The 72,089-nt window shown below is 35.5% G+C and overlaps 1 protein-coding gene and 2 long non-coding RNA genes across 3 annotated transcripts in view; 1 reads left to right on the top strand and 2 right to left on the bottom strand.

The window, feature by feature from the left end:
* The first annotated feature begins 10,217 nt into the window (after window positions 1–10,217).
* On the top strand, window positions 10,218–24,719 carry LOC145691561 (uncharacterized). Its single transcript, XR_014132411.1, has 3 exons — window positions 10,218–10,244; window positions 18,286–18,369; window positions 21,417–24,719. It is a non-coding gene; the product is annotated as an uncharacterized LOC145691561 (long non-coding RNA).
* A 10,803-nt stretch (window positions 24,720–35,522) lies between these two features.
* LOC145692702 (waprin-like protein) lies at window positions 35,523–50,327 on the bottom strand. Its single transcript, XM_081768110.1, has 3 exons — window positions 49,970–50,327; window positions 37,745–37,816; window positions 35,523–35,845 (listed from the first exon to the last, which is right to left on the bottom strand). Exons 1-3 carry the CDS (start codon window positions 49,971–49,973, stop codon window positions 35,700–35,702), a joined length of 222 nt encoding a protein of 73 aa, XP_081624236.1. The 5' UTR covers window positions 49,974–50,327; the 3' UTR covers window positions 35,523–35,699.
* A 5,339-nt stretch (window positions 50,328–55,666) lies between these two features.
* LOC145691562 (uncharacterized) overlaps window positions 55,667–72,089 on the bottom strand; it is a 24,178-nt gene continuing 7,755 nt past the window's right edge. Inside the window, exons 2-4 of the long non-coding RNA XR_014132412.1 lie at window positions 70,189–70,263; window positions 63,691–63,845; window positions 55,667–55,914 (exon numbers count right to left, since the gene is read on the bottom strand). This is a non-coding gene — a long non-coding RNA (uncharacterized LOC145691562). The remainder of the gene's footprint in view (window positions 55,915–63,690; window positions 63,846–70,188; window positions 70,264–72,089) is intronic.

Here is a 72,089-nt window from a genome sequence, read left to right on the forward strand (position 1 = left end):
TCGAATCTCGACTCGACTCGCCTCGAATTCGAGTCGAGATTCGAGTCGAGACACACCTTGTAAAATTCGAGACGAGTCGAGACAAACATATTACTCGACTCGAAAATTCGAGTCGAGTCGAGACGGCTCGTAAAAATCTCGACTCGACTTGAATGTCTCGAAAATCTTTCTATAATTTTTAATATTATTTTGGAGGAAGTATTTACTCAGAAACAGCCTTGAAACCAATTCAAGTGAGCATCCATGCATAGACGTAACTGACGGGGGACAACTGCCCCCCCCCCCACATTTCAGAAGTTTATTAGGATAGTCATTCAGTGTTATCTATGAACTGAGCTGAAGCGAGTATAACACCGTTTTGCTTAAGTTTATGATTTTGTTTCACAGTAATAAGGTCTTTATGCGCTAACCAGCCCAAGAGAAAGGAGGGGCAAGGAAGTGAAAAGACAGCGAACCTGGCCTAACAAAAGATACAAGGTAAAACTTCAGTCAGGTTGGCCGGTCGGAACATGGTTCGATGCTTCACCTTTAAAATACTGCTCGTCAGGCATACACACTGTCCAGGGCTTAAAGTGGCTTCAGTAAATAGCCACCTCGCCAGAATGCTTATCTACTCTGATTTGCGAGAACACAGTCAGCAATTAAAGTAAATAATCCCTGATCCATGTTCCTGATGTGGTTTGATAAATCATTAATAGTCGTTTCATAGACGGAACCAAAATATTAATTAAAAATTAATGCACTGTGTTTGTAAAGTGACAAATGTTGCACATGAACTAAATTCTGACAGCTGGCTGATTTGTCGGAACGCAAGGCCGGCGCGCTCCGGCTCACTTTAAGCCGTGACACTACCTCTCTACTACTACCTGGGTAATAGTCACTCACTTTCGATGCATGTGATCTGAATTGGTTCACACCTCACTTTATTGTGTGTGTGTTTTTTTTTTTTTTTTTTTTTTCGTTTTTAGCCTGACGCTTAACAATGGTAATAATAATTTATAAACTGTATCGTCAAATTCAGGATTTCTTTATTTTTCTGTTACATCAGAAATGCTTATAATTTGAATAAAGATAGACTTATTCTGAATAATTTTGGGGGGACGGGGAGGATCACAGAGGCAGTGTAATTAAAAAAAAAAATGTTAATGTTCAGAGATGTTCATATACCTTCTCCTTTAATGATTCTGGCTGTTTCTTAGGCAATGGACAGTTATTAAAAATTGTTTTTATCTACGCTCATATTATTATAAAATGTTCGAATAAAGTTCTAGAATAACCGGGAATGGAACTCTGATTTTAACCATATTTGGTAAGTCTTGCAATAAATGTTTTGCTACATCCATCTTAATAAAGGTCAGTGAACTTGGAGTGTGCTGGAAAAAGGGTTTGCGGTGTACGTTGATGATCAAAGGAAGTACAGGTCGGTCTGTTGTCTGGGTTACTGGGTGTGTTTTTATAAGGATAAGCAGAGACATACAGAACTCGTCTCTTTGTCGGAAATCTTGTGGTCCTAAATACAAAAGATATTTTATTGCTTTCCCTGTAAGTCACAAAAATAGCAACATCTGGTATTGTTGTAAAGTGGAAAGGGACAATTGTAAGGTTAAAACAACGAGTTATTTTTACTAATAGCCACTCTGGCACCCAAACCAAAAATAATAAAATACACTTGATTTATTCTGAAGTTTGTGTTTGCAGTGAGCAATGTCGCCGATCCTGGGGGGGGCAGTGGGACTCGGGACCCCAAAAGCTCATATGCGCCCCTATGTATTTTTCTGAATATGTATGTTTTATATGTATTTTGTATTATTATATGTATTTTTTTTATAAATATACAAACCCACATCTAATGCCCCCCTCCCCAAAGTTACAGAGAAATCGGCGACCTTGGCAGTGAGCAGTTCGTTTGAAGTTTTTTGTTTAGCCTTCACGTGTATTGGAGTATAGTGGTTTCATTTTTTTATATTTTATCTGTGGTACCTGAACAATTCTCAAGTTTCACAGGAAGTTGTGACTAATATGCAGTGCTCAAAAAAAAAAAAAAAAAAAAAAAAACAACTTTGTTGGGCTATTTTAGTAAGAAGCCGAAACTTAGCAATATTGATAGTGCCAGCGGAGATAATGAGTGACTAAACAATCTACTTCTTGCGTTTCAGAAGATAAAAATTCAAGTGCTAGTATGAAAACAGTGTCAGAAGATAAGAATTCAAATGCCGGTACTACTATTGAAACAGTGTCACAAGATGAAATTTCAGAAGATCGTGATCCAGTCAAAGGTTGTGAAAAGGCAAATACATTTCTGGCAGTAGGTCTAGGTCCCTTTCAACCGCGATTGAAAACATACCCTAATAAAAATAGCCGCCGGTTCTGATCTGAGTGGTATAGGCAACTTAGTTGGTTAGAATATAGCATTTCTCGAGATAGTGCTTTTTGGTTTTATTGTCGCACATTCTCCGAAAATATTCCGAAATCTGAAGACACCTTTACTAAGGAGGGTTTCCGTAACTGGAAGAAGGTCGTAGATAAATTCGGTACTCATGAGGCAAGTAATGCTCATAAGACTCGTATTTCTAAGGCTGCGGAATTTCGAAACGCACACTATTGCACAGATCAGTTGCGCGTAAATTAGACGAACCAAATAGTTAACGGCAATAGAATATATTTGAAGCACTTCTAGATAGTATTTGTATTGTGCTCGCCGATGTGTTCCTCTTAGAGGCCATAGGGAAAATAACGAAAATGAAAATAAAGGCAATTTACTAGAACTCTTATTGCTAAGATTCAAAGACAATGACGTGATTTTTCTGTGTTATGTTAACAAATAGAAAACCTTTAGATACGTTAGTCCCGAATACCAAAATCAATTTCTAGATTTAATGTGTGAGTATATGCTGGGAAAAATAATTGATCGTGTGAAGACTGCAGGTATATATAGTGTCATCATGGATGAAACTCAAGATTTGAAGCGACATGAACAAGTATCAATTGTTTTGCGATACTGTGATGAAACATTAAATGTTCACGAAAGTTTTATCGGATTTTACAACACAGAAAAAACACGGTGAAAGTTTATCCAAACTGTTAACAAATGTGTTAATATCACTGGGTCTGAAAGTAGATAACATCCGAGGGCAATGTTACGATGGTGCAGCCGCTATGCGTGGTCAGTACTCTGGTGTTGCAAAGAGGATCAGGGACATGAACGATTTATCCATTTATATTCATTTATACGCTCACATTTTGAACTTATGCATTGTTGATGTGTGCGGAGAAGCGTCTGCGATTCGAAATATATTTGATGTTCTGAGTACTTTGCATTTCTTCGTAGAAGCGTCGTCAAAAAGGCACGCTATTTTTGAAAATATTCAACGTTGAGGAGAAAACTTAAAGCATTTAATAACATTAAAATCTTTGAGCGACACTAGATGGAACTGTAGATTAGAAGCTATTCGTGCAGTTTTAGAAAATTTTGGACCAGTAGTTGAAAATTTAGAGGAAATAGCAGATCACGATCAAATTTACGGCCCAGACGCGCATTTCCTGTTAAAAAAAATGTTCATGACTTTTTATTTCTGTTTCGTCTTAAAGTGATGAGACGTGTTTTTGAATACACGAATCAACTGTCCATGCACTTACAGAATACACGTGTCAATTTTTCTACTGTGAAAAATTTGTCGCAAGCCACTATCTGCAGCCTTCAGACCTTACGGAGTGAAAAAAGTTTCAATATGCTGTGGATAGAAACAGAAGAAATTGCAGAAACCATGGGGTGCAGTGCACCGAACGTTCCACGAAGGACACGAGTCCCACGAGCATTGGATGGTGATGATACTTCTTCCGAGTGTAAGACAGCAGCTGAATATTACAGACGCGAAGTGTATTATTCCGTTATTGACATCCTTGTGGCAGATATTAGGAATAAAAATTCAAAGAAAATGATATGCAGGTTCTTCATTCCCTCCAAGACATCTACACAAGCCATCAGCAGAAAGTATCACAATTGTCAGCAACATCTGCAAAATCCCCAAAGTTGAACTGATGTCAGAGTTAAGTTTTCTCCAATTTGTATGCAGAGAGATAGACTGAAAATGATTTTTCATCCCGTCTATTTTTTTTAATTGAACCTTTACGAATTCTTTCCAAACTTGAACCAAGTTTATAAGACTTTTCTAGCCGTGCCTGTCAGTTCCGCAACCAGTTCCTTTTCGCGCCTGAGACGGCTAAAAACATACGTTCGTAGCTCTATGGGTCAAGAAAAATTTCGTAGTTTAGCTGTGTTGCGCTTAGAAAGGTCTTACGACATTAACGTTTTTCAGATTATCGACATATTTGATTCAGAAGCAACACTTCGAGGAAGGCGACTGCAGCTCCATTTACAGTTCAAGTCCAGCTTCCATATCATTACATTTAGCAGTACGCGAAATATTAACTTATTAAATCAAAATTATAAATCTGATATTTACTGGCTAATATTTGAATTTCCTAATATTGTGATTTCCATGTATTATTATTGATAAGCAGTATTTCTTTCAGAGGGTGAGCCGGGCCTACCCCTCCATACACACACACTCAAGTGCAAAATACCATTCAGGTTAATTTTCAGAGAAAATCAGTATATCAAGAAACATATGTTTAACTATAATTTCCCTCTTTATTTTTAAAATGCCCTCTTTGGATTTTTTCTGAAAGAAACACTATTAATAAGCTGGGGTAAACAAATATGTGGATATTGAGCTGATAGGTTGTTCCAGGTTATTCCTTAACAACATTAAGGCTCAGGTCAATATGACGGTTTGGGCAAAGATCAGGGGAACATTGGCTAAGTGGGGCTTAAAATGGGCCGGAACGCACAAGTTCTGCGTTCCAGTAAGTCAGTGTGGTGTCTGAATTCAGTTCCTGTGCTGTACTTGTCTCGCTCCAAATTTGTAGTCTTTTCAGTTTATTATTTTCATATTTTAAGCAGATTAATACCCTATTAAAGCACGATAAAGAACTAATGTAGAACTTTTCGTTCTGCGTCATTGTGTTCCGCAAAATTATTCTAGGGAAAGGCGTTTCAGCTATTGACTAAAACAATTTTTAGCACAGAGGCAGGCTTAATTTTAGGTCTCATCCGCAAAAACTGACGAAAAAAGTTAGGCTGGATGTCTGCCGGAGTAGTATTTATATCATTTCCACACTCCAACTACACAATGATGATCCAAAATCAGAGAGGGTTTTTTGAAACTACGGTGTTAAATATTTGGTTAAAACATTAGAAGCAAATATATGGTTGGTTTCAAAAACTGACAATTTAAGGTCGAAGACTTGGAAATTTGTGAATATATTTTTGTTAAAGCAAAGAAAAGTTTACACGCGCACAAGTGAACAATGTATATTATATACTTCTAATTACAGCTTGTGAATCTTACAGTCAATAAATAAAACTTGTCTCTTAATAATGAAAGAAAAGAAGAATAGCAGTTCACGCTCATGCCATGTAGCTACCGCCGCAAATTCAAACTTTATAATCGATTTTTATACCAAAGGCAATAATTGGAAATATGTTGCTGCTTCCAATCTAAAGTAGGAATTAAAATATACGCCTGGTTGAATTCTCAACTTTCTGTGATCAGTTGTTAATGTATATTGCTCTTTCTTAAACTTCCATAGGGAGAGAGCATACACAACTCAAAGAAGCATAGAGAGATGTATGCTAGCAATAACTCGGAGAGATAGAAAAAAAATTACATGGATCAGGAAGATGACAAGAGTGACCGATATCATCGCGAAAATAAAAGGACTCAAGTGTCAGGGAACTGGTCATATTACAAGAAGAACTGACGATAGGTGGACAAAAGCAATCCTTGACTGGATCCTAAGGGAACGAAAGCGATCTAGAAGATGTTGTAATACAAAACGGTGTGACGAAATTAGGAAGCAGTGTGGAGTAACATGGAAACGAACTGCCGAATATAGATACATGTGAAAAAGAATTGGAGAGACCTTCATCCAGCAGTGGGTCGACAAAGGTTGACAATTGTATATATATATATATATATATATATATATGTGTGTGTGTGTGTGTGTGTGTGTGTATGTGTATGTGCACGAATGTTTTGCCCCTCGACCATATGGGCCAAGGTTACGCTTATGCATCCATGTGTCTAGTGGAGCTCAAGTAAAGCACCATGACGGCCGAGGCGTATCGCACACTGCTTGCAGACTATGTACACCCCTTCATGACGACCATGTTTCCCAACTGTAGTGGCAATTTTCGACAAGATAATGCACCATGTCACAAGGCCAGGAGCATGATGGAGTGGTTCGAGGAAAACAGGGCCTAGTTTCAAGTAATGTGTTGGCCCACCAACTCGCCGGATTTGAACCCAATCGAACATATTGGGATATGATTGAACGTGACGTCAGAGCGCATCGCCTCCCTCCCCGGAATTTACAGGAATTAGGTGACCTGTGTGTGCACATGTGGTGCTAACTCTCTCCAGCGACTTACAAAGGATCATTGCGTCCATGCCAAGAGCATTTGCCGTTGTTATCCGTGCCAAAGGTTGACACACTGACAATTAGATAGGTAGTCATAATGTTCTGGCTCATGTGTGCGTATATTTTAACTCGTATATTTTGTCTCGACTCGAATTTCGAGACGTCTCGACTCGAATTCCAGTCGAGTCGAGACAGACACAGTCGAGTCGAGACACGAGTCGAGACTGAAAGTTATTTTCGAGTCGAGACACGAGTCGAGACAACATTTTCTCGAGACGAGTCGAGACAGGCTTAAATCTCGACTCGACTCGACTCGTGCTCATCCCTACTCTGTTGTGAGTAACATTATCTTCGCTCCAAGTGCATACTCCGCTAGTCCACGCACAGCTAAGCATATAATGTGGCGCTCACACCTCATACCACATTGCGCCCATGCACCATTTGCACGCAAATTTCAGCACTGTTTATTTTGCCGCATACTGTACTTACCGTACATTTTGATCACACCTCGCATATCTCCTAATTTTATGTATAGTACAAAAATGTATATGTCTACTACTGGATAGTGTATGAATTCAACATTATGACATCTTCATTGTCTTCGGTGCTTAATTAAAGCCTTGTTTAATTCAGGGGCATAGAAGCAAAACCTGTTAAATCCAGTTTTCAATTTTGTCAGGAGATGAAAAAAAGGAACTCCCTTGTGTTTCAAAATTGTTGAACAAATTTTGTTTAGTGGTTACTACTTAAGGCAGATGAGTGAAATCTACCACTAAAGAAAAGCAATTGTTCAGCAATTCTTAAACATAAGGGAGTCCCTTTTTTCTTTTTCTTTTTCGTTTTCCTGACAAAATTGAAAAATGGATTTAGCAGGTTTTGCTTCTATTCCCCTGAATTGGTGATGCATGTTTTTGTATATTTTTCCCCTTTTAATGTTTGAGTATTTTCAGCTTCTTAGAAATAAGTAAATGAATGACCAAACATGCTTCCGGCTAGGCTTTGGCGAATAGCAATACTTCTTGAATACACTATAGCTATAGCCGACTTCGAACAATGCTTCCTACAATGGGAAAACAGCTAGAAGGATTCCTTGCGTTCATATCTCAGGCCAAGATTCAGTGGCGGATATAGGTGGTAAATATGTGGGGACCAGCCAGAACCCAAACTTTAATAGGTAATTATATCATGAGTTCACAATTTTTCATCGGTTCTGCAGAAATTTCCAATTTAACTTTCTCCAGAATGGATATTATGGCTAGATTGAACGTTGACATTGTGAACCTCAAGTATTGTTTTACACATTGTATAATAGAAAAACTGCAAGCCAACGCTTACTATAAACTTCAAAAATATATATACCTAAATAATAATTTCAATTATTTTTGTGCTCAAAAACTGGAGGGCCCTAGGCGACCTGGTCCCGGGTTCGATCCGTCACTGTTAACGTCAGTACTTAAAGTGATAGTGGAGCTTTTAACCCTTCAAATACACACCTATTTTTTGGTACACAAACTACAAATTGGGATCTGGTAAATCCTGCAGTACTACAATGATTTTACGTACGTTCCTTAGAGTAATTACTAAAACTACGTATTATATATTTCAATATAGGAAGATTATAAATACTCAATCTATCTAGAGGGGCGCGATGACTCGGTGGTAGAGCGTTCACCTCCGGTGCTTGGGGTTCCTGGTTCGATCCCAGCTCGTACCGTGTGGACTTTTGTGGTGGACAAACACCGTACTCGTGGGTTTTCTCGGGGTTCTCCTGTTTCCTCCCAATTTCTTCATTCCACCATTTCATTCATTTCTCATCATCACCGTCTCTTTTAGCCTAACCGGCATAACCGTGAGACGTAAAACTTAAAGACTGCATTTCATTTTCAATACTAGAAGAGTAACGTCAATTTCTGGCGTAGAAGATGGATAAATAGGTATATGATTGTCCTGGGTTCCAAATAAGACATTTGTAGATAAAAGCGACGCTTGCAACATTACAGCATGAATTTGAATTATGAATAATATGTTTGGAAACTGAAACTTGGAACTGAATTTACATGAAATATTTTCATCAGTCTGGCAAAACTTCAGTCCACAATACACAGTATATTTAAATGTGGTAGGGCCCCTATGTACAAGCAATGTTACGGAAGATTTTTTTTCTTATTTTTATTGAGAAACTAGGCTGAATTACCCGCTTCGGTAGGTTAAAATAAGAAAAATTACTAATATGTTCCATTTGACAGTCATTTTCTACTATTACTGAAGTGCTATCTGATATCGGTCATTTTCGATCATTTTATTTATATATCTTCCTCTCCCCCTCCCAAGTTGTGGGGCTAATTTGGATTTAAACTGCATCGGAAATGTCACTCTTCGTCTCACTGTTCACCCCGAAAACTAAGGATTCAACTCTATTGTTGGTCATTTTTGATCATTTTTATGTATCTCCTCCCTCTTCCTCCAAGCTGCGGGGCTGCATTTGGATGTAAACGAGATCGGAAGTGTCACTGTTGAACTCAGCGACCCTGAAAACTATGGACTCCACAATAATATTGGTCATTTTCTATCATTTATACATACAGAGTGGCCCAAAAGTAGGTATACAGTCCTGTATGTTTTATATATGTAGTTCCGTATACCTACTTTTGGGCCATATCCTGTATGTTTTATATATACAGTTCCATATACCTACTTTTGGGCCATTCTGTATAGGCTATATAGGCCTACCTCATCTTCCCCCAAGTTGCGGGGCTGATTTTGCACTTAAACCGCATCGGAAGTGTTACTGTTCATCTCAGCGACCCCCGAAAATTATAGACTTGACACTAATGTCAGTCATTTTCGATCATTATATATATATAGAAGATAGATAGATAGATATGTCCTCCTCCTCCTCCCGTAAGTTGCAGCATCATTGTGAAATGATAAAAAACATCTCAGGCAAGGGCGCCCATGTTGTGGTTTCCAAGGTGGTGCAAGGAAAAGCGACATTTCAAATTTTAGTTTCAAATTTTCCTGTATCTATTCTAAAAATTCTATTGGGTTTTCGATATTTCGGAGTAAAATTTCCTCTACGGGGGCGATCGCCCCACCTTTCCTCCCTGATGGGCGCCCTTGATCCCAGGCCCGAACCTTATCTTATCTACGCGTATGTTGAAAATTTGATCGAAATCGGTTGGATGGTTCAAGAGTTATTAAGTCAAAAACGTAGTCACTTTTATTTTTATTTATGTAGCTAGACAGATTGTTGCAAATTTGGGTATCACCTCTATACTATTCATGATAATAAGAATTTTGATTAACTTAGAGGTCATGTCCCAAATATAAAAGAAATAAAGAAGAAGAAGAAAAAAGGTTGTGATTTATAATTTGCTTCTTGCTTCACAAACTGTAGCAGCGCAGTCTAGCGAGACATGACTAAACCATCGTTATAGCAAATACTAAAAGTGAAAGATAACATAAAAGCCAACAACGTGTATTAACATAGAATGTTTCTTTTCAATTTCATCTTTGGCAGAACAATACAAATACAACAGTTTACTTTTCAATTTCACTGGAAAATGGACATTCTTTTGATGAAACAAGATTTCATTTGAATTAATATATTTTATGTGCATAACTGTAATAATTTCTTTGTTAATGCTGCTACCGATGACGTAATTGTTTGGAATTTCACTTCCGCTTTTCGTGATTATATAAACTTATGTAATGTTTAAGAATGGTGCAGAAGGCATTCTTCCATTACATGCGATCCAGCAGTAAGTAGTTTCACTGTTTTTAATGTACATTTTTAAGAGAAGATAAGAAGTGTTAAGACCCTGATTTCGAAGACTACTACTCTACTCTAGTCTTATTACGATCACGGTATCGGGCTTTCGTTAATTCAGTTTAATGTCCAACGATTATAGCCTTTAGACCAGCGTTTCCCAACCGGTGTGCCGCGACGAAATCGAAACAAATTATTAATTCTGTAGGAACCAAATTGCAAGACATAATGGAAAATGTATATTTGTGTTTCACATTACTAGGAATCTCTACTATAAATCTACAATTTTAAGTTTCATAATGTGTTACTTTTCTGTACATTTTTAATGCTGAAAAACGTATTTATCATTGTCATGACCATTATTGCTTCTTTATTGTTGCAGACTATTTCGTAACTTGAAATTTTAACATATCATTCAATAAATTCAACAAAGCAAACATGTATAGAAAAATACAAATGACCTACATTTGCGTTTTAAAAGTATAGGAGATTTGTATATTTGTTCGTTATTTAGTGATCTTCCCTTTTAGTTAAAGGTTAGATACAGTTTTCGAAAGAGAAAGTGGATTTTTATAAACCTGAATCCTATATTTCATTGCAATTGTTTTCTATTTTAAAATTAGAATGAAAAATAAGCATAATGATTTACCACGGGGGAAAATCAGTGATCGAGCTTTCTTCTCTGTAAGAAGGAGATCAGTAATCATATAAAAATACCACGGTATTTTATATTTACAAATAATAATAGTAATTTATATATATATATATATATATATATATATATATATATATATATATATATATATATATATATATATATATATATAAAATATGGGTGTGCCGCGAGAATTCAAGTTACACCTGTAGTATGCCGCAAGTTGAAAAAGGTTGGGAAACGCTGCTTTAGACTAACAAGGTACATTCGCGAAGTGTCCCCTCGGGATTCGTGTAAAATTGATTCAAATGCAAAGTTTTCCGCGGCCCAATGTGTATTGTACTAATTTTAACGGCCCGTACAGGTAATTTGCATATTTATGGGCCTTCATATATCCGGAATTTATTAAACCACTACTATAAAGCTCAGTGACAAAATTGCTTTTAGTTTCTTTAGATATAATTGGATATGAATGTGAGTATATGTAAAACAAATAGGATCAAGTACAGCTTCTCTGACACGTGATACCCATCCCGGCCGCCATCTTGGATCCGCCATATTGGATTCAACTTTCGGTTTTCCAAATGGGAATAGGCGCGTGTGATACATCAAATTCATATAAAATTTTCTCAGAAAGTCATTGGTGTAGTTAATTTTATTGTAGCTTGTACCGTTTGCAAGGTATTGCATGTTAAATATCAGACACTTCACGAATGTTGAGAAAAATAGAAAATTATGCAGTTCCGTGTGTGTATATGTAATCTTTTAAGATTTTTGTTGGCGAAAGATTCCCTGAACGTAAATACATACATACACAAAGACATAAATACGAAAATGGTAAGTTTTCACCCAAATCTGGTCGTATCTTCATTTACATTAGGTATTTAGACCGTAATGGAATACTTCCTTGTTATGATATAACATGAAAGTAATAACATTCACTCATACAAATGTAATGGCGTATTTGCGATTTTGTTTCGGAGGCTTTGCAAACTTTATTTCTGGAAATGTGAAAATTCTGCAAGATATTTCATTTACTTTAAGATAGTAAATAAAATTTTGGGAGGCGACTTAAGCCCGGTAGCTCCCCCTTAAATACGCCACTGCCTACAGTTTTTTGTAGTTAGAAATTATTTTGAATTGTCAACATCGTTACCGTAACTGATATTACTCTAAAATGTCTATTCGCGAAGTGCCTGGCGGAATTTAATATGCAATATCTTTCAAACGGTACAAGCTACGGTAAAATTATCTACACCAGTGGATTTCCGAGAAAATTCTACATGAATTTGATATATCACTTGCACCATTTTCCATTTGAAAAACTGAAAGTTAAATCCAATATGGCGGATCCAAGATGGCGGTCGGGGTGGGCAACATGTGTCAGAGAAGCCGTACTTGATGCAATTTGTTTTGCATATACCTACATTCATGTCCATTTACATCTAAAGAAAATAAAAGCAATTTGTGTCCGAGCGTTATAGTAGTGTATGAATTCCGGATATATGAAGGCTCATAAATATGCAAATTACTCGTATGGCCGCTAAAATTAGTACAATACACATCGGGTAGCTGAGAACTTTGGATTTAAATCAATTTTACACGAATCCCGAGGGGACACTTCGCGAATGTACCTTGTGAGGGGGACGGATAATTAAGGCAAGTGAATGATAGTGGAATAATTAGTGGCATGAAAAAGTGGGAGAAAACGTGAGTACCCACGGGGACGATGTTGTCCACCACGAACTTACTTGGTCGGGGATCGAACCTAGGGACTCCACGCACTAAAAGTAAGCGTTCTGCCTCTAAACCACTGTAATCCCATTGTGATAGGGCTGAGAAAGAGTACAGATGAAGGGTGAGATCAAATTTTCATGCTACATTAATCATTTCAATGTTAAACAAATATAGTTTTATCGACAAAGTGTTCAAATGTATATTCAGTTGGGAACTTTTGTGAGAGTCCAGACTCGATGGACCCCACCATGGATACGCCTCTGGTTCGAGACACCCAGCATCTTTAATGTTGGAGGTGGAATGAACTCTTGTTTAAGACTGGTGCCAATTTCAAGCACTATTTCACATTGGAATCCTCAAAGGAAGCACGAATAATGCACGGAAAATCGATTAATGTGGAGAAACTCTTAGCATTTGTTTGAAAATATGTAATGAATATAGTTCTCCGTAATTTCAATCACAAACAACAATGATAAGTCTTAAGAAACTTAAATATCAAAACAAAGTAAGTTATCGTTTAAATAGTTTTATTTCTTCTTTTTAAATGGAATGGATTCGTCTCTTCTTGAAGAAGGCACAATCCACGCTTTATGAAAATATTTTATTTTCTAGGATATGTAAATCAAAGCTGTTAAAATTAAAATTACATTTTAAAATTAAAGATGTAGCGAATTCACTCCATGTTTCTGTCTAATTTCATACCCAAACAGAGATAAGTTTCAAGTCTCAAACAACGCACGTGCTATATTCAGCAAGTTTCAATTTTAACCAACAAGCCGTTGACTGGTGTCAAAGATGGAATGAATAAAGTAAGAACATTATCTTAAATATATTTCTTGAAAATTCATCCACCAATTTTGGATGAATTTCTATTAAGTATTCCATGAAGTAGTGATGGACAAATATTTATATCTGGGAGCCCCCCCCCTTCCCAAAGAAGCTACTCATGTTAATGTAATTTACTAAAAACAAAAATAGCACGTTTTACAAAATTGTTGTGATAATAAATTCCCTTAATTACCTAGGTATTAAAATTTATCATAATCTGATTTGAACTAGGACAAACGGATATTCAAAAATGAATTTAAAAACTCACCTCTCAGTTTCTTTCTAATGGAACATTTTCGAAATATTCTTTTCTCATTAGGTTAGGAATTTGAAGAATCCCACTCACATAAAGCATAATAATTTCCCATATAATGGATAAACTGGAATTGATCAGTCTAACAGCCAATTAACAAATAATAAATATTCCTTTCAAATAATAAAAAAAAACATATTTTCTTTATTTATTTATTGTCAACACAATAGGCTATAGCCCAATTACAGTGTTGTAAATTACGCAATTACATGTTCATAATTCTTGATAACTCATGATAATAGCATTTCTAAATTTCTTAGGCGACATATCACATATATAAAATTCATTGTTATTTGAACACATTCTATTATACAAAGCTGTTGTCGTCCAGATTGGTGATTTCATTATATTACTTCTTGACTTTTTGCAGTAATAAAGACCAGTGTTTTTACGTATTTTTAATGAGGGTACATGAAATGAGGATTTCTATTTTATGTGTTCATATCTACTTAATAAAGTGGCCGAATTCATTTTCATAAGTTATGCGCGAACTCAATCCTTTGTAATTGTAAACCTCGACAACAGATACAGGCTATCTTCACCAAAATTATCAAGTCTGGCAGTTGTGAAATCTCATCTAATTTGTTTCCTTATTACAACTTCGTTCCTGGATTATACTTTTATCTTCTGCGTCATGAATAGTAAGTGGATGTGTGATTTGTTCAGTATGTGGAGTAAATTTTTTATTACAAGAATTGCATTCTTTAAATTAATTTTGCGGACTTCAGAAGGTTAACCCTTCAACGACCCATTTATTTGTCGATCAAACTGATTTTTATTTTAAAAATAAAGTGGTTTTGGTGGAGGAAACACGGGATTAAAAAAATATTAATGTAAATAATATGGGGTCTATGGGATAGTTTATGGTGTTTGCATATACAGTCTAGGCAAAGTTGCGTGTTGATATCTGCGAAGTTCACTAAAATCAGATGGAACCAATAAAACGCGACGAATGCCAGCGTACTTGCACTTTTGCACCCACTACACTTTTGTCTAATATATAAAAAATCAACAGTTCAAAACGTGTCCACCTAAACGAGCAAAGAAAGCTGAAAGATGACAAGATGACAACTCCGCGTGCAGCAACTCCGCGGTGGCTCACTGGTAGAGCGTGGGTTTTCTCGGGATTCTCCCCTTTTCTTCATTCCACCATTTCATTCATTTCTCATCATCACCGTCTCCTTTAGCCTAATCGACATAATCGTGGGACGTAAAATTGAAAGATTTCATTTCACTTTTTGTTGAGACTGGAATTAAGAAGAAAGTGAACAAATCATACATTATTTATTTTATTTGCCTGCGTGCTTTTTTTTCGTGTGTCTACTGTTTAAATACACTCCAATCTCACGCAAAACAATAATTAAGTCAACTTAATAAACACGCTAACGGTAATTATTGCAATCATACCTCTGTTGCAGAAAATATTACTACCAATTAACGTAAATACTAAATTCGTGTAATAATTTCGTATTAGTGTTCAAGAAACAATGAAAATGAAATGGAATTTTTGAGTTCTACGTCTCACGATTATGCCGGTTAGGCTAAAGGAGACGGTGATAATGAGAAATGAATGAAATGGTGGAATGAAGAAAGTGGGAGGAAACGGGAGAACCCCGAGAAAACCCACGCACACGGTGTTTGTCCATTCAGGAAACAAAAGTACCTATTTTTGAAAAACTTAATCCCACAAAAGCTAAAACTGAGAGTGTTCAAATATTTGTTGCAATGTGAATGTTCTAAATACTAGAAATGAAATGAAACCTTTCAGTTTAACGTCCCACGAACATGCCCTTTAGCAAGGGGGCCGATCCAAGGGGGGCCGGGGCCCCACCAAAGCTCATGTGGGCCCCCGCATTGTATTTATGAATATACAATATTTGACATAATTTCAATGCAATTTGTCTTAAAAATCATCATATATGCCTATCATCTGAATGCCCTCCCCCAAATTTACAGAGAAATCGGAGCCCTTGCCTTTTAGGCTAAGAGAGAAACATGATTGAGGCAAGTGAAAATGATGGAATCATTGGTGAGGTGAAAATGTGGGAGAAAAGGGAAGTACCCCGAGAAACCTACGTACACAATATTGTCTACCACAAACTTACTTGGCCGGAAATCGATCAAGGGATCCCACGGACCAGATGCAAGCGCTCTTACATTGATCCACCGTGCCCCCATTTCTAATTCAAGTTTTGAATGTTAATGAAAAGGGTATTCCCATTTCCCATATTTCTGTATATCGTTAATGAAGTGATACACTTCTAATACAAGTTCAAATGTAAATGTAAAAGATATTCCAATTTTCAGGATACATTTTTCGTTATACAGGGTGATTTTAAAAAGTACTCATGGATTTCATTTTTGTCTAGAATTTCTAACTGAAGTCCGATTTTCGTGCAGTTTTTTGGCAAATAATCAAGGAAAGATGGGGGATTTATGGAACTATGTTTACTGGTTTAAATTCATCAGGGGTAATATCGACCACGTCTCAAGACAAACAGCAAATATTAGACAATATACCTTACAATTGAAATGAAGTGTGGTGCGGTGTGGAGAATTAAGTTTTCTTCGTTAGATGGCAAGCTCTCCAAGGTCAATATAGGAAACAGGAACCTGGGCCATTGTATTGGTAATTGTGATGTACAGTTCTTTGCTAGTGTGTATTATCAGGACACAGTGAGAATAGTGTGTTCTTTGGAGCAACATGAGTGTATCGTTAAAAGTTTTTAGAGAACGGAATCTGTTGTTGCTACGCAAAGGACATTTAGAAACAAATTTGCCCCACACAAGAACATAATATGGTAACTAGTTAATTAATTGGAAGAAACAGGATCGCTTCTAACAAGTAAGTGAGACAGGGAAGCATCAGACCCTGTAGGCGGGTGTTGTGGAAGATGTCGATTATCGACGTGGCTCAAGAAATTTCTCCGTCATTTTTCCCAAGAAACCGGCTGTAGCTATTCCACATGTGATGTGTGGGTGTTACCACTAACACTTAATTTGTATTTTCACTAACAATTCGTATTCTGCAATTTCGCTTCAAAAATCTAAAACCTCATTCAATTGTAAGGTACACTGGCGAACATTTGCTGTGTTTCTTGAGGCGTGGTCGATGTTACCCCGGATGAATTTAAACCAGTAAGCATAGTCTCATAAATCTTCCATTCTTCCTTCATCATTTGACACAAACCTAATGAAAATTGGACTTCAGTTAAAAATTCTAGACCCAAATGAAATCCGTGATTAAACAAAAAATCACCCTGTATTTAAGATATTTGATATTCTTAGTCTTTTGAGAGAGTCTTTGAAACTACTCCACTGTATTTTCGTCTCTTTTGAGACTATACAAAAATTACATGTAAATATAGTACTCAATTGATTATGGGGAGCAAGGTGGCTTAAAGGTAGAGCACTTACCTCTGAGTCGTGGGGTCCTTGGTTCCATCCCTGGCCATGTAAATTTTGTGGTGAACAACATCTTATCCTTAGATTTTTTCGGGTACTCCTGTTTTCTCCTACGTTATCATTCCACCATTATTTCATCGTCATTCACTTGCCTTATTCATACATTTTCCTTAGCCTAAAGAACATAACCATGGGACATGAAATTGAAAGATTTCATTTCATTTTCATTTCAATCGATTAGGCAGTTAATTTTAATGTGAAGAGTCTCTGTTGATTATTTTATTATTAGCAAGTACAGGTAATTTTGTGATAATAAGATAACATCTTGATAGCTTCTTCACAGGAGTATAGGGATGCGCACGAGACGAGTCGAGACAGAATTTTCCGGACAAAATTCGAGTCGAGACATCACTTTTAATGAACATTTTCGAGACGAGACAGCCTCAAATCTTGTCTCTTGGGCATCACTACAGAAGTAGGTTTATAAACACGCTTGATATTCATCAAACTACAATCCGGTATTGCCTTACTACAAGATATTTAGCACGGACGTCAAGGTAATCAAATATCCATAATAATTTTGTATGTTTTCTTTAGAGGCTCATTTCTTTAAAAAGCGAATATCAAGTAATCTCATAGCCCAAACTAAAACGGACAATTATACCACGAGTATTCATTACTTTATTCATTATGTTGTACGCAACATCTAAAGAACTCATCAGGTATTGATCAAACTTGGCATGCAGATAGACCTTGAGCAGGTTAATGAGGAAGTGAAATATTTTACTGTAGAAATCTTTGATTGCCGAGTTACTGGTGATTGAAATTCGGGTTACGCTTTATCACAGTTTCGCAAAATAATAACAGTAAATATTCCATTCAGAAGAAGTAGAATTAATGGAAAATACATGAAAAATGTGATTCGTTAGTTTTGAGGTTGAACATTAATTACTTATTACTCATATAAAGACTGGCTGAAGTAGGTCTAAATGAAAGACAAATTCCTAGCTCGCAATTGTTAAATTCACTTGTACTTATAGTATAATCCTTAATATAGTTATTATACTAACAAACGTTTTACTAATGTCTTTGCAGATTCTGGCACTAGTGTCGTTTCAGTGACACTAGACGCTACTGGGGTTGTCCTCAGTTAGTGTAAGCCATCTACCTTGAAACTATGTAAGTATTACATTTTATTATCTGTTATTATATAAAAAATAACATATTTTAGTATCGTCTTCTATAATAATTAGCTCGCCTTACGACAGTTCCGATTCCTGTGACATCACGGAACTTTCTGCATTGAGTTAGTGTCGGTCCACTGGAAATTTACTTGAGTTAGCAGGTAGCAAAGCATGTTCTTTTTTCTTTCTCAGGGTAATGGGATAACGCCCATTTCGCCCAAGGTCCTGTGCCTACCAGTTATCTCTAATGATTGAAACACTTGATTGTGAGAAATTACAATGTTGCCAGAATAACAAAAATGAAATGAAATCTTTGAGTTTTACGTCCCACGGTTATACCGGTTATGCTAAAGGTGCCAGAATAACAACTCCCCCAAAGGCACGGACTAGAGGAACGAATTCAACTGCATTTGATTACGTAGCATGTTGTCTTTGCATCCTGTGAACCACTTTAATAGTTGTATTTAGATTGTAATAAACAAAATAGTTTTAACATACAGTTATTTAAATGAAATAATAAAGTTATTTAAAAAGTAGTTCACAGGATACCAAGACAACATGATACGTAATCAAATGCAGTTGAGTTTGTTTCTCTAGTCACTGCCGTAACTTACAAGTAAACCTTACGTTTAGGTGAATCGAGTTGCTGACTGAGACACATATGAGAAAGTAGTACTAAATGTGGTCAGTATTTCAGTGAAGTTATAGGTGCGAAGCTCCAGGGGTTTAGGAGATACAGCTACCAGAACATCACATGGAAGTACAGAATAGTATTCATACAGTTGGAGGTAAAAGCCCTTTAAGACCTCTTTTAACGACAAAAGGTGAATAACAAATATATGGGTACATATTAGGACTAGGGGGAAGTCATATAGTAAGGGTATACCTGACGGCGGCCATCTTGAAATCCACCATTTTGAATTAAGGTTAAGTTTTTAAAATAGGAATAGGGTCATGTGATACATGATTTAAGGCGCAAATTTACTCAGAAGAACAATGGTGACGTTAATTTTGATTTACGCGCATTTGGTAAAAAGTTACAGGGATATTAAATATTGTTGCAGCATATGTATTAGTCCTTTACTCCACTTTGTAAATTTTGTGTTAATGATAATAATTAAATAAAAAGCAGGTGGATAAATATTAGGTCTATGGTAAGAGTTGCCTTGATGGCGGTCATGTTCAAATCCGCCATTTTGAATCAGACAAAAGTTTTAAACAAAACGCATAACAGTGACACCTTATTAATAGCAAATTTCACCATAAATCCAAGGGTATAACCATTTTTGCTTATCATTAACGAGCACAGAGGTAAATGGGAATAGAGTAATGCAGGATAGATGACTTCTGGCTAGAAGTTAATCAGAAATACAATGGTGGCGTTACAATGTTAGTTGTTTGATGCTATACTTGCACGCCATTTCGTTGTTTTTCTTGTATGCTGTTCACATCTATTTCTCGCTCGCTCTTGTCCTCACTGTACTATTGCTCACCTTGTCTGTGCCACGCACACACGACAACATCAATATTAATCCACCTGCTTTTTATTTAATAATTATCATTAACACAAAATTTACAAGGTTGGGTAAAGGACTAATACATATGCTGCAACAATATTTAATTTCCTTGTAACTTTTTACCAATTGCGCGTAAATCAAAATTAACGTCACCATTGTTCTTCTGAGTAAATTTGCGCCTTAAATCATGTATCACATGACCCTATTCCTATTTTAAAAACTTAACCTTAATTCAAAATGGCGGATTTCAAGATGGCCACCGTCAGGTATACCCTTACTATATGACTTCCCCCTAGTCCTAATATGTACCCATATATTTGTTATTCACCTTTTGTCGTTAAAAGAGGTCTTAAAGGGCTTTTACCTCCAACTGTATGAATACTATTCTGTACTTCCATGTGATGTTCTGGTAGCTGTATCTCCTAAACCCCTGGAGCTTCGCACCTATAACTTCACTGAAATACTGACCACATTTAGTACTACTTTCTCATATGTGTCTCAGTCAGCAACTCGATTCACCAAAACGTAAGGTTTACTTGTTAGATTTTGGGGAGTTTTTATTCTGGCAACACTGTAATTTGTATGGATGGCAACACTGAAAAGTCTTCAGATTATTATTATTATTATTATCAGGTTATTCAGGTTATTCAACATTATCTATGATTGTTATGAGTTGCATTTCATTATCTCTTTTCACTCATAAAACAAACAAGCAAAAGAAAAATGGCACATTTTGTATTATTTTTTAGTAAGTCAGGGTGTTAAAAAGAGATTATTATTGTGCATATACAGACTGAAGGAGAAGACATCTATAATAACATCAGGTAATTGCGTTTCTGCGGAATTATACAAACCCAAAAGACTACCTGCTAGAAATTCTGTTCCAAGGCAAAATTTACTAGAAATTTTCTTTCGAATTCCAAGTTTTACAATTTCTAAGGCATTCACATTCGGGTAACAATATTGTATATGCAAATTTTACTATTCTAATGTGAATATATGTGTATTAGAAAATTGCCATAACTATTCATTAACTTATAATTGAAACATTCTTATGATACTTTAATTAAATGCTGTATTTGGTGCCTCGTTATGGGGGAAAAAATATTTAGATGTTACACGTAGTCATCGCTGGTATAACAGATGTCGAAATGCGTTTCTTAAAAACATATACTTGTACCAAGATTTTTATCATAGTGGTTTTAACTTTTCAATAGAAAAAAAATATGGTTATATAGTAGGCTACATTCAAGTTATAATAAGTAAATTTTATTGAAATGTCATTGTTGTTATACGTTGAAACCTACCTGTAACCATTGTGATAATGATGCAATTTCCTTTCTTATGTCCCTTGAAAAGAATTTAAGAACTTAATATCCTTTAAAAAGAAGATACATATAACTTAGATTTGTTTTACATATATTCCCGCGTATGAACAAATCAAAACAGTAATGAGATCACATACAACCATTTTCTGTTTTCTATACTGATATGTTTATAGTTGTTTGCTTTTCCTTTCATTTAGGTCCACTTTCAATGCTAGTATGTCTTCGGCGTAAGTGAGAGACAAACTGATGACACCAAGAAATCAACATGTTTGTGGGATTGTGGACTGGTATGAAGCTAGCAAGAATGGTCGAACTATAATAGTATCCTCCAAGAATATACCACATTGTCCATACTTTTGGGAAAAATCTCTTCGGACGTGATGACCATCGTGCTGGAATTGCTGAAGTTCGTATTCTGGAAAACTCTTTCCTCATTTCTTTCCTATTTAACTAATTTCCCACTCACAAAAGACCTATCCGAAAATGTTTTACTTTAAAAGTTAAAATCTATTTAAGATATGTAACTTCATTTTGCAATTATAGACAGTGGCTGTCAATTATAAAACATATTTAATATGTTCTATATGCAATATGAGTTAGATACTTCTATGAAGTAACAAGTTTCTTGTTTTTTTATTATCATATCTATTAGTACTAATACCAGTACTGTAACTACTACTACTAGTACTACTATGAATTTCTTATACCTTTTTCTATAATTGTTTCTAGTTCTTTAGTACAATCTATTCTCTATTCTCTATTGTTGTTTCTACTACTACTATCATTTACTATATTCTTTTCCCATTGTTCTCAATAGTATTGTAATCTTAATTAGTATTCACACTATAGTGACTAAATACTTTCAGCTATTCTTTATCTATACATATTAATACTATTTTTCTGCTGTATATTCGAATTTTCTACTCTACTGCAATGTTAGACTTACTTTACTACGTACTATTACAATTACTAATACTATAATACTAGAAAAATTTACTTACTATAGGTATAGTCTTATTGTTTTAGAGTAATATTGTATCTCTTCCTTCAAGTTCTTTTTATCCTTTTGTCCTCTATTACTTTTGTAATTCTATTTGCTTATAATGATTTTCTACTTCATACTTGCAATTACTTGATTTGTGAATTACTATTACTGTAACTTTTCACATTTAGTAATTCATATTAGAGAATTTTCATTCGAAAGTTACTTATGTTTTTCCTTGCAGCTTTACTTGTTTCTAATAGCATAGAGAAACCATAAATTCAATTCCTTGATTTCTTTGTGCTATTATATCTTAATTTATGTATTTCCCTTTCTCAGAATATCTTCTTGTATTTTCTCTTCTTTCTTTACTTCTTCATCTTTTCCTACTTTTCGAACATCGTTCATTCTTTTGAAACTGAATCTCAAATTCTCCTAATGTCTGACAACTTCGTTAAACTTTTCGTTTTTTTCTTTTTTTTCTTGTGATCTCATCTGGAATATCTATCTTACACTTTTCCCTTAACGTTCTGCTTTCTTTAGGCCTATACTTTTCTGCAAATGTGACTGACTGAAAAACTGTTCTAAAGCGCTTATATCAAGCTACTTTGTACCTGTATATTTAATACTCATGTCTTTCTTTTATGTACTAATTTTCCTTTTCCTTTAACGGAGCTCAAACTGAACTTTTACCACGAAAGCTATGGTACCTACAGTATTCAAAGCATTTGTTTTATTGTATTCCCTAACTTTCTCTCAATTTTCCAGTTCAAAATCTTTTCTATCCCTATTAGCATGTTATTTTTATAATTTGTTATTTACTATAAAATATCCCTCTCTTAACTACATATATCTCTCTGTTACGTATTCTCTCTACCTATCAGACTTTCACTTTCTCTATCTTATCTTTCAAGCTCTTCAACCATTCCACTTTTCCAAATAATTTTTACTCTATTCCAACTTTATGTCTGAGCATTATCTATTCTAAGTCAATGTTTCTTAATGCTTTATCTTTTAAATAATTCTAATCTTCTCTAAGATTCTTTTCTCTTACTTTAACCTCTGTTTCAGTAATCTATCCTCTTCACTAATCTATCTTTTACCCCTATCTACGCATTAATTTGGCTTCCTATTGATAATACTTGTATGATAAGTTTATTCATATTAACTGTTTTCATCTATTTCGTTGTACCTTTTTCACGTTTCTTATATATTTCTTTATGATTTTTATTATCATACTGATATTTTTTAAAAGTTTCTTCACGCTTATTTCTTCCTCTTGCTGTTCTTTTCCCTTTCTATTTGTTGCTATGCATACATATATGCTCTTCTTCTGATTCTTTTTCTTCAATTATTTCATTTACTTTCTCTACTTTATTGTCTTTCTCCTTTAATTTCTTTCTTCGTATTATTTCTTACATATTTCTTCCTTAATGTTTTCCCTTCAGATTTCTACATTATTTTCAAACTTTCCTTACTATTGTAGTTTCCGTTTATTCTATTAATTTCTTTGTTCTTTTTATTCAATTACTTATCTTTCTTATTGCTATAATTTCTTGTTCTTAATCCTTTCTCTGATTATTCTTTTGCATTATGATTTATTAATGTTTTATCTCCTTTCTGCTAGAAGTCTTATACTAAGCTTTACATTTTTCTACAGTTTTCCCTTCTACTTTTCTTTAGTCTTTGTTCATACTGTGTCTCTTTCCTGTCTTTTGCAGTATTTTCTCTTATTTCCATTGTATTTCCGTTCTTCGGTCCCCCACGTGATTCTCTTCACACTTTCTTTACATGTCTTACTTTGTATGCTGTTCCTATTCTTTCCTTCCTATTCTTTTTTTTACCCTTTTCTACTTCAATCCACTGATTGTTCTGTTTTCTGTGTTCTGTTTTAGATTGTCTATACCTTCTGATCTTTCTCAGTTATGATAAACTTAACTTGAACCGAATTCATTGCTTCGTTGACTTTTCTAAAGTGTTTTTACTGTTTTCTTTCGCTGCTAGTCTTATTATTAACGTAACGTATACGACGTTTCTTTTATCTCTATATATTTAATGTAAAATGGTTTGTGTGAATTTTATGTTTGAAAACCAAAATATACATTCAACGGTATAATGGTTAATACAAATTATGTTTTTGCACTGTACGATGCTGTGTTCTTGTAAATGTGTTATAAATACATTACGTACCTGGATTTTACTTCAATAATGACTGTGATTTATTTTTAAGATATATTAGTGTTAACGCAGCCACTGTACTATAAACATATATTATGTGAACTAGCTATCACAACTATTTTCATAAGTAACAATAACAAGATCTATATATGTTATGTATTTCTGGTCTGTATTAAACGGTTTCGAATGGTTTGTTTCTGCCTTCTGCCAACCATTCTTCTATTCTGTTAATTCTTCAATACTTTTGTCTATTTTTCTATTTGTAAACAGTCTGTGTCCATCTTTCTTTGTGTACCATCTATTTAGCTTGGAAGAAATAAAATCCTTGTTTCTTTTCTTTCCCTGAAACTTACAAAGATGTGTTTTTTTTTAATTCATAACAACTTTTACAAGCAATAGCCTGTCATCATATGTATCAGTGTTAGAAATATGTGTGTCACTGTTAAGAGTATTGCATCAGTATTAGCAGAAATCAAACGACAGCAGATACAATTTCTTAATGAACGATGTATATAAGAGGCTCGAGTGAACATAATGGAAAGTGCCATTTCCGGTGAAATTGATTTATTAGATGGAATGGGTTGTGATCGAACCACAGAAAAGTATGTAGGTAGTTTTACTTCGGAAATGTATCTGCAGATGGCAAGGAAAGAATGGTACGTGTCATTCCATTGAATTGCATGGGAATAATCAACCTTCTTTCCCAGTTTACTCGAAAGTTAGAAAAGTGTGACATAGCATTATGTTCGCCCGAGTCGCTCCTATTGTGAAGATGTGTCCAGCACGTTGATGTAGAGACCTGCATGGGCCGAATTTTTCGGCCCGAGCCCAATCCAGCCCGAACTTACCTAGGCCCGGCCCAGCCCGGGCCCGAAAGTTTTGGAGATTTTCGGCCCGAGCCCGGCCCTGCCCGATAAGTTTTTAAAAATTCTTGGCCCAAGCCCGGCCCGGGCCCGATAAATTTTAAAAGTTTTTGGCCCGACCCCGGCCCGATAAATTTTAAAAAAAATAGATCGAGCCCGAATCTTTCTCAAAATTTAGTACTAAATTTTACCTAACCCTCAGAAACATTTTCTAAACTTTGGTTCACAACCTGACGCTTGCCTCCCGAATGGTACCATTGCCTCCTAGAACTTTGCCTGACATCGAGAGAACAAAAACTCCATTCCCTGTAACAAAAATCTAACTTAATTGATTTTTAGCATAAAGTGAAGATGGCAATTTTGTTTAGCGACAGGAAAAATATTCCCACCCGTTCTTTTTATATTTTGAGTTCAGTGAAGGTCAAGGTCAGAGAATCAATTTACCGCATAATGCCTGCAATCCTCTATAGTGAAAGGGAGCCACTAAGCAACACAAACTGTAAATAGCTATTGCATTCTTTGTAACATTTTTCACGGACACACTTCTTCAACGTTTGGCTTCATTCCAATTATCGTTTAACGAAAGTCAATAATTATTAAAGAATTGCAATTGATCGGCCCCAGCCCGGCCCGGCCTCAAGAGAAATCAGTGTCGGCCAGCCCAAGCCCGGCCCGGCCCAAAGAAATAACAGTGTTGGCCCGCCCAAGTCCGGCCCGCCCAAAGAAATAACAGAGTCGGCCCGCCCAAGCCCGGCCCGTGCAGGTCTCTACGTTGATGTGAAATACTACTATTTCTACTACTACTATTATTATTATTTTACTACTAATAATAATTTTAGACATGTGATATGTTGGACTAAAATTCTCTGAAAACGACAAAAAGTTATTTGAAATCATATACAGTGAATTTTCATTATCAGACTAATGTTAAAATTGTGATTTATTAGTAAAAAAGTGGATAATAACAAATGGTAATTACAGTATTTTTGGAGTTATCTTAAACATTTGATACAATATAACACAAAATTCTGCTATACAAGCTTGAGGAATTTGGAATACAAGAAATAGCGTTATCTTGCTTTGGTAGCTATTTAAGTAACACAGAACAGACTGTCTAAATTGGAAACGTTCGAAGTGAATGTACAGTAGAACTATCCAGTATAGCATGCCACAAGGAATAGTCCTAGGGTCAATTATAATTTAAATATATGTTAATGGTTGATTCTTCGTCTAGCAGCAACTGCGTGAGTTTGGTAAGAGGAGGGTGATTACAGAAGGAAGATTTCGTCCAATGCTTTCTCCGGGTAGAGCGTTCCTAGCATCGCTGCTACGTTCCCTCTTTGCACAGCCATACTTAGTCTTCGTGCAAGAAAGGATGAAGCTCGTGTGTCGCTTATGGTCAGAGTTATGCTGTGTCCAATTTCTTTAATGAAGTTTAAACCTACGTAAAATGTTAAAATTATATTTTTATTTTTATTTTTCTCAGCAACTTAAAGTTCATTTAAATGTTCAGACCAGTGCCGTGCCGTGGAAAATCAGCGCCTGGGGCGAGAGCATACGACGGCCTCCCCGAGTGCCGTGCCGTGGAAAATCAGCGCCTGAGGCGAGAGCATACGACGGCACCCCCGTACATATGAGTGAGGTCGACAGACCAGCTTCAAAGCACCACTTTGGTTGGCTCGAAGCTTAAGAAAATTTTCAAATATAAACCTTGCTTTTTTCTGATTTTGAGCACTTTTTATTATTTTTTTCCTTTCCTTTTTACATATGTGCATATGCTTTTCCCAACATGAGTAACATTATAGGACCACTTCCTAAAGTAGGAAGAGGATTTAGGTACATGTTATTAATACTTCAAGTAATTTTTCCTCTCTCATTTTCTTTGTTTCTTTCTTTTTCTTTTTCCTCCTCAAGTTTGCGCCCCCTTACTTCGGCTCCCGGGGCCGTTGCCTCACTCGCCCCTCTACGGCACGGCTCTGGCTCAGACATGAAGAATTCAATTTTGTTTTGACTCTTTTTCTTTTATATATTTCTTAATGAATAGACATACAGAGTATTCCTTTGTCCACATTCAAATGACCATCTTATATAACGTCAGTCTACAAACCTTGCAACTTCATCAGCCTGCAGTCGATTCATTAAACGAAGAATTCAATAATCGATAAAGAAAAGACACGTCGAAGAAGAGGAGGCGAAAGTCAGCCTACGTCAAAAACGTAGTAAAAACAATGTTTTCAGAACTAATCGCTACCCATATTCATTAGGGTAAAATACACCTTCAGGGCCGGATTTAGGGGGGGTCCAAAAGGTGCACGTGCACCTCCCCCCTCGTTGTAAATATACACTACCTAACATGAAAGTTATCAATTATAAGTGAAAATAGTAACATTTAGAAAATTTCTGCTGTCATGTTTCCGCTTGGGCTTATAAGAAATCGAATATTTGCAAAATCATCAAGTCAATATTTTGAAGGTTGAAGGAAAGGGATTCACTGAGAGTACACACACAGCATTTCCAGGGCAATTCGTCATTCACTCCACAGATGCCTAACGACATTTTAAAATATTGAAATTTAATTCAAATGTACTCTGGTAGTTGCTGATGCACCCCTTCGTCAGAAAATCCTGCATCCGGCCCTGTACGCATTTGTGTATTCTTGCTTCTTCGATAAGAATGAATTTATTGTTAAAATAGCGTCAGTATTCCGTATCATTCAACGCTATAAATTGATCGAATTTCATTGTAGTTGTGCCAAGCATCTATTTAAGCCGTCTGGCCGCCCATCACTTAGACGCTATCTTCCTAAAGGAAAACTGAAATGAATTGTTTGAATTTAACGTTCCACGATTAAGCCCGTTAGGTTAAGGGAAATGCAAGTGAATGATAATGGAAGAATTGGTGGAATGAGAAAGTGGGAGGAAACGGGAGTACCCTGAGAAAATTCACGAACACGATATTGTCCACCACAAACTTACTTGGCCGGGGATCGAACGAGGGACCCTACGTAGCGGAGATAAGCGCTCTACCACTGAGCTTCTCTTTCCATTTTTCGTATCTCTAATCATGATGAAGTTCACTTGTGGCCTCGGACTTTTGATATACACTGTATAATTCCTTGTTATATTGTAATATTATGAACTTTCAATAAAAGCATTTCAGCTAAGAAAGTAAGAAGTAATTTAATATTTCGTCACTTCACCGCGAAGAATCACTATATGCTAAAACCACTTTTCAGGACAAGCGAAAAGCATCCAAACTTAAAATTTTCCCAAATATACACGGAAACACTGTTGGAAAATGTAATAATATTGGTTCTACAAATATTATGCACTGGACATTCTTGTAGCTTGCTTCAACACTATTTTTGTATTTAAGTAACATCTTTTGCGCCTTTATAAGCACATAGAGGATTTGTATTACGTGATGAGAATCTTAAGCCATAATTTCAGTCTATCATTTTTCATTGTTGTGGCGAAACAATTGAATATTCACTTGTCACATTATGAGGGACGCTACCTGACAGCTTTCAGGTTTATTTGCACGGCATAACTAATTTTCGGCAAAAATGTCACATAGCGGTACTTCGAGGCTCAGCGACGATTTTCAGTTTTATACTAATGTCTATTCATGCAACATTACTGTTCTATATATTGTACTATATAGCTCAGTGATGGTCACGGTGGCTCAGTGGTAAAGCGCTTACCGCTTTCGCGCGGGGTTCCTGGTTCGATCCCCACTCAAGTAAGTTTGTGGTGGACATAATCGTGTCAATGGGATTTCTCCCGTTTACTCCCAGATTCTCATTCCACCGATTATTAGAATATTCAAGTGATGTTTTTTTCAAAAGTGAAAGTCACCTGGAAACAAGATGAAGCAAATCGCGAGTCTCTACGCTCACCCTATACAAAATGGTAAACCGTCAAAATGTCAACACAGCTGTCATGAAAGAGTCTATGACCACCATTTTGCATAGGGTGCGCATACAGACTCGGAACTTGTTATTTCTTTTCACAATACGGCAGGTATTTATGCCGACAACTAAATCTGGGAAAAATACATATAAAGAAGGCGATAACAATATGGCAGAATCAGGCTCCCGCATACCTCTTAATATTCCTCAGATATTCTGGTCACAGTACTGACGATCCCGATCGATTTTTCATGCTGTTTGATCATTTGGCTTTACTTCAGGCTTGGACCCCCGAAAAGAAGAAAGAAACTCTTCCTATGTATCTGCAGGACATAGCTCTCGACTTTGTTTTACAATAGCAAAAGCAGAACCAATTCGACACACTAAGTTGCGAACAACTGAAAATCAAATTAATTTCTCTGTCCCGCCCAAATTTACCCATAGTGCACTTGCCTTAATAATCGTCTCACTTAGCCTAAAAGTCATAATCGTGGTATGTTACATTGACAGAAAGATATAGGTCAGTGATGAAATATTGTCCAATGCCTATTATTCATAGATATAAGCCTAAGCACTAAAATCCTATCTGTTTTTACGAGGGTGGTTCAATAATTATTGTCCCTGACCTATAAGCAGTATTATTTTTCTAAAAAGTCTTCTTTCATAGTAATGCACTTCTTCCACCTATGCTGTAAAGCCACTATGCCAGCATATAGACATCTAAGACATTAGGCTACAATATCCCCCATGATCCATCCCAGCTGAAGTATTTTAAATATGGCGGGGACAATAATTATTGACCGTCCCTCGTAAATTATAATTATGTTATTAGTATCTTTACGTTTCGTCTAATTTTCAAGAATCAATTTAGATTATAGTATCCACATTACTTTTCTTAGTTTAATGTCCCACGTAGTGCTTAAAGTGAGCCGGTATGAGCCGGTTATGCATCCGAAAGTTAGAGAAACGGCCGGTATGTCATACCGGTAAAAATATCTGATTTAAATTATAATTTGCGTGTAGGAAAAAAAATGATTTTACACATAAAAATAAGTACGACGTTAGCATTGAGTCAAAAAATATGTTTGTGCTTTCAAAGATTTCGTTTGCGGCTTCGAATGTAAATAACAGTTCCTGATCACCTTATTCAATGGTAGAATTTGTGCTCTAATTATTATTTTTTTTTCAACATTTGACGAGCAATTTCAGCCCCCTCAAAAGAATTCTAATACTGTACCGCCCGCCTAAAATGTTTAACCTGGATCCGCCCCTGGCATTGACAGAACCTTTTTTTAAATTCAAAATTATTATTTTCATTGTCTGGAGTTCTGTGTTTATAATTGTAAGAAAATTAGTGTTGACCGCAAGACGAGACGAGAGCAGAATAATGTTTTGAAAACTGAAATGAGATTCTAAAGAATCATTAAATACTAGGCACTAGAGATGAGACGAGAGTCACTACAAAGTCTTGAAAACGAGACGAAAAAGCACATGGCCGCGTTGGATCACTATGTCATTGTAAATGCGATGTTTAAGAAAACGTACCATCCGTGTTCTTCCACATTTAGATCGCCGATATGCTTAAGCAAAATCTTAGGAAAGCATACCACCTCTGCTTTTCCCCCCACTTCTCACTATTGCTCAACAAATAGTTTGACGGCAGAAGTCTATAGGCTTGTTCAACAATAGCAAGATGGCTGCCGAAAACATTTTTCTGTTCACTGGATTTGTATTATTTCCATACAATTGAATGGAATACAATAGAATAGAATGGATTACAACGGAAAACAATATTCTTTGAATATTTTTTATAAACATTATTTCTGTTAGGCTGATTATAGTGAGGAGTAAAACATTTACATATTAGTCCTCTCTCTCTTTTTCTATAGATTTTTCACGCCAAAAATGGTGCAGAAATGTCAGGAGTAGAGGTGCTCTTTAGAGTTCTGTCGAAATTGCTGCTCTAAGTGGTTATATTTGTTCCCCATCTGATGTCACTTTAAGCACTGGTCCCACGCTTAGGCTAAGGGGAACGATGATGAGATGGATGTTAAGGATGGAATGAAGAATCTGGGAGGAAACGGGAGAACCCTGCACTCAGTTTTTTTTGTCTACTATATCCACGAAGCCTACTTGACGGCAGTGAGGGTCGAACAAGAGACTTCATGCAGTTCCACCCTGCAAATGCATGCTCTAAGTATTGTCCTAATGAAACATTCGTACAAAGAAATATGACCATCAATATTCTCGCTGCTTAATAAACGAAACTCTGAAGTTAAAAATTTCATTCCATCTCCATTTTTCATTTTGCCGTTTACAAGCCATTTGATACCTCAAATCGTTCCGGAAATATGATAAACAGTGGAATTGTGCAAAACTGTTTAAAATTGCGAAAACTTGTTGAAATTACAATTACCAAACAGTATTATAAGAACAAACGAAATCAACAACTATATTGAACATTTCGCATTTATAAGCCATCCTATGCATCATAACCAGGTGCGTACCCAGAAATTTTTGTTGGGAATGTCCAAGCTTTCTTGGGGTATCCAATACTGCAAACTACTACGTCTATGTAGTACGGAACGGGTATTATTCTGTACACGAAAACATGGAAAATAATTGTAAAATGTTTGCACCTATATTTTCAGGGGGGAAAAAAACTGATAGAACTAGACTGATTTTATGAAAAAGCGTATAGATGAAGTGTAAGATAAAAATTTCATGCTACATCAATCATTTCCCTGTTAAACAAGTATAATGTTATTGAGAAACTGTACAAATGTATGCTGAGTCAGGATGTTTTGGTGGTGTCTGGACCCAGTGGACCAACTCCCTCAGGTGCGCCTCTAATCCTAACAGTATAGTGATTGCGATAGTACACATGTTATATCTCCGGACCGAATTGACATATGAAATTGCTGTAAATGACATTATGATATTTTCATCTGCTGGAAATTACATAACTTTTTACATGTAATATTTATTTAAGGGTTTTTTCGAAATAAAGTCCTTTATTTATTTTTTTTTTTAATTCGTTGAAATTTTGTTCCCATTCATACGAATACTTCATAATTTGATCATAGTATTCAACCTCAAGGTGTTATTGAAGCATATTCCTCCTTGCAGTTTTACTGTCACACCTGTCAAAAATTGCACCAAAATTGAATGTTTGTGATACTGTAGCATCCTTAGTTAGCAACACTGCATAATAAATGAAGTAATGTATTTTTTCGTTTAACATGTAAATGTAAAAAATTAAATTAAATCTAGGGATGCGCACGAGAAGATTTGTGGCTGTATCGTCTCGAAAATGTGCTGTAAAATTTATGTCTCTACTCGAAAAATGTATATTTTTCTATTGGAAGAACTGTGTCTCGACTCGAATTTTGTCAGGAAAATCCTGTCTCGACTCGTCTCGTGCGCATCCCTAATTAAATCTTTAAGTTTTACGTCCCACAATTATGCCGGCTAGGATACAGGAGACTGTGAGGATGGGAAATGTTTGAAATGATGTAATTAGAAACGGGAGAACCCCGAGAAAACTCATGAGCACGGTGTTTGACCAGCACAAAGCCTATTTGACGCGAGCTGGGATTGAACCAGGGACCAAGGCACCACAGATAGACGTTCTACGACTATGTAAATTTAAAGTACGTAATAATTTGACGTAGTGCCTTTCTAAAAAATTGGCCTACAACTTTGTGTTGGATTAGCAAGAATGTTCATCTGTTGATATTACAGTGCCATGTCAAATGGTTTTCCCTTGTGAATATTTGCATCAACCAAAATTTTAGTTTTTTTTTTTTTTTTTAATTGATTAGTTTCGAAGGCTGAACTTACGACTTGAACGAAGGAATCTTGAGATCTAGAAACAGGACTCAAGTCTTAAAATCAAATTTTGCAGAATATACTCTTTAACGCTGGTTTTAAGAATTGAATCCTTTTCTTGGATCTTAGGCTGTTTTGTTCAAATCTTCCGTTCAGCCTTCGAAACTAATCGATAAAAAAAAAAAAAAAAAAAAAAAAGAGAGAGAGAGAGAGAAAGAAAGAAAGAAATATATATGCAGATGACATGTAGGAATAGTACTAGATTTTCTTGAACATATGGTAAAAAACATATAAATTACATTTGAAAGTTTAAAATAATACATATAGACAACGAATTTCACTATTCTTTTTTAAGATACTTTTCACCCAAAATTAGAGGCAACCGATCTCTTATTTTGCGACTCTTTCTGTCAACCTCTTGGCAACACTGTATCGAAGTTACGCATAAGCGTGCGTCAAGTTAAAGTGATCCACTCTGTAAGTCAGTATGTTCGTTACTGCTTGTATTGCTCTTCTTCATAGCAGGGTCGGATGCAGGACGGACTTCTGGGGGGGGGGGGGTAGGCGTTGTAATACTGCTACTTAGAGCTACTTTTAAGAGCTCCAAATTCTAGGATGGGTTTTATTTAAATATAAAATAAGTAAGTTTCCTCTTCTAAAGGAGGCGATCGGCCCCCTGGATCCGCTCTAGCTTCATAGTTACATACTACCTGTTGCTGATGACTTGATTCCTTTTCTTTGGCCTATTATCTATTGGTTTCCTTCGTTTGCTGGAAATCTGCAATACTTAAAATATTTTGTCGCACAGCTTCAGTCAATTACACAGGCTTATGAAAGAGTTTGTTCATGCAGAATCTTTACAAACTTTCTTGATTAGTGTACACGTAGCTTAATAGCAAAACAAACAAAAATATATTGACAATGCCAAGATAACTCATATTTCATTGCAAAAAAATTCCTATACTTTGCAAAAACTGCTAATTAAAAAAAAGCGAAAGCGGAAATAGACCGTGACGTATTACTCGCTGCAATAATTGGTATGTAATCCAGAAATATTGCCTTGCAAATAATTTACAGGACGTCATTATTTTACCATCGTAGTAAAAGTATTGTTTTAGTTCGAATTATTTTACGTCACTCTATGAGAGTTAAGATGTTAGCTGTTGTGGAATACAGTAAAGATCAAGGCAACTGCATATGAGTTCTGGATTTCAGCGAAAAGCGTGCCTTTGAACTTGATAAAAAATGCAAGAGAAATTAAATGTTTTAAGTTTTGTTTCTTAAGAAAGAAGCGAATCACGGTGGTTCAATAGTAAATCGCTCATCTTTGGCGTATGGGATCCTTGGTTCGATTCCAGCTTCCTCCAAATGTTCTTTGTAGTGGACATGTACTGTGTTTGTGGTTTCTCTCGGGATTTTCCCGTGTCATTAAAACCATTATCATTCATCTCATCATCATCGTCTTCCGTAACATTGGTGCATAGTCGTAAGATGTTAAGGAAAGGGTTCAATTATTTCAAAGCTTTATATAAAATTTAAACAAATGATGTTTACTCTCTTCTTATACAATTAAGCAAATAAATAAAAATACAGAAAGTAAGTCGTTCTCAACTCTTCTAACTGCAGGTTATATTAACGCTCACACTGTAAAATATGGAATTACGAAGTAGGAGCAACTTATTACTGGCGGTTTCAAGATTCATGAAGTAAAGCAGAAAGAACAAATCTTAAAAGCCCCGACTTTAAGTATGCTAGCACATCATGAACATCGAAGAGGAGGGAAAGTGCACTTGCACTCAGAAAGATCCAAACACTATAAATAACATTTCGCTGTATTTGTCTTTTTCTTTAAATAATAATGTATTATGTTAGTGTAAGATAAAGCAAACACACCTACAGAGGGAATATGGTAATCTTTTTTTATTATTATTATTATTAATATAGAATTCAATATCGAGCTTCAATTTCAGTATATCAGTTTTCAATTCCAGTGCAACTAGCTTTTTAATCTTTATTTCTTGATTTTCCTTCTATATCTATATTTAAAAAAGAAAAACTTGTTTCCACCCTCAATGATAAGGAACTTTTTGCGATAAAGACAAGACAAGTTTTCATAACAGAACTGTAATAACTAACTAAGTGCAACAGGTGTTCGAGAATTGAGTTCTTGTATTTGACAACAATCAAATAGATCTAATTCATGCTGGCATTTGTTTGACAATTTTCCTTAATTCTGTCCATGTGATCTTAAAATAATGCGACCTAAACATGATTTATGAATGTAATATACGAATTTAAGTACAATTAACTTAGTAAAAATTAAGTACAATTATCATCAAGTCTGTTTCCAACAAGAAATATTTTAAATAATATAGTTATGACAGATTTTGCCGACCCTCGAACCTTGCTGCCCCGTGCAAATGTACGTGTTGCACATATGGTAGATCCGGCCCTGAGTATGATAGCACAGCAGATTTAAAAGAAAGAAAAGAAATATGAATTTCAAGATCTAGGTAGGAAGAAAGAAAGAAAATGAAAGTGGTATTTTGTTATTATTATTTGTAAATAGCACACATTTCACAATCTGTCATTTCGAAGCAGTAATAATTTGAGTGCAGACCAAAGAAATCAAAGAGTTGTTACTGATCAGTTTTGTGTGCAAACGGTTCAACATCTCGTGGATATAGCATTGGAAATACAAAATAAGTAATGTCTTTTATCCAATACTTCTTGGACTGATGCAAGATTTGGTTCCTCGTGAGTTAGGGCAGCATTTCTGGTTTGTAGGGCATTCAAAGTCACTGTAGCAGGTGTTGAAGCCTCCCGTGTTGTAGGAAGGTGGGGGACAAGAGCCCGGTTTTGCTGAAAATAAAAAAAAAAAACATATCAATATCAATATGCACTGTATTTAAAATATGGATTAAATTTGTAACCACACTATGTGATTTCCATAAACTATTAACTCTATCTCTACAGGAACAAGTAGGTTTATCGCAACAGAAACAATCCCATGACCCTATCCTATAATAATGAACACCCTAGTAGCAGAAACTACTTGCAAACCGCTTGCTTTAAGCTTGCATTGGAAGTCGGCAAGCTTGCATCCGGCTTGACTGCAAGTATGCCGCAGGCTGGATTCCAGTAACGAAGTTACATGAGGGCAACTTTGCATTCAGTGATCCATTCAAGCTTGACGAAAGCATTTTACGCTGGCGGCTAGTCAATAGCCAATGAACGGCCAGTGATGCTATTACGCTCTGCGAAGGATCTCAATTATCGCTTGGAAGTTCAGCGAAAGGCAGATTGTACGAAAGCACGCGTTGAAAGGGCAAGCGTAGAAAGCCAAAAGCCAAAAGCCAACTACGCGCCAACTGACCGAAAGCTTTCTCGCTACTTGGACAGTTGCGTACGTAGTACAATAATTTCAATATGGTTCCTCTTTCTTTACTCTGCCATCAAGACCTGAATGTTTGTGGGACACGCACTCCCTTTATGTTTTGTACTACAGTAATTTCTAGCTCGGCTTTTTGGTTGAAAAAAGATGACTGCAAACAATTAAGAAAAGTGTGTTCCTAACAAGGATATTATAAAATAGAGGATATGCCTTTATAACAAAATCATGAAGCCATACGTCACAGTTTCACCACCCCCACACTCCGCCCACTAAGATTGCAATATTTTGAGCCAACATTCATGGCGGAAACGAGAGTAGCCAATCAGACGTGTCGATGGTAGATTGTTTTTTGGCTTCATTGAATTAGGGCAGATCCTGTATTTTATAACATCCTTGGTTTCTAAGCGAAGTTACAGAATGTTTAGAAATCAGACTGAGGCGAAGCTATAAAATTACCACCGTACAAAATATGTTATGAATCAACTACACGACGTTTGCTTCATTAACATTGGTAGTTCTGTGGACAGTATGACAATGTTAAGGTGTGTTTGTGCCAAATTAGTTTAGATTAGAATTTCGCAACCTTTTCCGATGGCGTACCATCATAAGTCATGCGTACCACCCAAAAGCAACTCGTGACCCTCCAGTGTCACATACTACAGGTTGAGAAACTATGATTTACACCAGTCATTTCCAACTAAGAACCTAAGAACCAAGGACACGATGTTGTCCACCATAAACTTACTAAGTTGGGATCGAACCAGGGAACACGGAGTTAAAACAAGCGCTCTAGCACTGAATCACCGTGCTTCCAGTGAAAACAAAGAAAAGAAAGAAGGAAACAAAGAAAAATATACATTATAGAGAACAGGAGACGTGTAATGATGTGTTAATTACACTCGTCGATTGTAACGATAAGTACATTTTAAAAAGTGTAGTGGATTCGTATAAATCTGAGAAATGAAACATTTGGACTTTCTCTCCACTCCATTCGTATTTCCTATAATACGAGAGAGCCTTGGACCCACGCAACTCAAAAGTATCGAGATTCTACTGTATAGTGTATATTTATACAATTACTATAGAGGAGCCATCAGAAGATAATCCCTGAAAGTTCTTATCACGTGTGGAGCGAAAATGCACCCTTTACTTTGGTGCTGGTGTTACTATTCACGGACACTCTGTTCCACAGCATTAACAAAACTGACATTTGCACCGAAAAAGTCTTAACAACTGAGTACTGGCAACACCGCTGCGAGCTGTCAGAGACCTTCCTCTACTGGCTCTTCTGTAGGTAAAATGAAAATAAAATATGTTATAAATAAAGGATACATCTAAATTAACTCCTGGAAAGCAAAAACACTTACAGCCAACTGCCGCTAGAGTCACTGCACAAATGCATAACACCAGGACGCAGACAGCCAGTTTCTTTGTTGCACCTAGAAACAAATAAATCATTTAGTATATCATCTACAAATGGATTAATCATTAACATATTCACTTTAAAATATTACATATGATAATGACTCACACAGTACATGTCCACGGGATGTCTCATAGCTGTTCCTGAGACATTTAGGATCTTGTCAGGACATTCCGTAATGGCCCTTTCAGGATATCTTAAAGTTATTGTGACTGAATGTAAGTTGGAAGTCATGTCATTTGTTGAAATAAACAGTTCCGTTTCAGCATCAAAACTTGATTCGAGGAAATATAATTTATTAGGTTACATGTTCCCTTAATATAATTTATTAGGAAATAAAATTTATTAGATAATTTGTTCCCTTAATATAATTAATTACGAAATATAATTTGTTACGTAATTTGTTTCCTTAATATAATTTAATAAGTAATTTGATCTCCTAATATAATTTATTAGTAAATATAGTTTATTAGGTAATTTGAATAGTCTTACTATTGTTTCCTTACTACAATTTATTTGGAAATATAATGTTGTTAGGTAATTTTCCCCTAATATAATTTACTAGGAATTTTTTTCCCTGGTATAATTTATTAGGCAATTTGTTCGCTTATATAATTTATTAGGAAATATGAGTTATTAGGTAATTTGTTCACTTCATATAATTTCTTAGGTAATATGGCCCCTTAATAAAATTTATTAGAATATATAATTTATTAGGTAATTTGTTCCCTTCATATAATTTATTAGGAAATATAATTTATTAGGTAATTTGTATCTTTAATATAATTTATTAGGTAATTCGTTCCCTTAACGCAATTTATTAGGAAATATAGTTTATTAGGAACATGTTCCCTTAATATAATTTATTAAGAAATATAATTTATTAGGAAATATAATTTATTAGATAATATGTTCCCTTAGTATAGTTTATTAGGTAATTTGTTTCCTTAATATAATTTATTAGAATTATAATTTATTAAGTAATCTGTTCCCCTGAAAAATAATTTTTTATTGGAAAATATAAGTTATTAGGTAATTTGTTCCCTTAATATAATTTATAAATAAAATATAATTTATTAGGTAATTTGTGCCTTTAATATACTTATTAGCAAATATAATTTATTAGGTAATTTGTTCCCTTAATATAATTTATTGGGAATATAGTTTATTTGGTAATTTGTTCCTAATATAATTTATTTGGAAATACTATTTATTAGGTAATTTGTTTCCTTATTATAATTTATTAGGAAAAATAATTTATTAGATAATTTGTTTCCTTAACATAATTTATTAGGATCACACAAGTGAGACAATGTTGTAATGTTAATACATACACATCCGTCCGTTACTCCACAGATGGACTCTTGAACGGAAGATATTTCTAGCATTCTATTTCTCGCAATAGGTAGGGAAAGCGATTATCACCGGCGAGTCCGTTAGTATTTTAACCGGTAGCGGTCACATAGGTTTGTCGTTACTCCACGCTACAACTGTTAAATAAAAGAGAAGCTTTAAATTTTATTTTCTAAAATATGCAGCTATAGCGACTACCTGACCGACATTTTTGGGGGTAACGGTGACATCAACGGTACCTAAACATATCCCACTTTCTACTATTAAAACAAAAGAAGTAGAAGTTACACATCTCGCCGTTAGATGGCAGGAGATAATCTCCAGCGAATGACATCTACCAGACGAAATTGAAACTTCTAAAGTGTGATTCCTTTTGTCTACAAGAGCTTATATTTTTAATTATTTTAGTTGCTTATAATTCTTAGCGTTAAAAAGAAAGCACTTTTAGGCTTTGAATTAAAAAGAAAATACTTTTAAGCTTTGAGTTAAAGAGAAAATACTTTTAGGCTTTGAGTTAACAAGAAAACAGCTTTAAGCTTCGAGTTAACAAGAAAACACTTTTAAACTTTGAGTAGGCTGGCTTTGAGTTGAAAAGAAAATATTTTTAGACTTTGAGTCAAAAAGATAAAACTTTCAGACTTTTAGTTGGAAACAAAACACTTTAAGGCATTTAGTTAAAAAGAAAACACTTTTAGTCTTTGAGTTAAAAAGATAAAAATCTTGTAGGCTTTGAGTTAAAAGAAAATATTTTTAGGTTGAATTTGAATTGAAAAGAAAATAATTGTAGACTTTGAGTTAAAAAGTAAACACTTTTAGGTTTTGAATTAAAAAGTAAAAACACTTTTAAGCGTTGAGTTAAAATACTTTTCGGCATCCAACACGTCTTCTGCCTCTACAACATTTACGATTTTCGTAGGATGTTCCATATAATGGTCCCAACCCAAAAGTCATCCAGACTTGGCGTCTTAAAACGCATTCAGACTTCAAACTGAATATTTTTTCAAAAGGAGGAATGTGAATTTCACTCGTTATCTAAATGAGAGTGTGGTGCGCTGGATGTGTGGAATAACAAGAAGAGACAGAGTAAAGAATGAGAATGTAAGTGGAACAACCAAGATTATACATACGTATATCTAAGAAGATCCTAGAAGGAAAACTGTAGAGGTATGGACTTCTAATGAGAACAACAAACGAGTACGTGGTCTGAAAAGTGATTCCAATGGAAGTGAATGGGAAGAGAAGTAGAGGGACATCCACAAGTGGACATGGTTAAGAATGACTTTAGGGGAAAAGGCGTAGCAGGGGGGGGGATTCGGAAAAATGGTTTGTACAGAAGACTCGTCAGAAACTTCGATCCGACGTAAGTGATAAAAGATAGACAAAAACAAGAAGACGAATTTCACCCATTTACGCACCCAGGAATCACAAATACATATGCTGTCTTCTATTGGTCTTGAGTTTAGGGTCCCGTTCAGCAGCGAGGCTATATGAGACGTGGACCTATAGCTTAACGTGGGATCCGAAGTACATGTGCTCCCGTGGGGAATCAAACCCTGGTCTCCCACATTAGAGACGTGTATGCTATTCACATAATCATAAGGAAAAATGAAAATGAAATTTTTGAGTTTTACGTCCCACGGTTATGCCGGTTAGGCTAAAGGAGACGGTGAAGATGAGAAATGAATGAAATGGAGAAATGAAGAAAGTGGGAGGATACGGGAGAACCCCGAGAAAATTCACGAGCACGATGTTTGTTCATCGAAAAATCCACACGGTACGAGCTGGGATCGAACCAGGGACCCCACGCGCAGGAGGTGAACGCTGATTAGAAATTAATACAATTGTGGAATGAATAAAATAGGAGGAAACGGGAGAACTCCAAGGAAACAAACGCCCACAGTGCTTGTCCATCACAAAGTCCACTTGGCGCGAGCTGGGATCGAACCAGGGGCTCCATGCCCTCTACCACTGGCCCCCCCCCCCGTAATCACAAGGTACCTCACAGCATACAAGGATATTTTTCCAGAACTTACTGACCTACATATTTGGCACCCCATTCAAACCTCTTTAGCTTGCTCCTGACAAAAGAATGTCTTTTCCGCATGAGTAACTAAATATTTCAGAAAACAAAAGTGTTTGATTCTAATGATTGCGAAAACGCTGATAAATGAGATGTTATCCTTGCTAAGGATGAATATTTTCATCTTCACGAAGGATATAATTTTGCCAGGAAGGTGGAGCCTCTAGGATCCCATATATCAATTTACACACTCCTGGTAAGATCTGATAAGAAGAGGTACAATTTATAATTTTAATTAATTTTTTTAGAGTTCGTTTAATTCTTGATTACTGAGGCAATACACGTAGTCGACACATATCTCACAATTGCGATATGAAGCTATTGTTAATTATATAATAATCAAAGACAATTACGATCATTTTATTTCGAAAGTAACTTCAAAAATATGAGCTGTGATTATTGTTACCAAGTTGTTAAGCATTTAATTTGTTTGTATGAAATTTAGAATTAATATTTTAAATTTTTTTTTTTTTTAAATCTCGTCTCTGGTTTATGGTCTCGAAAACGAGACGAGAAGTGCATTTACAATTTCGAAATCAGACGAGAAATCTATTGAGTTCCATGGACAATGCTAGTTCACCCAAGTGTTAGATTCGTTAGATTAGTTAGTGTTAGAGATATCAAACACGATTTAAGTGCTACATGATTCTTAATATGAAAATTATAAGCTGATAAAGGGATTGTACGAACACAGTGAAGAGTATTTATCAACTTCTAAAAATACAAAAGTCATTACACAATGCACTTCAATCAGTGGCGTATTTAGGGGGGAGGCTTCCGGGCTTAAGCCCCCCGAAATCTTACTTACTATAGTAAAGTAAATGAAATATCTTGCTGAATTTTCACATTTCCAGGCAAATCCCCCCCAAAAGTTAGCAAAGCCCCCCCGAAACAAAAACGTAAATGCGCCACTGACTTCAATAATAAATATGGTGTATATGTTGCTGTATAACATCTTCCGTGAGCGTCTCGAGAAGCGGAAAGATCTTAATTATTTCAAGATGAAATTAAGAAAAAATCAGGGAGTAAATTTTGTAAATAAATATCAACAATGGGATGAAAAATATTCGAGACGAGACGAGAAAACTTTACTTGTGGTCTCGTCTCGTCCCCTGGACAACGCTAATTTTAAATCTAGTCTAAAAACTATCCGAAGAATGTTTGGTGAGAACATTACTCACATTAAGGTATACAACAATGACAAAGAATTACGACAGCACAATGTGTTACTTATGTTATTTGTTGTGTGTGAATCAACAGATATTTGATTCTAATTGCGAAGCAGCTGCCATATTAACATTAGGAGAAGTGTTTCAATTAATTCATGTGAATGTTTTTTTTTTTTTCATATGAAGTAGTTATGGAGGCGAAACATGGTCGCTTACTCTGAGGGAAGAACATAGACTGAAAGTATTTGAGAACAAGATCCTGAAACGAATATTCGGACCCAAGAGGAACGGGAATGGGGAATGGCGGAAACTTCATAACGAGGAACTACATAATTTATACGGTTAACTCAACATTGTTAGGGTCGTCAAGTCTAGGAGGCTTAGATGGGCAGGTCATGTAGCTAGAATGGAAGAAAGTAGAAACGCTTTCAAAGTCTTGACTGGTAGACCCATAGGAAAACGACCATTAGGAATACCTAGGCGCAGATGGGAGGACAATATTAAGATGGATCTCGCAGAGATAGGAATACAAAGTAGAAACTGGATCCAATTAGCTAAGGATAGAAGTCAGTGGAGAGCTTTTGTGAACGCGGCATTGAACCCCCGGGTTCCATAGGCCATAGAGTTAGTTAGTTAGTTAGTTAGTTATGGAGGCAGGTACAAAACTTAGTCCGTGTCTGACGAAGAAATATGGCTGATAATTCAAATACGTAGGCCTACAGCTTTGGTTTTCTTGAAATCACAGGACGTAAATAAAGGCTTTTTAATCAACCATAGTGAAGCTTCATTGTAAAAAAAAAATAATAATTTCTTAAATTTGAGAAACCGTTTCTTATCTGTGCACCGAGACAGTATTTTCTTAGAAATAAGATTTGTCAATTCTCATTCATGAGGAAAATAACAGTATATTTTCTCGTTTCACTTTATACAACCTTATCTACTTTTCTTCAGTTCTCATTAATGAGAATTTCAAACTCTTTGTTTCTAAGAAAAGATATTCTCGGTGCACAGATAAGAAACAGTTTTCAGATTTAAGAAAGTATTTTTAACAGTGTCCTACTAATGGGAATTTCCAATCAGCGGAAACACCGAACTCATAATGGCGTAGAATAGTTTAATAATAAAACAAATTCATTGTTTGGGAAACCCCAAAAGAGGGTTTGACATTTGATTTCCTGCCTCAAATCTGAAGCAAAAAGCACGAATGCAATGTTTTATATCAGGCTGGGACATGTTAGTGTTTATGAACATTATTGGATGGGTAGTTCATCGTAGGTAATCATTCGATTTGCTTTCGAGTCAAACCAAATAATTTCACCCTCTTAAAACAATGTTAATGTAGATTTCAGTTTGCTCAGCGTATCAATTTAAAGTTGCATTTAAAAAGATATTATTTTCAACAATGAAATGCTGTATACTTGTCTAGAATAAATTGATAATTCCGTTCACGATTGCATTCATTCAGAATACAGTATTTCCGATTCAATTATTTCAATTATTCCGGTGATTCAGTCAGTTCCTAGAGCTGCGGTGGGTCACTGGTAGAGCGTTCACCTCTGGTGCTTGGGGTCCCGGGTTCAAACCCTGCTCCCGCCAAGTGAACTTTGTGGTGGACAAACACCGTGTGCGTGAGTTTTCTCGCGATTCTCCCGTTTCCTGCCACTTTCTTCATTCTACAATTTCATTCATCTCTCATCATCACCGTCTCCTTTAGCCTAACCGGCATAAACGTGGGACGTAAAACTCAAAATTGCAAAGAGAACAGATGGCGTTAGGTTCTATTTACAACAAGTGGGGCTTTCAAAATTATGCCCAAACATGAAGAAAATGAAAACTTCATTTTTGGAGTTACGTCCCTCTGGTTCTCATGCGACGAAGTTCACGCATTGACAGATGGGCGGCGCCACTGTACAAACGGCAAAACTAAACATTTACAAGTTATGGAACGAATTGATACATTTCTCGAACCATAGACAAACCAAGAGCAAATATTACTAAACGCTTTCCAAAGTTTCACTTTATATTGCAACACGTTATTATGCAAATACGTGTTGATTATATGTCTTAAAAGATCAATTAAAAGTGATTCTTACTCAGTACTACACAACTTCGCAATATTTTGACTGCACACATTCACATTTAAAGCTTTTTATTAAAACCACTGAACAGGATATAAAATATTTATTTGAAAGTAAAAGGTACACTAAATGATTTGTTATGAGTTATTCTTTTCTTTATTTGTCACGTTGATGAGTAGAACATGAATTTGAAAAAAAAAACTAATTAACTACTAATTATCCTTTAAGTAATTAGTTATTTCTGATGCAAATCAGCTACAAACATTGTTTTATGACTTTCTTGATTGTTCAACTAATTTCATTTATATAATGCTATTGCATTCTAAAAGTTTTTTCAGAGTAATTTCTCCTTAAGAGTCTTCATCCCGGTGAAATTAAAATATCGTTAATTTTACAGTAATTATGTGATATCTTCAAATAGATAATAGATAATCGAAATGTTGAACAAGAGCGCCCTAGACAATATTATTTTACATGAGAAACCGTTATCACGACTCACTTATCTGCTTTCGATTTCGAGCCATTTTGAAAATCGGCATTTATTTTCGCGTTTCTAAACAGCTGAAAACGGAAAGACACTAGGTGACTTGTGATAACGGTACCTCACGCAAAATAATATTGTCTAGAGCGCTCTTGTTCCATATTTCAATTATCTTTTATCTATTTGAAGATATCACATAATTACTGTAAAATTAGCGGTATTTTAATTTCGCCTGGATGAAGACTCTTAACGTAAAAGTGATGAAAAGAAAACAAATGACACCTACAGATAGATTGGTGACAGAATTGTGAAATTTGTTCAGAACTACGAACTATGAAGTAACTGATAATCTTAGAAAACGCTTGAGAGCTTTAGCCTATGCTGAAGCATTGTATTAATGGACAATTTCAAGCGAAATTGATGGCGCATATGGCACAACGCCTTCGATTGCTGATACCTCATTGTTCGCTAGGTATATAATAACAGTACTAGATAAATACATGTTAAACAAAAGACCACAAAGTGAAAAGATAACACTGGTTTCAAACAAATCAAACTAGTTGCGTATTAACTCGGATTTCTCGGATTTTGCTAGTCTCAAGCCTAGAAAAAGTGTGAGAGATTGGTATCTTATTATTAATTTTGCTACGCCTATAAATAATAATAATAATAATAATAATAATAATAATAATAATAATAATAATAATAATAATAATAATAATAATAATAATAATAATAATAATAACTAATATAAATAATAATAATACTTTTTAAATTATGGGATCTCATTAAGAGATATTTTGACACTTTCAGATGATCGCAATTGTCGCTGGTTGCAATTGTCGCAACACCACACAGTCAAGTGATCATTGCAAGTGATAAGAAACAATTACTGATTAAGAAAAGGTATACTTTGGTAGAGGCATAGTATGCTGCTTTTATAATAATAATACTTTTACAACTATAAAGTGTGAGGGATATGACTTTTCTATTCTGAAAGTAGTGTGATCACTAAATGTGAAAGTTTCATAGATATTTTAACGGGGCGATTTTCGTTTTTTCAATAAAGAAACATGTTCCGACGGTGTCCGTTATTCAGAAATTTTACTGTAGTAGTTTCTGTGAACGCTTCAAAAGTATTGCTCTGCCGGTTTTCAAGGAATCAAGAACTCAAGGTAAGCGGGCCGTAGTCAATACTTGAAATACGATGAGACACAAAGTCTCTAATTATTAGATATTATCAAAATGAGTGTTTTTTTTTAAACTTTAAAGAAGCAGCTGTGTCACGTGTACAGCAAGTGAAGGAGTTTGAATTGTATATCGTGGTATTTTCCCAACTAATATTGAATCTGAAGTGTAGTAGTAGGTTGCTACTACTTCCGGTTTTAGTAAACAGATTAGAATGGAGATGGAATATAATTTTTGGCGGCTTAATTGATTACAGACAATCACTTTTCGTTTTTAGATTATGGCTATCAACGCTAAATCTGGAAGTCCGTCTCATATCGCCTCACTGCTGAAAGGGACGTTAAACTCAAAATCAACTCAACTCGTTAAAGCTGGAAGTGGTTGGATTCTACCTCTTTCGGTTTGAATACAGGACTAACATAAAGATGGTAGCTGTTTTTAGAACGTTTATTAGATTCAAAAATTTCTGCTCTATGCAGATTAATATTGATCTAGAAAATTTTAGTGAATTTAGTACAGAATTAAAGAAAGAGAGGAAATATATTTTTGGAACGCTTAATTAAAAGCAGGAAACCGCTTTTCGCTATCTATTACCGTTTTCGCTCAATGTTAAAACCGGAATTGGTTGATTTCCGTTGCATCCATTTTTTTAAAAAAAAAATAGGAATGATCCAAAAAATGGATCAAAAGATTGCGATCTTGGCCAAGAATTTGTTCTTGGATCAGGGGTCACAAAATTTTTGGACAGCCCCTAAATCAAGTTTTCGTACTTTTTTTTACGGAATAAGCACATCATACTAAGTTAAGTAATAGTTTGGGTTTGGCTACACTATATGTAGTTCTCCAGATATAATACATACAAAAAAATGATTGAAATATATTAGATATTTTGATCCAAAAAATGCAGTTTAACTTCCCAAGTTTTTTGCCCTTAAGGTTAAGGGAGACGGATGATTAAGGCAAGTGAATGTGAGAAGAACCAGTAAAATAGGAATGTGGGAGGAAACGGGAGTACCCCGAGAAAACCCACGGACTCGATGATGTCCACCAAAAATTTACTTGGCCGAGATCGAACAAGGGATTCCAGGAATCAGAGATACGCGTTTTAACACTGAGCCACCGTAAATGTACTATAATATAGTGATGAAATATAATATGGTTGGATCGACCCCCCCCCCCTACATTTTTGGGCTGGCTACCGGCCTGCGCAGTACCTCTCTTACTTTCAATAATCTTGATGCATTTTCATTGTCTTTTCGTTTTTTCAATACAATTGAAAAATATTGTATGTGATCTTCTCGAGAAGCATTAAGTGCATCTGCGAATTTCCAACTAGGAAACTTAATTCCCTTATTCTTGACGAATCTCAAACTCAGCGATAAGATGGAGGACAGTCGGTGCCAAGTTTCGTTAAAATCAGATGAATTTTAAGTAGTGTTGCCCGAGAGACGAGAAATTACGAGAAATCTCTCGTCTCGTCTCGATTCTCAATATTGATGTTCATTTTTAAAATCAAATTTGCTCCGTAGACTAGATAAAACGGTGCTCCACAAAGAACACAACTTTTAATAAAGCTCTCCATTTCTGTTCTAGTATGTTGGCAGCACTGAACGTTACACAATTGTCATTTGTTGTCTTTGTGGTTAGTGGCCACAGAGCGCCAAACAGAACATGATCATCTGATTTCTGTACGGGTAGGAATGGAGAGACGTTCTCTGGCCAGGTGATTTCTCACAACGGTGACTTGAATTGGTCACCCACATCCTGTGATTTGACACGATGTGATTTCTTTATGTGAGAGTATTTCAAATCTCGTGTGCACACCAACAAACAACAATCACTTTCAGAGTTCAAAGCCGAGATTCGGAGTGCAATTTCAGAACTAGCGGTGCAAGTATGCCGAAAAATTATGGAAAATTTCATCCAAAGAAGGAGTGTGTGTCTGCAGAGTGTCCTGGAGAGCATTTGAGTGATATCATATTTCATACATAATCACAGGTAGCGTACACTGCAAAGATACAGTACGTAAATATGTATTATGTACACTACTTAATTTTATCAATAAATTTGTATATTATTATGCACTTAAAAGTTGTGTTTTTTATGGGACACCCTATATATTTCACCACAATACTTCCTTGTGTTTCGAAGCTCATTGAATATCGAACGAACAGCTTCAATAAGCTAACACGAACAACATTAACGAAACACAGAGCTCATTATACACACAGTGTTACACAAAGAGTAAATATCCTAAGAGAACAAGGAGGAACAAGCCTAATTGACATTAAGAAAGTAGACGTATGGTGGCTCAGTGGTAAAGCACTTAATTCTGGTGTGTGGGCTCTCTGGTTCGATCACCGGTTTGTGGTGAACATCATCGTGTCCATGGGTTTCCTCCCACTTCCTATTTCCACCAATTCTTCCATCATCATTCACTTGTTTTAGTCATCGTCTTCCTTAGCCTAACAGGCATAGGCGCGGGATGTTGAACTGAAAGATATCATTTCGTGAAAGGTTTTTTTTTTTTTTTTTTTTTTTTTTTAAATTTATAAGAAGATATGAGAAAGCTTTATTTTTCGTCTCACATCGTCTAGTAGGCAACAGTTATTTTTTAAAAAATTATCGTTGGTCAGATACAGACACAAATACAGGGTGTTTCAAAACAACAGCGACAACGTTTGTTAGCTGACTCTTGACACCAAGATAAGACAAAAAGTATAGACCAACCTGGATGCACAAATGCTTACTTTCGGAGTTATAGGCTGCCGAAAACATGAAACCATAAACTTTAACCATCCATAGCTCTAAAAGTATGGGACCTACCGTAGTCGGATCAATACTTCACTTACGAACTAATATGTGCGCTATTCAAAAATACATGTTTCAGAATCCTAAAGTACTCACGTAACAATTTTTATAGAGGGAGTTTAGCTACGGACATATAATTTGCAGTACTTACCAACTACCTCTATAAAAGTTGTTGCGTAAATACTGTACGATCCTTATACTTGCATATTTGATAGGACACATACTAGTTCCGAAGTGAAGTCTTGACCCGACTACGGTAGGTGCCATAGTTCTAAAGCTATGGGTCTTTAAAGTTCATTTTTTCATGATTTCGGCAGACTATAACTCGCAAAGAAAGTATTTGTACACTCAGGTTGGTCTGTACTTTTTGTCTTATCCTGGTGTCAGGAATACTTCCCAAACGTTGTGTATGTTCTTTTGAAACACTCTGTATATGTTGAGACGAACTGTAGAGGAATGCTTATACTCGTGTTAAGAGTCTTCATCCCGGCGAAATTAAAATACCGCTAATTTTACAGTTTCTTTTATCTCCAAATAGATAAAAGATAATCGAAATGTGGAACAAGAGCGCCCTAGACAATATTATTTTACATGAGAAACCGTTATCACGACTCACTTATCTGCTTTCGATTTCGAGCCATTTTGATTATCGGCATTTATTTTCGCGTTTCTAAACAGCTGAAAACAGAAAGCCACTAGGTGATTTGTGATAACGGTACCTCACGCAAAATAATATTGTCTAGGGCGCTCTTGTTCCATATTTCAATTATGTTGTATCTATTTGAAGATATCACATAATTACTGTAAAATTAGCGGTATTTTAATTTCGCCGGGATGAAGACTCTTAATTATTTGATTCAAAAGAAGAACAATTAAACTTATGATAAAATTAAGCTTCAGTGTGAAACTTCTACCGTTTTTTACTTGATGAAAGACAAATGCAACAAAAGTGTTCACACTATAGTTATAGAGTTGACAAGGAATCATAAAATCTGTTTTTATTACTTACCCATGCTCCTCAATACAACAAGGTCTCCTTCGAACGAACAGATCAGCGTATGCGCAGCTGTCAGCTATCAACGCTAGAGTATGTTAACTGCACACACTGCATACAATCGACCACAATCACAGATAATGAAATCGCAGCGCCAAAGGATGTGGTAATATGAATTTTCCTCTAAAAATTTTCCTTATTTCAGGCTATTTATAGGGATTATTTAGGACAACTAAAAACGGATCATTGCTAAGCAAAATATATGTCTTCAACCTATATGGTCAATTGTCACGTGGTCAACTATTTTTAAATCGTGTTTTCCTTATGTTGATTTTATGCACAGCTTTTCGATCTGTCGTGTTGTAGAATCCTTGTATGACTCACACATGGATATGTTGCTCTTGTCTATACACATTGTGCAATCATGTCTTGTAAGAACCACCTGTTCCCGCTTCCCCCTTCTCTTCAAGCTTTTTGTGCAATTCGCGTTCATACCACGGTGACACTAATTTATTACAGAAATATCCTTCAAATCTCTGGAACTTGTCATTTATAACGAAAATTATTCTAGAAGAGAGATGTTCGATGTGATATGGAAACTTGCACTCTTTAATCACTTTAAATGTGAAACATTAACTTCCTCCTTAAAAAAAAAAAAAAAAAAAAAAAAAAAAAAAAAAGTAAATCTATTTATATCTGATGTAAATAAAATAAAGAGTTTAAAGAGTTTGTGTTTGTCTGTCTGTCTGTGTGCGGCCTGGGGACCAGACGAGTAGACCGAGAGTTACCAAATTTTGGTCACGGGTATTGGTCCAGGCCCCAGACCAAGACGAAGCGTTTTTTTAAAATTCGAACCAGGGAGGTCTCATTGGGGGTTACCGAGACTTGTAAAAGTAGTAGAAAATGACAGATATTAGTGTCAAATTCATAGTTTTCGCGGTCTCTGAGATCAATGGTGGAACTCTGATCGCATTAACTTCCAAATTCACCCTAATATGGCTGTGGGGCGCGGGGCCCCGAGAGGAATACGTAAATAATAATACAAAATGACCGATATTAGTGTCAAATCCATAGTTTTTGTGGTCGCTGAGATGAATGGTGACACTTTGATTAGCGATGATTTTTCAATTTCAGCTATCATTGTATGTGAGCCAAAGGTCACTTGCAAGGGGAGGTTACCGAGACATGTAAAAAAAAAATAATCCAAAATGACCATCGTTAGTGTCAAATCCATAGTTTTCGCGGTCCCTGAGATGACGGACACGGTATTGTCTAGTACGAACTTGCGTAGCCGGGGACCGAACCAGGGTTCTTTCGCAACAGAGCTGAGTACCTATATTACTACCGAGTCTGTTTTGTAAATTAACGTTCGCCAAATTAGTTCAAATCATAAAATGGAATAGATACGCATTATCTATTAGCCAAGCTTAACATCTGGTAAAATAAAAGTAAAATTAAGGGAAATATATAAAGCCTAAGTTTACTTACGCATCCAGAAAATGCCTTACCAAAAATGAAACTTTAGAAAATTGGTGAGTAAAGTAATTCCGTTATCCCAAAATAAATAAATAAATAATAGTAGAAAAGTGTGAATCATGGAAACTTCAATAATAATAATAATAATTATAATAATATTAATCATAATAATAATAATAATAATAATAATAATAATAATAATAATAATAATAATAATAATAATAATAATAATAATAATAATAATAATAGTAATAATAATAAAGGAAAGTGCAAGGTTCCAACAAGATACGCCTTTAGGTAAAGAAAGTGGTTGAGTACAAGACCGTGGCCGAAATCTTACAACCAAAATCTCGCGGACCATAATCTTGCCGGTCAAAACCTCGCCTGGCCACAATCTTGCGAATCGAAATCTCACCTAGGACAGAATGTCACCGTCCAAAAGCTCGCGGAACAAAATCTCGCCATAGGGATTTCTTAACTATAGAATGTTCAAAATATTTCTGTGTGCGCTGTAATAGCCCTATAATAAAAGATATCATATACAGTGAAACCTCCATTAATTGACACCTCTTAATAACGAACATTATTTTGTCCCAAGAAAAATATTTGTATTACTGGACGCTTCCTCTATTTTACATCCACTCTCTGTTACAAACATGAATGGTTTCCTTCCCTCCCCTAAATTTTAGTAACTCCTCATAACCGACAGAAACTATTCTCAATTCAAACTATTTCAATGTATTGTAACAGGGGATGCGGCACAAGGCCTAAACGGCACAAGGTGTAAACAGCGTAAGATCTAAACAGCGTACCTGAAACTCGTTTTGCGGCACAAGATTTAGAAGTCATTTAGCTTCACAACAGCGAAACAGCATAAGACCTAAACGGCAAAAGACCTAAAATTTAAATCTAGTGCTTATATTTTAGGTCTTATAACGTTTAGGTCTTGTGCCGTTTAGATCTTATATTATGAACGTTACCCATTTAGCACACATTTTCTGCAATTTTAAAATACCAGTAAATTCAAGGATGTTATGAAAAAAGATGATCTGCTCATACAACAAAATCGTGAAGCCATACGTCACAGCTTCGCTACACCTACTGTGCCCACTCCGAGCCACTAAGATCGCAATGTTTCGAGCCAACAATCCTGACGGAAACGAGAGTAGCCAATCAGACGTGCCGGATCAGACGATGCTCGGTTGTTTTTTGGCTTCATTGAGTTCATATGATGATGATACGTATGGGCAGATCCTCTTTTTTATAACATCCTTGGGTAAATCTAAGTACGATAGACAGAAAAATAATTTCAAAAGTTTAGCTGTTTTACCATGATGATGAGATGGAAATGAGATTCCAATGTATAGAAGAAAGAAGTATATAAGTTGCACCCTTTTCCCCTAAAAAGTGGAATTCTTGAAAATGCTGGGATACGTGTTTGATTATTTTTAATGAGTAGTTTATAAGAGTTTCGTCTTCTTAACTTAAAAAGATTCGTAAGGTGTTAGAACTTTTGCATAAACGAGGAGCTTGTTTTCAAAAGTTACTATATCCATTTTTTTCCCCCAGAATTTGAAATGTTATTGGGAACAGAAATATTAGTGGTACTTCTACATAAATATGATGATGATTTGTGCCAGAACGCTCTGAAATCATGTTAAAAAACGAACTTTAAAAACACATTTGTTCCAATATGTACTATATCCAGCATTGTTTTAAAACATACTATATCCTTTCTTCGTTCCATAATGTACTGTATCCAGTATGGTCTTAATACCTATGTCTTCCTTTTCATGGCAAAACGTACTACTGTATATCCAACTAAAACAGCCAAACAGTTCTTTTAGACTCCTTTTTAAGTGTTCTGAGTGGGAAATATGATTTTTTTTTATTTGTAAAGTGTACTGAAAGGATTCATGTTTTCATTTGACAACATCGCCTTTGATAACGTCGTTACAACACTGCAGTAAACATTATTGTTAAGATCGTGGTTGATGCCACTCTTATTGGTAGCAATGCTCCTTTTTAACTAGTATAGCACATTAGTTTCCGTCAAACATTACACTTTTCGAGTTGTTTCTGTAATATGTTTGTTATTTAAAGATAGTTCAACAAATATCATTACGTTCCCAAGCAGCAAGAAAGTTTCCGGTCAGTTGGCGCGTGCTTGGCTTTTGGCTTTATATGCTTGCACTTGAAATTCGTGCTTTCATATAATCTGCCTTTTGTTGTACTTGCAAGTGATGCTTCAGACCGTTCGCAGAGCGTTACAGCATCACTGGCCGTTCACTTGCTATTGACTTGTAAAACGGTTGCGTCAAGCTTGAATGGAATACTGAATGCAAGGTTGTCCCCATGTAACTTCGTTACTGGAATTCAGCTTGCAGAATGCTTGCACGTTTTCCAATCATGTTGGATGCAAGCTTGACCGACTAGCAATTCAAGCTTACAGCAACCGGTTTGCAAGTTGTTTTTGCTATTAGGGTTATCGAGTGAAGAAGAAGAATATAGTGATCAAGACGCATGGGATTATTGTGCTGAAACACCACCAAAACATTCATGGAAACAACACAAATAGATTGTGAACTTATATGCATTTATCTCGTGTAATAAAAAACAAAAATAATGTCAGAGTGTGGGGTTTTAGTGTAATATTTAGTAAGTAAGTATTTTAAAAATATAATTTTGTATTACCATCTTTTATAATTTTAGTTTCAAAACATACTATAGTCATTTTATTTAGTACCAAAATATACTATATTCACATATAAACCCAAAAGGTACTATATCCATAATTTCTAAAATTTTAAATATTTTATTAAAAATTACTAAGTACATGTATGCACCTAATTATGTATCAGTAAACTAAATTATAAAATATTCTACCTAAATAAAATTGAATCACTATTCTACAGCAAAATTTAATGATCGTATTTGTTTTTTCTGTTCCCTGAAAAAAAGTCCCAAGTGTGATATAGTACATTTTGAAAACAAGCTCCTCAAATGTTGAGCCCCTTAAGTATTCCTTCGCTGTTCTAGTCACCAAACAATTTAATTAAAATAGATTATATCATAGAAATGGTATCTGGACGAGACAGGAAGATACTCGGTCTAATTTTGATTGACGAATAGCTGGCTTGTCTTTAGTCGATGTCTCGATCTCGGTCTCGTCTCTAGTCGAAAATCGCTGTCTCGATCTCCGTCTCGTCTCAATCAGCAGATACTTGTTTCGATCTCTACTTGATAATCTTGAAACAAATTGTATACAATTACAAGTAATCCGCCAATTTATAGTCCCTTGTTTTATTTTAGTAGCTATTTCTTTACTACGTTCTTCTCTGAGAATTGTTTTAAATTGCGTGTTCCTCCCCCCTCAGCTAAGTGTCTAATGCTCATACTTTGTGTTTTTCGGGTTCAAATCTCAGGGTGGGTGTATCACGTATTGGATAAAATCTAAATAATGATTCGCGTCCTGTTTTAATCCGAATGTTCTTTGAAAATGTCAAATTTTGTTAAGATTAAAAACATTCTAATAAGGAAATCAGTACCTGTAGGCTAATATAAATAAAGGCTTTCCTCGAATTGTAATAAAAGAAAGCAATCGACTCTGCAGCTTCACATCGTCATATGTTATTAATATGAAAGTTTTCCTGTTTTATTTCTTGTAGCAAAATAAGTTATTTTAAATATTTGACTAGATATGTATTAATAGGTAACTCTTTGATCAAAATAAACACATTAACCAGAGTAGATTGATTGTAGCGTATAATATGTAACTGAAGTATTGGATGAACTTCGTGTTGGACAAACTTGGACGATCAGTTTAAAAGCACATATATATATATATATATATATATATATATATATATATATATATATATATATATATATATATATATATATATATATATATAAGATGGCTCAGGCTTTGTATCAGAATTAATAAATAGCAATTTAACCATTAGGAAACAATTGTTATTGAGACTACGAGGTCGAAGCTGTTACTATAGACAAATGGTGAAAAATTGTTGGTTGGTTAATATACGTTTAATATACGGTAATATACCAAAGCATTTTTCAAGTATACTTATGCAATTACCAATTTCCAACCATTTTCACCATTTGCCTTTGTAGGGTTACCGAGATTTAGTTCTGATTATCCTCCATTTTGGATTAAGTAGGTTTGTATTACTGAAGTGTACCATTATTCAAAGCAAACACTAATTACACGTTTCACTTAATTGTTTTTATTATACATGCATTTGGCCGAAGAGTGTAGAAATTTACAATTACAATAAATAGTAACGTATGGAACAGTGATATTTAATAGTTTTTAAAATAAAATTTACAGTATTAGCCCCAAGCAGCGGGTATTAATAAGTAATCAATCCTCTTCGCAATTCCAATATAGTTAATAAACTCCAGCAATAATCACGCAGTATTTCATGTTCATACGGTACAAGTAGTAATGTAGTCCCGAAAATCTGAAAATAAAGAAACAAGTAAATACACACTGAACATATATTAATTTTTAAGCAAATAGTACGTACATTATAAGTTAGTGCAAAAAGTGCTCATGTAAAACTGTCTTCCTTTTTTCGTCAAAATAATGTTTAATAAAAGTAATGTTATAAGTTGTGAGTGATATATATTGGGCGTGACGGGAACAAATAGCCTCGGTACTGACGTCCGCAATAAACTTTAATCAATCAATCTATTAATGATATATATATATATATTAGGTAACTGATGCGAATATACAATGTCGACAATATCGTTACTGAAGCGTTCAGTTTTAGAAGCTACCAACATTGTTGAAGAGCAGTTTCTTTGTTGGCCTTTTGTTGGTTCTATGTAAGCGCTCTCAATATTCTCTATCCGCCAGTTTATCTTGGGCCTTTTGAAAGTAGATATGGTGTGTGTTTGGTGGCATCAAAAGCATCGTCAACAGTGCCGTCGCATGAGTTGTAAGCGCCCGGGGCGAGAATTCCCAACTCTGCCCCCCCCCCCATTCAGAGTATTATGAAAACCAGAGTTTATTCTATACTCCTAGGTAAAGTCGATGTTTTAAAGTGAATGATTTTTGTAGTTAAAACATAAGAGTTAATGAAAACATGGTTTTGAAGTATTGAAATCGAGTTGAATCGAGCCTTTCACCAGCGAGGCAATATGAGACGTGGACCTACTGATTAACGTGGAATCCGAACCACATCAGCTCCCGCCGGGAACCGAACCCGGGTCTCTCACGCCAAAGGCGCGTATGCAAACTGCTTAGCCACAAAGGAGCTCAGTATTGAAATTGAGTGCTATTCTTATCTATTTTGAACTTGATACACATCAACATATAAATATTAAAACCCAATGTGTAAATGATAACAAAAACTGTTATTTTCTGTCTTTTGCTAAAAAAAAATAAAATAAAATAAAATAAATAAATAAATAAACTTTTCTTTCCTTGCTATTAACATATACATTTTTCAGTAAATTTTATCATAGCGTTAGAATACTAAAGTAACTTTTAGAGGTAACGTCTGTAATTATTTGTATTTGCTTTAATTCAATCCTATAATTATAATCAAAATTAAAATGTCGGGTTTGTTAATGTTTGTTCTGCAAGGCGATGTTAACGATACGTTGTTCCGAAACATGTAGTGCAAAGATCAGATAATGATATCATAAAAATACTAATAAATTAAAACAGAAGTGAACAAAATTAACTACATAATGAGATATACAGTGACTTCAAAAAATATTCATACACACAAAGTTTTTGACGTAGGATTATATCTAGAGGTTAAATAAAAACAATGTTACAATCATCTGAAAATGTACATAATTTACTATGTTTGTTTGTACAAAAAATAATAAAACAAGAAATATTTAGGTGACAGAAGTAAATAAATCTTCATTCTGAACTCAAAAAAAAAAAAGTATTCGTATAGCATCACGAACTACAAATCTCGACGAATTCTAACAATCTGTATTAGAAAATAAAGTTTTTAATACCTTGTGTGCATACCTTTAAAACAAATTATTGCCTTGAGACGCCTTGCCATTGAACGAACGAGCGTTTTGGTCATTTTTGGGGAAATCTTAGACCACTCGTCCAAAACTATTCTCTATAGTGCTTCCTTGTTCGAAGGACGGCGTTTCTGTACTGTTTTGACCAGAAAATCTCACAAGTGCTCAATAGGATTGACATTTGGGCTTTGTGGAGGAGGAGAAGCCGTCATGGAGAGTTATACAGTAACCACTCCCTAGTTTTCAAAGCGATGTGCTTAGGGTCATTGTCCTGTTTGAAAACAAAGACTTTGTCAACAAACACTTCTGTACACTGTTTGATAAGTTATGGCGCAACACACTAATATACTTATTAGCATTCATGACCCCTTCAATAAAAACAAAGTTTCCCCTCTAAAAGGCACCATGCATCCCCAAACCATCATACTTCCATTCCGTGTTTTACTGTAAGGGATAATATGTTGCGATTGCAATTCACGGTTTGGCTTTTGCCATACCCATCTTCTGATATCTGATCCGAATATATTAAACTTCGATTCATCGGAAAATACAACAATATCCCAAAATTCGTTAGGTTTAGCATGGTATTCGTTGGTAAATTTTAGGCGCTTTTGCCAGTTTACTTCTGGGACTTTTTTTTTTTTGTCCTAGCATGAAAATTGGCCCTGTGTAGCACATTTCGTATAGTTTGAGGATTCACAGAGCAAGTAGATGTTGACGCGATTTCTTCAGCCGAAGACACAGTACTTTTGAAGGGTGCTTTTCGTGCTAATTTGACCAATTTCCATTGGTCGTGACGTGTAAGCACTTTTGGGTCCTGATCTTCGTCTATTTTCTGTTTGTTGTTGCAGTTTCTTTATGATGGAACTAACAGTACCAAAACTAGTTGAGAGAGTTTTGGCAATTTCACGATAACTCCTACCTTCTTTATAAAGAGAAACAACCTCATCACGTTGCGTTCAGGAAAGTTCACTTTTCTTGCGCCCCATGTTGACTATTAACACTCACAAGAAGAGCAGACTAACAGGCATGCAATGAGCCCTTGTAGGTCCAGTACGATTACTCGATTTGAACAATACAAGTGTTTAAGGTTAATGTAAAGGGATAAGTTTTGCCAATAGATGTCACTACAGTCCTCTATCTTTCCCATGTATTTTTTACTTTTCACGAAAATTTACAATTTCTTTTATAAATTTTAACCTAGAGACTTCCACTTTTTAGAGAAGGAACTTCATAACCTATTTAAGGGAACAATACGTGCCGATTTTTTATTTAGAATTTTCTTAATTGTTGAAACAGTTCCATTGTTAAAGGTTTGGATATCATTTCAACAATCAAGTCATTTCAACAATGGAGAAAATTCTAAATAAAAAATCGGCACGGATTATTGCCTTCGAAAGATTATGAAGTTCATTTTCTAAAAATTTCAAGTCTGTAGGTTGAAATTTGTAAGAGAAATCGTGAATTTTCGTAAAAGATAAAGAATACATGGGAGAGATACGAAGACTGTAGTGTCATCTATCGGTAAAACTTGTCTCTTTAAACCAACCTTAAGGCACCGAACAGGCTGACAGTCCTGCTGTATGAATACTTTTTTTGAGTGTCATAATAACATGATTCACTACAGTCTTCGTAGTCTTGGTGGATTCTTAACTCATGCAACTGTTAGTGCTATTCCGTCTCTTTGTTTCAATAACAATTTTAATTTTCTGCTCTCACATATAACTCACGACAAAATTTTTGGGTGTATGTATACTTTTTTGAGTCACTGTAAATACTTTATTCAAACACTAAATGACATTCTCCTGAATATTCTGTGAAAAAATGTGGACAATATCTCCTTGAAATTTAACTTTCTAGCTTCACCATTTTCAATAGCTACTATGACTAATTAATTCTCTCCTGCGCCATTGTTGGGCGTAAATACGTCTTTATCAGCTTTAACTTCGTATAATGTCAATGGGACACGCATTCTTACATAAATATAAAAACAACTAGATTTTTTTTTAAAAAAAACGTAAATGTTTGTTGTACAACGGTATGTTGTATACTTATACTTGTATACTTTGTATACTTGTATTCTCTTCGAGCAATAGTTGGTTTATAAATAGGTACAAGCCAGTTTATTTTATAGAGGAAGAAAAAGAAGAAAATAATATAAGATTAATATATATATATATATATATATATATATATATATATATATATATATATATATATATATATATATATATATATATATATACATACTCGTGTATATATAATTGAATGTTCTTACGTAACTAAGAACGACGAACTGAAGGTCGTTGTCATAGCAACAACAAGATATAGTGAAATGTAATATCATGGACTCGCTGTCACGTTGTATGTGAGTTAATGTTTTGCGAAGCTCCAACAGATAATAAAAGATTTAACAAGGTAATTTAGAGTCGGTCAAGTTTTACCAATTTACGAACCTGGTGTGTTGTTAAATTAATTAGTGTCGAAACGTCAGGAAACTGTGATTTAGATTAGAAGAATAGTAAATCCTTATCACCATTGAGAGAGAGGTAAATTTCACCATTAGGAAGACCTAGGCGCAGATGGAAGCTTCGTAGTGGAACAAAAATATACAGGAGCGTAAAAATGAGTGTCCCGAGAAATGATTCTATTGCAAATACAGATACGGAAGAAGGATCGAATACTTCTGAAAATGTGATTAATAGTATGCCACAAGAAACAACCCAACCGAACGTTACTTTGGAAGTAATCTTTCAACAGATGAAACAAAATAATCACATAAACCAACGATTGGAACAAATGCAACAACGAGGTGATGAACGGTGGGAACAAATGCAACAACAAAACAATCACTTGAACCAACGATTGGAACAAATGCAACAGCGAATTGAGGAACGGTGGGAACAAATGCGAATAGGTGGGCAGATCATGTAGCTAGGATGGAAGAAAGTAGAAACGCTTTCAAAGTCTTGACTGGAACACCAATCGGAAAACTACCATTAGGAAGACCTAGGCGCAAATGGGAGGACAATATTAAGATGGATCTCACAGAAATAGGAATCCAAAGTAAAAACTGGATCCAGTTAGCTAAGGATAGAAGTCAGTGGAGAGCTTTTGAGAACGCGGCATTGAACCTCCGGGTTCCATAAGCCTTAAAGTTAGTTAGTTATTTAGATATTAACTTCAAACTTGCAATATCGTCATTTTACCCACTGTAACAAAGGCATTGATAAACTATAGCTAGTTTCTTATATTCAACTTATTTCAAGGTATCCGGTGTAAACTTTCGAATTTCGAAAGGCAATACTTTTCACCCATCAATTCCTCTTTTAAACTTTCTGTTTAGAGCTTTCTTTTGTTCCCTATTATTATTGTAACCTTGGATATATTTTCCTGTTATATATTTTCTATTTTCTTTTCCATTCTTTTAGCCTTTGTTTCAATCTTTACTTTTTGGTAATATCTCATTTTATAGCGCATATACAGGGTGTCTCAGAAGTCCCCTGACATAGGGTAACTCTGCTGTTACCAGAGTTGCAACAAAATGTAGAGGGGAAATCGTATATAAATATAATGTTTTCAATCTAAAGGATTGAAAGGAAGGAAGGAATTTTTTAAATCGAACGAGCCGTTTGGGCTATGCACTCTTTATACGCCCAACGTTAAATGAAAATGCAACGTTGCCATTTACCGGGACCCACAAGATAAGTGAATGAAGTAATTGTTTGAAATGGGGGCTGGCTATCGAAATGTTAGGTAAAAAACTGTAACTTCATTCACTTATGTTGTGGGTACGTGTAAATGGCAACGTTGTGTTTTCGTTTAACATTGGGCGCATAAAAAGTGTACAGCCCAAACGGCTCGGACGATTTAAAAAATTCCTTCACTTTAGATTGAAAACATTATATTTGGAGACTGTTTTCCCTTCTTACATTTTGTTGTATCTTCGATAATAACAGAGTTACCCTATGTCAGGGGACTTTTGAGACATCCTGTATGAGCTACACTTTTGCAGATTTGTTTCAAATTTTTAATGTGCAGAATGTGTTTGCCAACGAACTTATCTTATTTTACAATAGGCCCTATACAGCTAGAGCAGTTACCTCTCCCGAGTTTGTTAATGGACTCAATCCGTTATGTTCTTCACCGGTGACGGTGAGTTTAGTGATAGCTATCCATATCAAATCCTAATCCTAACTGTAGATATATAAAACTATATGAACTCACTGACATAAAATAACGGGTACTTCCGGTTGACACGGAAAGATCAAGTTTAACATGATTTTAGCTTTTCGGGACTACAGCAACATTGCCAAAAGTGAATATTTTTAATTTTTAAGGGGTCTAAAGGTGGTATAAAGAAATTACCTATGTTATTTAAATGAACCTTCGTTTGAAACTTAATCTCATGTTTTAGGTACTTGGAATTGGAATAAAAGCTTGAAAATCAGTATGCTTGTAGGATTTTGTTAGCATTGCCTAACTAAATCACCAATAATAAAGGTTACCAACTTCCGATTGGTTTTATGGGGAAGTGAAAAAATTTTCCCATGTTATTTATATGGGACATTTTCTACGTCCCAAAATGTTTAGGTACTTCCGGTAGGATTAGAATGATGAAATTTGGTATGATTGTAGCCTTCCGGGACTAACCCAGAGGAAAATTACCAAAAGCGAATATTTTTAATTTTTAAGGGTTCTAAAGGGAGATGAAGAAATTCTTATGTTATTCCATTTAAATGAGCGTTTTCTTGGGAGACAAAATTTTATCTTTTAGTTAGTTGAAATAGGAAAAGAAACTTGAAAGTAGGTAGAATTGTGGGTTTGAGAGGTACGAGGCCGTACGCCAAGCAAACATAGAAGTTTGGGGGGGTAAAACACCCAGCTGGCCAAATTCAAGAAATATTAAGATCAATTGCACGAAATTCACTGTTGGTGCAAAGGCTGATACATAAGAGATGCGAGGCCTTAGACCAAACAAACGCCCCCAGCTAGCCAAAGGCTAGTCCTATTTTATGCAACTGAAACAAAGGTAAACAATTGTAGAAAGTGACACATTATGCCGTTAGATGGCTACAAACTTCCTATTGCGGTTGACATCTACCGGATGAAATTTGAACTTCAAGTGGTGAGCGGTGTGATCTTCATTACTCTCTTTACCAGACATTTTATTTCTTTTATTACTTTGACTTAAACAACTTCTACTCAGGCACGTAGCCAGGATTTCGTGAAGGGGGGGTCCGTGACATGAAATACTGTGGTCATCACACCAGGGACTCGATCATTCTAAACTATTTTACTGGAACATATATTGGTTCGTTTAGCCACGATTTCGTAACCAGGGGGAGGGGGGGGGGCGTGACATGAAATTCTGAAGGCCCAGGAGCTCGATTAATCTAAACTACTTTACTATCAACATTTTTTGATTTGTGAGGATATGTTGGTAAGTATTTTAATAAACTATGAAGTCTCTTGTAAAATAAAAAAAAAAACTTATTAAAAAAGATTTTACAATATTTACATCCTTTCTCTGTTTATTCAAATATAATAATTTTCCTTTTATTATTACCTCAACTATTGCAAAAAAGTACATACTCAATAATGTCTTGTAAAATATTTTTACAATATCTGCGTTCCTTTTTCTGTTGAATCAAATGTTAACAGAACTTTCTTTCCACATATATTTTTGTTTTTATTATTCCGTCAACTACTATCTGTTTCAAATGACAGGTTAAAGGAGCAGTTGAAAATTGCTTTTGAAATAACATGTTTGATATTGCAATGTTGCGATGACGAAAAATTATGATAAAAAATGTCCACGCTGTTACACAACGGCACTATGGTTTCGGAAGCTTGAAATCTTCCTGACTAGTAGCAGAAATTCTGAGAATTCCGCAACTTTTCTAGAAATTTCAAATTCCCTGACTCTTCCAGGATATATCGCTCATCTCGCAACTATGTATTGCAAGTAATGCAAATTTCCTCATACTAAACAGTAACCAAAAGCTTCCTGTAGTTTATTTTTAACGCTGATCCTTCCTTTTCTCATTTCATTTTGTTTCATCCTTCCTTATTTTTTTCATTTCTGGTCTCTAAGGGGGGGGGGGTGTCCGGACCCCTGTTCTACTGAACAATAGTTTCTCTATATCCTAAATTTCAACTGATATTTGCCTTCGAATATCTTCCCTCTTTCTTTCTTTCTTTTTCTTTTTTCTTTTTAAATAAATCTGTACTTGTACCTGCTTTCATCAGCCCATCCATCCTCTGGTGACACACGAAGTGGATCCTCGGCAATTCCTACAACATTTCTCCCCGATTCGACAGTGTTTATTTTTCTCGCATGGATGGTAACTGGCAGTCAGACACACTAACGTCGGGCATCGATCAAGACTGTCTGAAAATAAAAGAAATTAAACTAAGGTTTCAAGTAACATTATTTCTTAACACAGCACTGTTGTAATCATGGGCGGCGAATAGGAGGGGGCAGTTGCCCCCACTTTTTTGAAATAACTCATTAATGTATATAGTTTCATTTGGAATTGTAAAGTTTTTGTATGTATTAGTGGTTCATAGGAAAAACTGATGCCATATAACACTTGCCGTTACGTGAGTACGTAGGCTATTGGTTGTCTTCCCCTGGAGTTTAGAAAGCTACAGAAATTGCGTTTTAATTGCCACCAAAAATGGCCCAAAAATTAACCTATTGGAAGGTAACAATTGAAGTGTACTTTTGTTTCTTCTTACAAGGGCTAGATATGTTAAGTCAGCCGCTTTGAAACTAATTGAGATTCATTTCGCAAAATGTAGTCTTTCACAAGTTATTCTTCAATTGCACAAAAATCGACAGTTTTTAAAATATCTTTTTTTTTTTTAATAGCAAGGAATATTTTGATTTGATATTTTTTTAACATCCCGTTCAGCAGCGAGGCTATATGAGACGTGGACCTATTGATTAACGTGGAATCCGAACAACATGAGCTCACACCGGGAATTGAACCCGGGTCTCCCATGCTAAAGGCACTTATGCTAATCTTTTAGCTCACTAAAGAATATTAATTAGAAAGTGAGTAATAAGAAACTTCTACATTGTCCATTGTTTTGCAGTGTAATATACGAGCAAACTGGTGTGTTTAGGCGTGTAAGAGTCAGGCCGGTAGCCAGCCTAAAAATGTAGGGGGGTCCGGTAGAAGTTAGGGGGGGCGATCCAATCATAGTATAGTTCATCACCATATTATAGTTCATTTGCAAGCCTACCGTGAAAAATTTAGGGGGGACAGTAAAAAATTGGGGGGCCCGGCCCACCCTAGCCCCCCTGTGAATACGGGCCTGGTAAGAGTATAGTATATAGGCCTACAATTAAATTCGGTGAATTCAACGTAATTCTAGGTTTTAAGATTATTTTGTATAACTGGAGTGTGGAGTGATTCTAAGTATTGTTGAGTTTTGATGTGTTCCAAGAAAGTGAAAACTGTACCTAATTGCAACGAACATGTTTCGGGAAGCTGTAAAAGTAAGTATTTCTTTAAATGTCATAGCATATGCTTATAGTATTTACTGTCTTTCTAAGAGTGATAACATACATAGGTCTACAATAGCATGCGTGTAATTAAAAATATAAGTTGTTTATTAATTACCAGTTTCAATATAACCTTCTCAAAACAAGCCTCATTATTCATTACTATGTATGAGGAATATTATCAGTTCTATTTATTTGCAAATTTATTAAATAATCTAATCTCACAATTTTCCAGACAGAATTTCATGAGCAAGGAATCAAATCTTTTCTTACACTTTCGTTGTTTACGGACGAGTACAAAGGACTAGATGCGTTGCATGCGTAGCTCTTGTCAATTTACCTAATAAAATATGAAATACGATATACGGTATTTTAACTGAAAAAAGATAGTATCCTATTAGTTATACAACCTTTGGTCACGCAAAGTGTTAGAAGTAACCAGGAAAACTAAGATTGATATACAAATATTCAGATCATGTCTTTCCTCCTTACTTTTAATGTCCAATCGCCGCCACCGGTTGTAATCATTTTTGGATATTCATTACGCTTCCTTCAACTTGAATTTTAGAGGATTATTGAAACCTTTATTTAGTCCTATTTGCTTACAAGCAATATCACTATTGTGCTGCCAAAATGTCTTGAGCCGTGGCAAAAATGCGAACTAAAGCTCACACCCTCACACACCCACGCGTTGAGCCAATAAGGGTTCAGCTGTTGCTAAGCTAGAGAAAGCGAGTGGAATTCCTTCAGCTGATAGCAGCGCTTGCAACGGAAGGCTAGGGATCAAGTCAATGTGGTATCTTTATATTTATTTCGTTATACAAATGGGTGATAACTGCATTGATTGTTTAACCCGAGAAAGCCCACGCTAAGTTTACCCTTAAAAGGCCCAGGGTAATGCCTGCATATACAAGCTACCTGAACTCACCGCGACCATTTATATTTTCCGTCATTAATAGGAAAGACTAGTCACTACTTTGCTATGAAATCATTTGTCAATGGTAATAAACAATGAACAGTATCAAATAATTAGAAAAGTACATACTTCAATAGGAGCCTCAGAGGCAGCCCTTGGGCCTTTACGTTAGTATAAAAAATAACGCTATTTTTTTCTAAGGTAAAGTAAAAAAAATGCTTAGGAAACGCAATCAGGGGGCATATTCCACAGAGATAGGAGAATTCTAGAGCGGAAGATACGCGACGAAACATTTATTAAGAATAATTGCATTAAAAGTGGACCAGGGTGCCTCTGAGGCACCCCCTGGGCTTTCTCTGGTTAACTGACATTACTTTCATCCAATACACGTGATTTGTGGACCATTTGCTTTAGATAGTTGTAATTTTTATCAACAGAGGGCAATGAAGTTGCTTCCTTTGTCATTTCTTGGTTCGTCGGAAGACATTTCTCTGAAATGGCTTCTAATCACTCCTCCTAAGAAATATTCCTAATTATAATTGGTCATTTTACGGCAATGTTGCTTACTAGCTGCACATGATTAGTTATTTTACGTTATTGTTAGTTGAAAATAAATATCCTGTATTTTGTAACCAAAATACTGAAATATCGTAATTTAAAATTTGCAAAATTGTGGCTACGAAGTTGTGTTTCGTCCATAAACACAAAGCAAAACATTTTCACGGGTATTTATTAATGTTTGCCAATTGTAGGGTTAATGACAGTACAGAATATATAAAAATAGACCTTGAACCAGGTAATATCTGGAAAATGGTGCTAAATAAACTTTAAAATGTTGGTGTTTATTTCGTGACGTAATTTCGTACTGCACCTTTAGTAGGGGCTGCGGTGACAAAGCGGTATAGCGATCATCTCTAGACCGTGGGATTCCTGGTTCAAAGCGAGCTCGCGCTAAATGGACTTGGTGAAGAACAAATACCGTGTGCGTGGGTTTCCTAGGGTTCTCTCTTTTTCTCTCATTTTCTTCATTGCACCATTTCATTCATTTTTTCATTATCGTCTCTCTTAGCTTTGGTGCAAAATCACGGGACGTTAATTAAAAAAAAAAATCATTTCGTATGTTGGCGAAGGTAAGGAATTGGTAATAACGAGAAATTAAATCGAAAAATGATTTGGTTTGGAGTTATTTAAAGTATATATTGACCCAGACAAGAATTGACCTGCACTTACCCGACAGTTTGGACCTCGCATTTCCAATCATAATCCCTTATTTAATTCGTAAAGATTACATTGACAATCGAACTGTTGGCAATTGATCGGCAAAATGAGCAATTTTAACGTAAGTCTAACGTTGACAGTTGGTCGGCAAACTATTTGTTACTTGGTTCTACTGTCTGTACTGATGGGGAGTCTTCTGCACTGTACAAATGGGATTTTGAACACAACTTGAGTCCATTTAATACAATTTCCTAAATACTTTCTTGCATTTCATTCTGTATCGATCGTCGCTAAATTTGTATATCGCAACGCAACACAAAGAAATACAATAAGCAATAAAACTACTATACCAATTAAAGTATCGTCAACTAAAATAGCAAATTTTGCGTTGCGTTGACGTAAAACGATACGGAATAAGGCGAGACCATAAACATCTATGCTTCTTTTCCCTTTTAAAATAAATCAATCCTTTTCTTTCCATCCCAGTGAACATACATCAGAACTTCGGAATTTACATTTTATAAGCTGCTGACATACGATATATTTAAGTTCTTGCCTTTGGCATAGGAACCTAGGTGTAATTCCTTGTAAAAGTATATGCTACTGTATATACCATGCCCTTTACAGACAGCTGTGGTAAGCACACAGTCTATAATTTCGTTCAGGGTAAGTGTGATATACAGTATGCGGCAAAACAAACAGTACTGAAATCACATCGTTGACATTTATTTATTTATTTATTGTACAACATAACGAAACATAAGAAAGGTTGTCAAATGGATGTCAACGAAATGTTACTCAACACATATTGTAAATTTACAAGGAATCATTCCTGAACATCAATGTGTTCATCCGTGTTCAAAATGTTGGACATTATGTCGCACATATTCTTCATAGCGGTCCTATAGATCGATGAACATGTTAGTGAACACGGTTTGCTGGAATGACAAAGCAAATGTCCGAATCTTTTCTCTTAACTCCGGTATAGTGGTAGGAAGTTACCTGTTCGGAAATTTGCTTCCTTCAGCATACACCGTATGTAGGCATCTGGAGTCATGAGGTGAGGGGAGTGGAAAGGATATGGAAAATCCGATCCACAGCAAATCGAGCGATGTCCAAACTCATGTGAGCAGAAGAGTAAGTGACTCACTTGCAGTGTAGGCAATAGCTCCGTCTTGCTGCGTCCATTGTTGTTATAACGACAGATTTTTCGTGCAGTAAAAGCCGCACAAATCATGCAAGACAGGGTCAATAACCAACTGTCTATTGATGTGGCGATCAAAGTACACATGGTTTTCTATCACTGAACCGTATGTTATGATGAAATCTTCATTTTCATATGCCATAGCCAGTGGCGTATTTACGATTTTGTTTCGGGGGGGCTTTGCTAACTATCGGGGGGGGCTTTGCTGAAAATGTGAAAATTCTGCAAGATATTTCATATATTTTACTATAATAAGTAAGATTTCGGGGGATCTTAAGCCCGGAATCTTCCCCCTAAATACGCCACTGGCCATAGCTAACACTCCAGAGCAATACAGTAGACGTCCACACTAAAATTCTGCTGTGAGACCCTACCCCACACCGTATGAGCAGAAGTATTGCTCGACAATAAGCACCTCTTCCTTTGTTGTGAGTAACATTATCTTCGCACCAACTGCACACTACGCTATAGTACTCGCACCGAGTCGTGAAACTTGGGCTCTAAACCAATCATAGAAATATTTTGCTTGAGCTCCGATACATCGGAAAACTTCGGTACAATTCGTAGAGCCGCTTCCCGAGCGCACACTTGGAGAAACGTCAAATACCTGAAACTCACCAACAATGTTGCCAAACTTTGGAGATATAGTAAATGAGTATATAAAAAAGCATTTAAAAATTACCAATAATAACACTGCACAGCAGTAACTACTGTAACAACTATTCTAAAATCGTAACAATAGTACAAATAGTAACAACGAAATTATAACGCAACAAAATAAGAATTTACAAAACGGAACTTGACGCGAATCCGACAACACTGTACTTTCGGGAGATGTTTTCCGTGTAGCGCGAGAGAAGACACTGACAAAATTTGATGGGTGGGGGTGGACGACCGGAACACACCCTCGTGTTCTATTGGGTGGTGAAATCGGTAGACCTAGGTCAAGCTTCACGACTCGGCGCGAGTACTATAGTCCACACACAACTGAGCACACATGTGGCACTCAGAGTTCATACCACATAGCATCTGAGCGCCACCCGTACGTGAATTTCAGTACTGTTTGTTTTGCCGCATGCTGTATGTATAAACATAAGGTGTGGGCGGAGAGGACGGGTCTATGTTGGCATTTAATTTGTCAAATAAGTCATTTTATACTTATTCATAGGTTTGAATGACTTTTAGGGCGACCATTTTTATTTAATCTGTAAAGAAAGACAAATAGGCGTGGGCGTGCCATATAAACACACAGCCAAATCAGTATGTTAAGGTCATTTCTGGTATATACAACTAGTATAGTTGTAAAACTGACACCTGGACGAAGAGGATATGTGGGGTGCAGTTTGCAAGTCTCGTTTGCTTGTAATTTGTTAAATAAGTCATTGTACGTATTGGAATATACTCTTAATAAAAATTCAGTTTGAAAATAGTTTATTTTTTCCTTTCGTTTTCGTCCCTTAAAATAGCCCTTCCCAAAAGCTTTAGCTGTATGTTCGCATTTTAATGTGACCAGTTGGGCAACATGATGAACTACTAACTACCAGATTAAGCATATTGTGATTAAGAAATAACATTAGCACTCATTAATGTACTATAAAAATTTGCCAGTAATGCTACAGAGCTGATATGATTTCAGTTGTTCCGGTGGGTCAAAACAGATCTGAGACGTAAGACTCATAATCTAATAGCCCGGGCAAAAACATGATTCAAGTGATTGAAGTAACCTAATGATCCATTCCATCACTGATGTTAAAGATAATGGTGTATTAAATAGATTAAAGTTCTTTTCTCCCTTCTTTTCTGAATTGTGTCAATTTCTTTCTTATTTTTTCCCCTATTCATTGCAGAGGTAGTCCCTTGGTAATATAAATCAAGAAACTTACCTGCCATTGTGAAAAAGATTGTCTGGCACAAAATGAAACTAATCAGCAACACGCATGACTTCCTCATCTTTTCACCTGAAAAAGAAGACATTTGAGGTTATTAACCCTTTTAGGATTTCCACTTTTTGAGGTAAATTTTAAACTTTCATTCAAACAACTACTCCTTCCTTACTATTTAGCGTAAGATAATGATTCATATCTCGATTTTTTGTTTTATCATGATAGAGCATACTTTCCAACGGTACCACTCACTTTTCCGTACTATACATCAGAAACGGAAAATCGGATAAAACCGTGAAATTTTTCGAAAAAAATTTTTTTTACGAAATTTTTGCGCCTCTCAGGCCCGGGCCTGGGTTTATGTAGGGATCCGAGTTTTTTTTTTTTTTTTTTTAAGAATACGTTGCTACGTACATAATACGTGTGCAAAATTGTAATCTTGTATCTTGAAAACTAAGGTCGGGAAAATTTTTTGAAAGTCTCAAGATGACCCATTTTTTCGTATATATGAATACTTAAAAAATGTACTGTATCATTACTATTTGACCTAGAGTCATGGATCCAACACCATTTTCTTTAGTATAACGAGCCCTTTCTAACGGCATGTCCATAACATACACATGAACCGGAAAATTTGTGAAAAGCCGGGAATTAGTTTTTAAAATTCCGCCAAAACACTTTGTCCTTCAGTCACGGACCTGGGTTCACGTAGGGATCTGATTTTTTAAAAAAATATGTTATATCCCACTTTCTTCATTCCACCATTTCATTCATTTCTCATAATCACCGTCTCCTTTAGCCTAAGGGACGTAAAACTCAAACATTTCATATATATATATATATATATATATATATAAAATTACTGCTCCCTTACTATTTGGTCTACTAGAGTCATGATTCAAACACTCTTTTCTTTAGTATAATAAGCCCTTTCTAACGGTACCACTCACATGTCCGTATCATACACCTGAACCGAAAAATCGGGAAAACCCGGAAATTTTTCTTTAAAAAATCACCCCCTCGGAAAACTCACACCCCTCGGGCCCGGCGCTGGTTTTGCATAGGATCTAAAAAAAATTAGAAATACTCAAAGGTATACACAATCCGTATGCAAAGTTTCAATCTTACAGTATATCTTGAAAACTGAAGGCGTGAATTTTCTTTTTAAATTAGCCTTAAGAAAAAGAAAAAAAAGTCACGCGCCTCCGCCTCCACTTGGAGCCACCAAGTTGACCATCCGGTTCCAAAATGCATCTGGAGTGTTCTTTGGTCCATTCTTGACTTGATCAATAAAATGAAACCGGCATAAATACCTGTTATAGAATCTAAATAAGTCGTCAAAGATGATACTACGCCATGGTAACAAAAGTTACCAAAAATCGTAAAAGGGTTAAAGGAGAGGAAACACCTTTAAGTGTATAAGTACAAAAGTGGTTTAAGGCACACGAAGGTTTATCAATACATAAACATGAAGACTGCATTCAATCCTGCTGTGACGGAAACTAACCCAGTCAGGATTCCTACATCATACTTTGCTCAGGACTTTTCTTATTATCTTGCCATTTCCTTCAAGGCTAATCCAGTAGTCTTTTAGAAAGAGGATTTGAAACTACACTGTAGACGCTACTCAAAGTTCCCATACTAGTAAAGTATCCGGTACACCTTAACCCCTTGCGTTCCAGGTATGATTTTCCTATATGCTTGCTGTAATAACATTTTCATTTAATGTTAAGAGACTGTCTAGACCGTTATACAGGGCATAGCTATTGTACTTGCGCGAGGAGAACATTCACATTACTAACAAAAAAAAAATCTGCATTGTCGAACATTTGAACGAAAAAAGGGAAATTTTGATTTACTGAAAAGTCTATATGTTCTACAGGTTGGCAACACTAACTGGA

This window comes from Thermobia domestica, chromosome 8 (genome assembly GCF_964235325.1).
Source record: "Thermobia domestica chromosome 8, izTheDome1.hap1.1, whole genome shotgun sequence".
Taxonomy (NCBI): domain Eukaryota; kingdom Metazoa; phylum Arthropoda; class Insecta; order Zygentoma; family Lepismatidae; genus Thermobia; species Thermobia domestica.

Excerpts from the sequence above, each read along its gene's own strand:
- LOC145692702 (XM_081768110.1), bottom strand. Across the intron at positions 35,846-37,744 it reads GACTCTAGCGGCAGTTGGCT|CAAAACCGGGCTCTTGTCCC; the intron begins GTAAGTGTTTTT and ends TTTTATTTTCAG.